At 40.4% G+C, this 71,772-nt stretch overlaps 2 protein-coding genes across 3 annotated transcripts; one reads left to right on the forward strand and one right to left on the reverse strand.

The window, feature by feature from the left end:
• Positions 1-15,237: 15,237 nt before the first annotated feature.
• On the reverse strand, positions 15,238-31,620 carry LOC118833616 (zinc finger protein 501-like). Its single transcript, XM_036740995.1, has 8 exons — positions 31,400-31,620; positions 31,202-31,304; positions 31,010-31,103; positions 17,287-17,302; positions 16,569-16,801; positions 16,216-16,466; positions 15,537-15,843; positions 15,238-15,425 (listed from the first exon to the last, which is right to left on the reverse strand). Exons 1-8 carry the CDS (start codon positions 31,618-31,620, stop codon positions 15,238-15,240), a joined length of 1,413 nt encoding a protein of 470 aa, XP_036596890.1.
• On the forward strand, positions 31,390-48,181 carry LOC118852772 (myelin-oligodendrocyte glycoprotein-like). 2 transcript variants are annotated; one of them, XM_036762475.1, is made up of 9 exons: positions 31,452-31,665; positions 32,387-32,452; positions 39,949-40,035; positions 40,396-40,737; positions 43,048-43,161; positions 43,952-44,065; positions 44,416-44,541; positions 44,991-45,026; positions 47,753-48,181. In XM_036762475.1, the coding sequence occupies exons 3-9, from the start codon at positions 39,954-39,956 to the stop codon at positions 47,779-47,781; spliced, it is 843 nt and encodes a 280-aa protein (XP_036618370.1). In that variant the 5' UTR covers positions 31,452-31,665; positions 32,387-32,452; positions 39,949-39,953; the 3' UTR covers positions 47,782-48,181. The 2 variants fall into 2 exon arrangements, with proteins under 2 accessions (XP_036618362.1, XP_036618370.1); XM_036762467.1 differs by lacking the exon at positions 32,387-32,452 and having other exon boundaries at positions 31,390-31,665.
• Positions 48,182-71,772: the final 23,591 nt, after the last annotated feature.

The raw sequence follows: 71,772 nt of genomic DNA on the forward strand, positions 1-71,772 counted from the left end.
AGTGTGGCCCTTTGACTAAATCCAAACATCACAGAACAAATCCCCTTAATAAAAGGATCTGTTCTATAAAACTTGGACTCAATCAAAAGGCCACACCCAAGGTCCTAGAAGGCCCCATGTGGCTTCAAGGCCGCAGGTTCCCCAACCCTGGAGGAGTCACCCAGGTGGATATGCCCAATAGGCTGTTGGAAATGTGAAACTGGAGGTCAGAAGAGAGGTTAGAGCACCCCCTGGTGGGACCCTCAGATACTGCACTCTCTTGCTAGAGAACAAATGCAATGACACGGTATCTTTCTGTAGGCTTAAGAAAGGCAGCACTTGAGGTACACAAAGAGAAGGCATCATCTGGATTACAGGTGTCACAGACACATAAAAGTGGAATGTCTTTGCCTCCTGGCTTAACAAAGGAGGAGCCTGTGTTTCCTGAGGATTCTAGGCCAGAGATACTTAATGAAACCTGGTGAAAAAAACAAACCAAAAATGTATATGTGTGTATGTATGTATGCATGTATGTATAGGTGTTATATGTGTATACATATATATATATAGTGTATATAAACATATATGCATATGTTTGTGGAATAGCAATAAATGGAAGAGCTGCCTTGGTGTAGCCACAAGAATGAAAGGCAAAGGCTGCCAGCTGTGTCTCACCCACTCCAGTATTCCTAAATACCTCTTTGAGGCTTCTCAAAACACCAAGTCAAATTGTATGTCTCTGTAGCTAGCTTACAGAGACGGGATTGGAGCTGAAATGAATTCCTTGATCCAAATCTAAATATCGAGAGCCTGGTAGAACTCTAGATGAGGGAACGAAGTAATTGGGGAAAAAAGAGACTTTTAGGGAGAGGCAAGAGGTTTTTTTCTGTGCCGATTTTGTTGGCTATAAACCAACTGAATGAACTTAAAAGTGTGTACATTAGCTCTAGGCAAGAGGCAATCTCACAAGAGAGCAAAAAGGCTAAAAAAAGCCGCAGTAACTGAGGACAACTCCAGCAACTCATTGGAGAAGTGCTCAACAGCAACTTAGTGGGAAAACCCAGGAGCAAATGAGAGCAGTGGCTCTTTAGAAATGTAGCAAGTAAAAATTTCAGAGGCAGAAAGGAAGGCGGTGTTAAAGGTGTGGTGTTAAAGCAGAGCAGCAGGAAAAAGGGTGTGCATGGTTTTATAGCACTTTGGGCGTAGTTCCAAATTGCTCTCCAAGATGATAGAATCAGTATACAAGTTCACCAATAGTACAGTCCAGTTTTAATTTTCTTATATCCCCTGCAACATTTATCATTTTCTTTTTTCTGTCATATTAGCCAAAATGACAGGTGTGAGGTAGAAGCTCAGCATTATTTTAATTTGCATCTTTCTCATCAATAGAGATTTAGAGCATTTTTTTCATATAGATAGTAGACGTTACTCATAGATTTGATTACTTTATCTGAAAACTTCCTGTTTATATCCTTTTACCATTTATCAATTGAGAAATGGCTCTTATTTCTATAAATTTGACTCAGTTTTCTATGTTTTAGAAATGAAGTCTTTATCAGAGAAACTCACTGTAAAATTTTTCTTCACAATAATGATTACCAACCATGTGTTTCCCTTCATCGTATTTTCCCTGTTTATCCTACTCTCTCTCCTTTTACCCTGTCCATTCTCAAAAGTGTTTTGCTTCTGACTTTCACTTCCCCCAAACTGCCCTCCCTTCTGTCAGTTCCCCATCTCCTTCTTTTATCACCTTCTCTTCCTACTTTCCTGTATGGTAAAATAGATTTCTACACCCAACTAAATGTGTACATTATTCTCTCTTTGAGCCAATTCCAATGGGAGTAAGGTTCATTCATGTGCTCCCCTTCCCACTCTTCCCATTTCCTTCCCCATTGTAAAATATCTTTCAGGCCTCTTTTATGTCAGATAATTTATTCCATCCTACCTCTCCTTTTCCCTTTCTCTCAGTGCATTCTTCTTTCTTATCCATTAATTTTATCTTTTTTATTATTCATTCATTCACTTATCTATTTATTTTTTCCTCTGAACAATTATTTTATTATTTAATATTTTAGTTTTCAACATTGATTTCCACAAGATTTTGAGTTACAAATTTTCTCCCCATTTCTACCCTCCCCGCACTCCAAGATGGCATATTTTCTGATTGCCTCATTCCCCAGTCAGCCCTCCCTTCTGTCACCTCACTTCCCCCCCCCAGCCCCTTTCCCCTCACTTTCTTGTAGGACAGGATAGATTTCTATGCCCCATTCCCTATATATCTTATTTCCCAGTTGCATGCAAAAATAACTTTTTTCTTTTGAGCAACTGCTTTTAAAACTTTGAGTTCCAAATTCTCTCCCCTCTTCCCTTCCCACCCACCCTCCCTAAGAAGGCAAGCAATTCAACGTAGGCCACACATGTATCATTATGTAAAATACTTCCACAATACTCTTGTTGTGAAAGACTAACTGTATTTTCATCCATCCTGTCCTGTCCCCCTTTACTCAGTTTTCTCCCTTGACCCTGACCCTTTTCAAAAGTGTTTGCTTTTGATTACCTCCTCCCCCATCTGCCCTCCCTTCTATCATCCCCCCTTTTTATCCCCTTCCCCCTACTTTCCTGTAGGGTAAGATACCCAACTGAGTGTGTATGTTATTCCCTCCTCAAGTCAAATCCAATGACAGCAAGATTCACTCATTCCCCCTCACCTGCCCCACTTCCCTTCCAACAGAACTGCTTTTCCTTGCCACTTTTATGTGAGATAATTTACCCCATTCTATCTCTCCCTTTCTCCCTCTCTCAACATATTCCACTCTCATCCTTCAATTTAATTTTATATTTTTAGATATCATCCTTTCATATTCAACTCACCCTGTGCCCTCTGTCTATATATATATATATATATATATATATATATATATATATATATATATATATATATATCTTCTCTTCAACTACCCTAATACTGAGAAAGGTCTCATGAATTACACACATCATCTTTCCATGGAGGAATGTAAACAAAACAGTTCAACTTTAGTAAGTCCCTTATGATTTCTCTTTCTTGTTTACCTTTTCATGCTTCTCTTGATTCTTGTGTTTGAAAGTCAAATTTTCTATTCAGCTCTGGTCTTTTCACTGAGAAAGCTTGAAAGTCCTCTATTTTATTGTAAATCCATATTTTTCCTTGGAGCATGTATTAGGAGGGCAGAGTTTATAATCTCAAAGAGGATCATAAACATGTCTGAAACGTTCGGAACCGCCGGATATAAGAAACTCTCAAAGTAGAAGGCAGAAGAATCAAAACATTTATTTAGGCTCCACAGTAACCAACCCATGAACCAGCAACCCCATTTTGATATATTGATCAAAAGCTTCCAGGCCCAATAAGTACGCCTTGAAAGAGTAACCAGGAGGCTACAGAGAAGCATGATTGCGTAAAGCAAAATCATGTTTCCCCCTCTATGGTAATAAGATTATCCACTGGCCTGAAGTCTTTGTTCAGCTTTCTCCCGTAGGTCAGCTCTGCTACTGGCAGCTCCTGCTTCAGCTGTGTCTGTGGCTGTGGCTGTAACTGACGTAACTGCCGTAACTGTCGCTGTAACTGTCGCTGTAACTGCCTCTGGTTCCAACGGAAGCTGCTTTTAACCATCCAGCTTCTGCGGGGGTGTAAGGTACGCCGGGGAAAACACAGGCTCCCCCAATCCACTGGCCTGAAGTCTTTGTTCAGCTTCCTCCCGTAGGTCAGCTCTGCTACTGGCAGCTCCTGTTTCAGCTGTGTCTGTGGCTGTGGCTGTAACTGACGTAACTGCCGTAACTGTCGTTGTAACTGTCTCTGGCTCCAACCGGAAAAGGAAAAGAGGATCTTCAAGCTGTCCTCTCCCCTCTTATAGAGTTATTGACATCATCAAGCACCGCCTGAACGACCAGGGCCGATTGGTTCTTGACTTGGCCCCTCCCCCTAGCATAGCCGTTAACACCTCCCCTCAGCCAGCCCCATGACTCATCACACAGGAAGTTGTCTGCTTCCTGGAATGCTCTTTGGGCCTCCTGCCCCGGAAGAGCAAGCCACAGTGTCCAGAGGCTCAATGAGGTAAGCTGAGTCATTCAAAGAAAACAAAGGCCATTCTGGCTACAGAGCATTACACTCAGTTTTGCTGGGTAGGTGGTTCTTGGTTTCAATCCTAGCTCCTTTGACCTCCAGAATATCATATTCCAATCCCTTAAATCCCTTAATGTGGAAGCTGCTAGATCTTGTGCTATCCTGATTGCATTTCCACAATACTCAAATTGTTTCTTTCTGGCTGCTTGCAGTATTTTCTCCTTGACCTTAGAACTCTGGAATTTTGTGACAATATTCCTGGGAGTTTTGGGGGGGATCTTTTTCAAGAGGGTATTTTACTCTCTGGCTCTAGAATATCAGGGCAGTTTTCCTTGATAATTTCTTGAAAGATGATGTGTAGGCTCTTTTTTTTGGATCATGGCTTTCAGGTAGTCGAATAATTTTTAAATTATCTCTCCTGGATCTATTCTCCAGGTCAGTGGTTTTTCCAATGAGACATTGCACATTGTCTTCCATTTTTTTTCACTCCTTTGGTTCTGTTTTATAATATCTTGATTTCTCATAAAGTCACTAGCTTCCACTTGCTCTAATCTAATTTTTAATGTGGTATTTTCTTCAGTAGTCTTTTGGACCTCCTTTTCCATTTGGCTAATTCTGTCTTTTAAGGCATTCTTCTCCTCATTGGCTTTTTGGAGCTCTTTTGCCATTTGAGTTAGTCTATTTTTTAAGGTGTTATTTTCTTCAGTATTTTTTGGGGTCTCCTTTAGCAAGTCATTGACTCATTTTTCATTATTTTCTTCCATCACTCTCATTTCTTGTCCCAATTTTTCCTCTACTTCTCTTACTTGCTTCTCCAAATCCTTTTTGAGCTCTTCCATGGCCTGAGACCAATTCATATTTTTCTTGGAGGCTTTTGATGTAGGCTCTTTGACTTTGTTGACTTCTTCTGCCTATATGTTTTGATCTTCTTTGCCACCAAAAAAAGATTTTAGGGTCTGAGTCTGAGTTTGAGTCTGAGTCTGCATCCTATTTTGCTGCCTGGCCATGTTCCCAGGCAACTATTTGACCTTTGAGCTTTTTGTCAGGGTATGACTGCTTGTAGAGTAGAGGGTGCTTTGTCCCAAGCTTTAGGAGCTGTGCCACTGTTTTCAGAGCTACTTCTACTCCACTGTCACCACAAGATCTGCCACAGCAATGCTCCTCCTCCCACAAGAACTGCCAAACAGTATTGTGACTCAGATCCAAGTAGGGCAAAGTGCTCCCTCCACTCCTGCTCTGGTCTGCCACTTGATTCTTCCCACTGTATGAGACAGGGACTCCAGAAGCAGCTGATGCTGGAGCTCTACCACTGCACCGCCTCTGTCAGGCCCAGGGCTGGTGGCTGGACAGCTCTCTAACCTGATCTAGCAGTTTACCCACTAACTTGCTCCATGGTCTTTGCTGTTTGTGGGTTGAGAAGTCTGGTAACTGCCACAACTCAATGATTCATGGCCTGAAGGCCTGCTCTGGCCTGCTCCTGGTCTGGTCTGTCCTGGTGCGGCCCACGCTGGGCTGTGCTTCACTCCCAGCACCATGTGATAGATCCTTCACAGTGACCATCCAGGCTGTCCTGGGCTGGAGACCTGCTTCCCTCTGCTATTTTGTGGGTTCTACATCTCTAGAATTTGTTCAGAGCCATTTTTTCCAGGTAAGGGATTTGGGGGATAGCTTAAGCAAGTCCCTGTTTTCTAGCTGCCATCTTGGCTCTGCCCCCAATTTTTTTTTTACATAAACATACCATTACATTCAACTCACACCTCTGTTTTCTGTTTTTGTATACTCCTTCTAACTGCCCTAATAATGAGAAAGTTTTTTAAGAGTTATAAGTAATATTTTCCCATGTAGGAATATAAACAATTTAACCCTATCAAATCCCTCATAATTTCTCTTTCCTATTTACCTTTTTATGCTTCTTTTGCATCTTATATTTGAAAGTCAAGTTTTCTGTTCAGCTCTGATCTTTTCATTGGGAATGTTTGAAAGTCCTCTATTTCCTTGAATGTCTATTCCTCCCCCCGCCCCCGAAGGATTATACCCCATTTTGCTGGGCAGGTGATTCTTGGTTGTGATGCTGCTCTTTTGCCCTCTGGAATATCACATTTCAAGCCCTCTGATCCTTTAATGTAGAAGATGCTAAATCTTGTATTATTCTGACTCTGGCTCCACAATATTTAAATTGTTTCTTTCTGGCTGCTTGTAGTATTTTCTCCTTGATCTGGGAGGTCTAGAATTTGGCTATAATATTCCTGGCAGTTTTCATTTTGGGATCTCTTTCAGAAAGTGACCAGTGGATTCTTTCCATTTCTATTTTGCTCTCAGGTTCTAGAATATCAGGGCAGTTTTCCTTGAGAATTTCTTGAAAGATGATGTCTAGGCTCCTTGTTTGGCCATAACTTTCAGGTAGTCCAATAATTCTTAAATTATTTCTCCTGCATCTATTTTCCAGGTTAGTTGTTTTTCCAATGAGATATTTCACATTTTCTTCTATTTTTTCATTATTTTTATTTTGTTCGATTGTTTCATATGTCTCATAAAGTCATTAGCTTCCACTTGTCCAATTCTAACTTTTAAAGAATTATTTTCTTCAGTGAGCTTTTGTACCTCCTTTTCCATTTGGCCAATTTTACTTTTTAAGGAGTTCTTCTTTACAGTTAATTTTTTGTATATCTTTTTCTATTTGGCCAATTCTGCTTTTCAAGGCATTCTTTTCTTCCTTGGATTTTTGTACTTCTTTTACCATTTGGCCCTATTCTATTTTTTTTAGTTTATTTTTATTTTTAGTTTACAACAGACGGTTCTACATAATTTTGAGTTCCAGATTTTCTCCCCTCCCTTCCCCCTCCCTCCCCAAGACGGCATGGAATCTCATATAACTACCACGAATGACTTCGCATTGAATTAATTTATACACTAGTCAAGTTGCGGAGAAGAATTACAACCAATGGATGAATAATGAGAAAGAAACAGAACCAAAAAAAAAAACCCAAAAACAAAAACAAAAGAGAAGAGAAAAAGGCGAGCATGAAGTGTGCCTCAATCTGCATTCAAACTTCATAGTTCTTTCTCTGGATGTAGATAGCATTCTCCATCGTGAGTCCTTTGGAGCTGTGCCTGCACTTTGTGTTACTGAGAGGAGCGAAGTCTGTCAGGGTTGGTCCTCATGGAATCCATATATCCGTGGTTGTGAACAGTGTTCTCCTGGCTCTGCTCTGCTCACTCAGCATTATGTCATGTATGTTTTTCCAGGTTGTTATGAAGTCCGTATCATCCCTATTTCTTATGGCACAATAGTATTCCATTACCTTCATATACCACAGCTTATTCAGCCATTCCCCAATTGATGGGCATCCCTTTGATTTCCAATTCTTGGCTACCACAAAAACATCCGCTATAAATATCCTTGTACATATGGGTCCTTTTCCCGCTTGTGTGATTTCTTTGGGATACAACCCTAGAAGTGGTATTGCTGGGTCAAAGAGTATGAACATTTTTATAGCCCTTTGGGCATAGTTCCAAATTGCTCTCCAAAATGGCTGGATCAGCTCACAACTCCACCAGCAATGTAACAATGTTCCAATTTTCCCACATCCTTTCCAGCATTTATATTTTCCTGTTTTGTTATTTTAGCCAATCTGACAGGAGAGATGTGGTATCTAAGAGTTGTTTTGATTTGCATTTCTCTAATCAGTAGTGATCCAGAGCATTTTTTCATATGCCTATAGATATCTTTAATTTCTTCCTCTGAAAACTGCCTGTTCATATCCTTTGACCATTTCTCAATTGGGGAATGGCTTGTATTCCTATATATTTGGCTCAGTTCCCTGTATATTTTAGAAATGAGGCCTTTATCAGACATACTAGTTGTAAAGATTTTCTCCCAATTTTCTGCTTCCCTCCTAATTTTTGTTGCATTGGCTTTTTTTGTACAAAAACATTTAAATTTAACATAATCAAAATTATCCATTTTGCATTTTGTAATGCTCTCTATCTCTTGTTGGGTCATGAATTCTTTTCTTTTCCATAAATCTGATAAGTAAACTATTCCTTGCTCTCCCAAATTACTTATAGTATCAGCCTTTACTCCTAAATCATGAACCCATTTTGACTTTATTTTGGTATATGTTGTAAGATATTGGTCTATGCCCAGTTTCTGTCCTACCATTTTCCAATTTTCCCAGCAGTTTTTGTGAAATAGTGAATTATTAGCCCAGAAGCTGGCCTCTTTGGGTTTATCAAAGAGGAGATTACTATAGTTGTTGACTTCTCCATCTTTTATTCCTATCCTATTCCACTGATCCACACCTCTGTTTCTTAGCCAGTACCAGGTAGTTTTGATGACTGCTGCTCTGTAGTACAGTTTAATATCTGGTATGGCTAGGCCACCTTCTCTAGCATGTCTTTTCATTAATACCCTAGATATTCTAGATCTCTTGTTTTTCCAGATGAATTTTGTTATAATTTTATCCAGCTCAGTAAAATAATTTTTGGTAGTTTGATTGGTATGGCATTGAATAGATAGATTAATTTAGGTAAAATTGACATTTTTATTATATTAGCTCAGCCTAACCATGAGCAACTGATATTTTTCCATTTATTCAGATCTGACTTTATTCGCGTGAAAAGTGTTTCATAGTTATGTTCATATAGGCCCTGAGTTTGTCTTGGCAAATAGACTCCCAAATATTTTATAGTGTCTACAGTAACTTTGAATGGACCTATTCTATTTTTTAAGGCATTATTTTTTTGGGGTACTTTTTGTGTCTCCTTTACCAAGCTGTTCACACTTTTTTCATGATTTTCTTGCATTACTCTCATTTCTTTTCCCACTTTGCCCCCTACCTCTTTTACTTCATTTTAAAAATCCCCTGTGAGCTCTTCCATGGCCTGAGACCAATTCATAATTTTCTTTGAAGCTTTGGATGCAGGAAGTTTGACTTTGTTGTCTTCTTCTTCTCAGTATGTGTTTTGTTCTTCATTGTCACCACAGTAACTTTCTATGGTCAGATTTTTTTCTGTTGTTTGTTCATTTTCCAACCTATTTCTTGACTTTTAACTCTATCTTAAAGTGGTGCTCAGCTTCCCAAGTGGAGGGAGCACTGTCCCAAATTTCAGGGTTTTTGTGCAGATATTTTCAGAGGTAATTCTGAGTACCTACAAGTTTTAAGCTCTTCCATGGTGGTATGATCTAAGGAGAAGTGTGTTTACTACTCTCCTGTACTATGCACTGTTTTGTGAGTAATCACAAGCAGTCTTTTCAACCCTGGAACTGGGACCAGGGTCCCTGTTCCCCTGCAGCCACAAGCTCTGCTATTCTAGTGCTCCTCCTCACACTGAGACTAAGACCCAGGACTGTGACCCAGATCCAAGTAGGCAATGCAACAGAGTCCTGCTCCTGGTACCAGCAAACAGACCCCTGCAAATCTCCATCTGATCCATTGTCCAATCCCCTTACTGTCTGTGGGCTGAAAGGTCTGGAAACAGCCACTGCTGCCAATGATTCAGTTGCCTTAAGGCCTCCTTCTGGTGTGCTGGGGCCTGTTCTGCACTGGCATGTCCTGTGCTGGACACTGCTCCTTTCTCATCCTAGTGCAGCAGACTGCTGTTGACCTTCCTGCTGACCTTCTCAGCTGTCTTGGGCTGGAAAATTGTTTCCTTTCATCTTTTTGTTATTGCTGACACTCTAAAATTTGCTTAGAGTCATTACTTAAAACTATTTGGAGGAGTTTGGAGGAGAGCTCAGGTGAGTCCTTGCCTTCACTCAGCCATCTTGGCTCTGACTCCAATATCTTCTCTTTTAACCTGGTTCCTGTTAGATTATAATTGGAGCAGGTAAGAATGTGGTCACAATGTTTACAACTATTAACTATGTAGTTGAGTATATTTTGCTTTAAAATGGAGATTAATAATAACATTGTTTGAGGGTGGGGGGAGAAGTACCACAGACCTCTTAAGTTGTCCTTATCTGTGAGGTTCCTTGGGACTTTTTGTTTGTGCAGGGTCATAAGATCTTATCAATGCTGGGAGAAGCTGCTGCCAGGAACTGCTCGAAAGTTTGCTTATGGTAGAGAGTCAGTTTTATCTGATAGATTGTTTTGACATAGCTTGTGGATATTACGAAATTGAACCTGTTACATCTTTGAGCCAATTTAGTGACAAGAGACCTTAGATTTAAAGTTTTATTTTGCCTCGGGGGTTAATAAGTCTTGAGGCTTACAGCAGTCAGCATTTTTCTGGGGTTTTTAAATAAACTATCATGTATTCACTGTATGTGTGAAACTCTAGAATGTGTTTACTCTTAATCTCTAAATGACTGATTTCTGTTCCAGGATGGATTTAAACTAGAAAGGATAACTAAGATAAGGCCTTGTAAATACCTATATGTGCTTGTTGTTAGTGGTTATTAAAACAGGAGAAAAGCAATAATAACCAACCCTAAGATGTGATTAGTAAAATTTTACTATTAGTGAAATTTTGTTATTTGAGGTAAAATCTCTTGGGACTGTAACTTCATATTATTCTGAGTTTTTGTTTCAGGTATGATTGTTTGAATTGTCATTACATCAAAAGTCTATCATTTATAGGAAATTCCATGTGCTGTCCAAAGGGAGTGTGCTCTAAGATCTGGTACAGGTTAATATCTGTGCCAAGGAAAGTTGAGATGACCCTATGTAGGTAAAAGTAAGATCCTCTTGACTCAATTTCCTTATTCTGCTCTTTCCATTCTAAACAGGGAAATTTCCTGCCTGGTTAATTTTGAGCTTGGTTATGACTTCCTATGAATAATGTGAATCTTTCCTGAATGATTGGTTGTTAACTATCATTTTTACCTGGAATCAAACAAAGTTATAGAAGTTTGTTTTTCTCCCCTGTTGAGCTTATGTTGGTCAGTTGGTGCCCTTGATGGGACTGTCTTGACATTGTTACAACTGTGTCCCTCCTTTTTTTTTCATAGAGAATGTCTATAATCAGGATAGGTCACCAGGAGAAATTTTTGTCATTGTAGTACTAAATCTATTAATTAATAAATACTGAAACATCTCTGAGTTGCTAAAATAGGATGCAAGTATGAAAGATTTTTACTGCTTTTCATTTGAATTTGTGGTCCATTCCATATCATAAATGACTAAGTGAATGAGTTCTTAGGCTTACCACCCCTTTGCTAATAGTTATATATTCATGTGTAAGATTAGATCTTTAAAGCATCTAATTCTTTCAGGATGATTTGATGATAATATATACCCTCAAAAGAGGGGGAAATGATAAAGATGTAAAAGTAAAAGTTTAAAATTTTAATGAAGTAGTAAACTTAGAGAAAGCAACAAAATTAGTCTTTTTCTAAGAACTATGATATATATGTGATTGGCTTCCAATTGTTTCTAATGTGATGTACAGACTTTGAGTATGTTTTAGTACTAAATTCTCAAAATGAGATTGAGGATTTTACATGTAAAATTGCATTAAGTGTGAAGAAAACTCAACATCATGTTCTTTTCCTGCTTTGAAGTCTCTCTCTGATAATATTAAAAGACAGAAGGGATCACTTTTCCATTTTTCCTTACAGATCCTTTTAAAAACTCTACTTTCAGCCCATTGATGGCATTGTCCATAATAAGTGTAGGGTTCAAGTAAAGATAGCAAGATTTGAACTAGTTTTCACCACATGAACTAGTTACTGAAAAACCAAATTTAGGCTTTTGTACTAAATTGAGCCTTGTTATTGGTAGATTTTAGTAGTATTAAATAGGGAATCTCTACAAGTGATCTGGAACCAAGAAAGTGGATCTATTAGGAAGAGCCTCTTCCAAAGCTGCCCTAAGAATGAAGCCTATTCCAGAATTTCCAAGGGAAGATGTTTTCAGGGACCAGAAGACTACACAGGACAGCTAGACTAAAAATGTAGTTTCTTATTACATGGACATTGGGAGTGAGTTACCAGGAACAAGAAGTTTTGATGTTATTTAATATTGATAATTATTATTATATTACTTTGCTTTAATATTTCATTGTGTTTTTGTTTGGACATGTATGTCCAAATTCCTTTTATCAGGGTCATTCCTCCTGCAATTTTTGGTCAACTAAAAGCCTGTCTTCTGTTTATATTAACTTCACCTGGCCAAAACTTTACTTATGAAAATAATAATGTTAACTTTTACATTCTTCAAGTAGAAGCTAGAGGGAAGTTTGAGTTTCTTAAAATGGTTTAGTTATTTGTCAACTATCTTAGCTAACTGTTGTTATATAAATCTTTCCTCTCAATCCATTGTGAACCTTCTAAATTAGCAGTTTAATTTGTAATCTGACTTAGTTTACCTATAGAATCTGTTTAATGAGCTTTGTCTGCTTAAGAAATGCATGAAATTATACTGCTTAACTAAGTTTGTTCAACTTTTATGGCATTGAAGGAGCATGGGATTATGATTTGTCTCTTTTTATGATACTCTTGGCCACAGTGTACTTGTTTCCTAGTATAAGTTTAAGTCTTTGACTTACAGCCCCCGACACTAAAAAGGCTCTGTGCTTTCCTCAGGATGGCTTGCTATTGTCATCTTTGGATCCCTGACTACTCTGTGATTGTCATACCTTGGAAATTCTTACCTACAAGGGCACTCCTAAGCATTCCTCACACCTCTTCAAACCAGTCCCTTGTCCCTTACTTCTATGAAGCCTATTCTTCTTTTTACCCTAACCATCCAGCTCATTTATAAGACTTTGATCCATGAGTTGTGAACTGCTCCAATCATTCTGGAGATCAATCTGGAACTATTCCCAAAGGGCAATCAAACTGTGATCCAGCAATACCACTACTAGGTCTGTATCCCAAAGAGATAATAAAAAAGGGAAAGGAACTACATGTACAAAAATATTTGTAGCAGCTCTTTTTGTGGTGGCAAAGAACTGGAAATTGAGGGAATTCCCATCAATTGGGAAATGGCTGAACAAGTTGTGTTATATTAATGTAATGGAATACTATTGTTCTATAGGAAATTATGAACAGGTGGTTTTCAGAAAAACCTGGAAAGATTTACATGAACAGATGATGAGGGAAGTGAGTAGAACCAGGAGAACATTGTACACAGTAATAGTAACACTGTGTGATGATCTACTATGATTGCCTTAGACCTTCTAAGCAATGCAATAATCTAAGACAATTCCAAAAGACTCATGGCAGAAAATGCTATCCATATCCCGAGAAAGAACTATGGAGTTTGAATGCAGTTCAAAGCATATTATTTGCACTTTTTTTTGCTTTTTGTGGCTTTTTCCTTTTGTTCTGTTTCTCCTTTCACAACTTGACTGTTGTGGAAATATGTTTCCATGATTGCATATGTATTACCTATATCAAATTGCCTGCCATCTTAAGGAGCGGGGAGGGAAGGGAAGGGAGGAAGAGAGAAAAATTTGGAACTCAAAATCTAACAAAAATGAATATTGAAAACTATCTTTATATATAACTGGAAAAATAAAATACTATTTTAAAAATTCCTCAGATAGAATGCATGAGTCTAATATGATATTTATGATTCAACAAGGAATCAGGTGTCACACTGAAGGATGTTCTAATAATTGTAATCTGTTTATTGGGCAATGTGAAAGACTCAAATATAACATTAAATATGAAAAAAAGATTTTGATCCATGGCCTTTAGTTTAGTCAGGATGCTGTACTTATGTAGCCTAAAAGGGGAGAATTGTGAATCCAGAGCTACTCCATTTTGATAATCATTCCATTTTATTCACACATATGTCTGTAGCTTCTAGCTTGGAATACAAGTAACCCAAAACAGGACATGCTGTGGTATGCTATGTGACCTGTTTTGAGAGAGAGCCTAACTCTACCCCACCCCACATCATATTATGCTCCATTTTGGCAAAAACCCCTACCCCGGAAACTGGGTAAAACCTTTTTTGCACCAGATCAGCCTTGAGCCTCAGTGACAGATACCTTGAAAAATCATCTTTGCCCCATTCCCTTACCCTGAAATCGATATAAATCTAGTATACCATTCATTCAGGGAGTCTTTGCATCTTTGGGTTGAGACTGCCCTGCTGACAAATTCAACAAATTCTTTGGTCTAAATTCTTTTTCTTGGCCACTCTTGTTCCAGGCATCAACATTAACTCAAAGATTTTGTGATTCTGGAAAGTCTAGCTAGCCCTTAGGCTAGAGAACATAATTTATCTATATGAGTAATGGAATGGGATGAATTTAATAACATTTCTGTTTCTATAATTCCTTAATTCATAAGTGGTATTAAATTGTCATGACCTCCTACCTGTGTTACTTTCTCTGGAATTGTTGTGGTGAAGAATTATTATGCATAGGGACAGAAAAGATTGGAGGAGGACACTTTCCTATGACCACAGCCACAAACACCAGCTCTAATTCATTGGATAGCAGTGGGGAGCAAGCATTATGCTTCCTTTGCCACCAAGACAGAACTCAGGCTCCTTTGTGACATTCATATCCTTCTTCTATATCAAATAAGTTGATTGTGGCCTATCTTTTAAGTTCCTAAGGTTTAGCTATTCTGGAGTTTGGCAGACTGGGTGTGTGGTAGGAACTACAACTACTCCACATAGGCTAGGCTAGCTTTCCCCTAAAAGGCAGTAAAACCATGCTCAAGTTTTCATTGGTTCAGGGGACTAAGAATTGACATATCTTCTTGGTTGTCAAAGTATGAAAAAGACCAGCTAAAAGGTGTTTGGAGAGTTCTTTGAGTTTGACACATACTGCTAATTGGGGCAACTGACATGGCAAATATATAGTCAGGGGAGATGCATGCAATTGATTCAATATTGTATCCTTCCTAAATATCTTTTCCATGAAATTATTAAGTAAGATGTATTTTGTTAAATGTTAGATGACCTAAAAGTGTTTCATTTTGTTTTAATGCTGGGCCTGAACCACCAGACCACCTTGAGTCAGGCCTATCCCAGAACAGTAAGAAAAGGTGAGTTTAAAACAGAAAATTTGCTCATTTCTACCCTTTTTCATCAGTCTAAAGAAATATTCACATTTACTAATAGTTAATCTCTACAAGGCATTGGCCTATTAACAAAATAAATTAGATTTGGACTTGACCGAGAAGGAACTTCCTATCATGTGAGTCTCAGGTATTTAAATGAATAGCAAGCTTCATTCTGGGTTTCTCACATTGTCTAAATTAACAGATCCCTTTTGTTGTGAATTCTCTGATGTTTAATGAGTTTTTCTCTCTGACTGAAGGCTTTTCCACATTCATTACATTTGTAGGGTTTCACTCCAGTGTGAATTCTATCATGTTGAATAAGAACTGAGCACTTAGTGAAGGCTTTTCCACATTCATTACACTTATAGGGTTTCTCCCCTGTGTGAATAAGATGTGAATTCTGGCTAAAGGCTTTTCCACATTCACTGCATTTATATGGTTTTTCTCCAGTATGGATTCTCTGATGATGATTAAGATTTGATTTGCTACTGAAGGCTTTCCCACATTCCTTATATTCATAGGACTTATCTCCAGTATGAATACCCTGATGTTGAATAAGAGCTGAGCTCTCACTAAAAGTTTTCCCACATTCACCACATGCATAGGGTTTCTCCTTAGTGTGAACTCTCTGATGAACAATAAGGGATGAGGTTTCCTTGAAAGCCTTCCCACATTCAATGCATTCATAAGGAGTTTCTCCAGTATGAATCTTCCGATGTTCAACAAATTTTGAGTTCTGGCTAAAAGTTTTTCTGCATTCATTACATTCATGAGGTACCAGTCCAATGTGAATTCTCTGATGTTGAATAAGGATTGATATCTGAATGAATGACTTCCCACATTCACTGCATCTGTAAGGTTTCTCTCCATTGTGAATTCTCTGGTGTTGAATAAGATTTGACCTTCAACTGAAAGTTTTTCCACATTCATTACATTTATAGGGTTGATCTCCAGTATGGATGACCTGATGCTGAAGAAGAGCTGCACTCTGGTTAAAGGCTTTCCCACATTCATTACATTCGTAGGGTTTCTCTCCAGTATGAATGCTCTGATATCTAATGAGAGCTGAGCTATAACTGAAAGTTTTCCCACATTCATTACATTTAAAGGGTTTCCCTCTAGTATGAATTTTCTGATGTTTACTAAGATTTGAACTTCTCCTGATTGCTATTCCACATTCTTTACATTCATATGGTTTCCCTCCAGTATGGATTTGCTGATGTTTGACAAGATTGGAGATTCCCCTGAAAGTTTTTCCACATTTATTACTTTCATAAGGCTTTTCTCCACTGTGGATTCTTTGATGTTTAACAAGACTTGAACTTTGGCTGAAAGTTTTCTCACATTCATTGCATTCATAGGGTCTCTCTCCAGAATAAATTCTCTGATGTTGAATGAGGTGTGAATTGCCTCTGAAGGCTTTCCCACACTCATTACATTCATATGGCTTCCCTCCAGTATGAATTCTCTGGTGTTGAATGAGGGTTAAATTTTGATTGAAAGCTTTATCACATTGCTTACATTCATAAGGGTTTTCTCCAGTGTGAATTCTCTGGTGTTCAACAAGGATTGAGTTCTTACCGAAGGTTTTGCCACATTCACCACATTCAAAGGGTTTCTCTCCAAAATGAATTCCCTGATATTCAATAAGGTGTGATCTTCGACCAAAGACTTTTCCACATTCATTACATTTATTGGGTTTCTCATTAATATGAATTTTCTCATGCTCAATCAGGTTTAAGCTGTCTTTGAAGCTTTAGTCACAGGTATCACATTGATCCACTCTCTTCCCTATAGGAACTTTCAAGTGTCTAACAGTGCTTGGACTAAGATTAAATTTCCCAAATTCATTATATTCCTGGACTTGTTCCTTTGCGTGATTTTTCTGGTAAATTGTTGTAACTGGTCTGAAACTTCTTTTTAGGGAAAGGGGTTTGTTCAATTTTTCCACCTTGAGTTTTATCTTCAAACACAGGTCCCTGGGGAATATCCACTATAAGACTTTTCACTAGCTTTCCCTGGGATTCCATTTCTTCAGAAATTCCCTGCTTTAGAGTCACCTCTTTGTTCTCGGTGGTGATTTCACATAATCTGAAATGATGAATAAAAATGTTGTTTCATATGAAAGAAATCACTGGGGTAAGAATAGGACAAACCAAAATAAACTATATTCTACTACTTCTGAATATTAGGCAAATTCTCCCTCTCTCTCGAGAAAAGGCTACCTTCCCTCACTTACCCTTTCCAAGCCTCTTCTAAGGGTTGGGAGAATATGAAAGATTAAAAGGAATAAAGAAGTATATTTTCAGGGAAAGGGGGAGTGGCTATAAATTTGTCCTTATGTTCCATAGCCCTCAATATCTTAGCAGTTAACAAGGTCATAAAAAGATTCTATTGTGTGTCTAGCACATGCTAAGAAGAGGATGCTCAGGTCTTACTTCCACTTTCAAATCTTTAGAAGCAACAGCCCCCATCCATCAGGGTCAGAGGACTTTAATCTCTTCACAGGAAGAGTGAGTAAGGTTTGGGGGGGACCTTAAGATGAGATGAACAAAGAGAAATAACTGCAGGAGGGAGTGGGGTATAATGAAAAGAACACTGGATTTGGAGTCAGAAAACCAGGTTTCTAATCCCTACTCCAATATTTCCTAATTGAGTGACTATGAACAAGTAATTTAACCTTTCTGAGCCTCACTTCCCTCATTTGTGAGAAGGAAGATAATATATGCCACCTAAGAGTTCTGTGAAAAAAATATTTTATAAACTTTGAAGTGCTGCATGTGTATGATTTATTACTAAGTGTAAAAAATTGATTATTTTCCTTTTCTTCCTTAGGATTATTAAAACTGGAGTGAGGGGTGAGGAGGCCTTGAAGGCAGTGAGAGGGGAGGGGGAGGAGGCCTTGAGGGTGCTGAGATGAAAATGCCGTTGAAGGGTGAGAAGAGACATCCTAAAGGTAGCTAGATGGAGAAGCCCTGTTGCCTCACTCCTCACTCTTAGTCCTATAGGCACACACATAGGTGTAGCTATTTTTCTACAGCATGCAGGTACCTGGTTATACAACCAAAGTATCACTCAATCTAACAAATATTTTTTGAGACCTGTATGCCCAAACTGTCCATAGGCCCCATAGGGAATTAAAGAAAAGGAGACAGACAGGAACCCTGCCTACAGTTGGAGGGAGAGATGAGACAAAATTCAACTGATGAGACAATTAAATGCTATGCTCTGAGGTTCTGACTGATTGTAGGCTATAGACATTCAGAGAAGGGAGAGATTTCTCTATATGCTTTCTGCCTTAGTGATCATATCTACTTTTAAAGTTTCAAATAATCTCTGTGTGATGACTCAGAAATCTATACCTCCAGCTTTGACTTTTATCCCAAGCTTCAGATCCATTTCTCCAACTGCTTGTAGAACATGTTCTGATGTACACCTCAAATTTAACATGTCTACAATGTAATTAATTTCCACCAAAATCTGCTGCCCCCCTAATAACTTTTTTATTTCTCTTGATGGAACCACAATTCTCCAAGTCACCCAAACTTAAATCCTTAGTCACTTCTGATTATCTCCCTATCTCACAAATATCTCTTAAATCTATGCCTTCCACACTGTGTGCTTCCACTTCCTCTCCTCACTCTCTTCTAAACGTGCTGCATTCCTTCTGATCTTGGCTACATTTGTTTTATTTCTGCAAAATCTTTTTAATTTAATGTAATCAAAACTATCCATTTTACACCTTAAACTGCTCTCTATCTCTTTCTTATTCACAAATTGTTCACCTGTCCATAAGTCTGATAGGTAATACATTCCATATTCTTCAGATTTTCTTGTGATATCTCTCTATACCTAGGTTACATATTTATTTTGATCTTATCTTAGTAAATGGTGTGAGATATTGGTCTGATCAGGCTTCCCATCGTTCAGCTGAAACTGCTCACTGCAGAGTTATCAATAACCTCTTAGTTGCCAAATCAAGTGGCCTTTTCTCAACCTTTATCTGTCCTAACCTCTCTGCAGCATTTGGAACTATTGATCACTTTTTCCTGGATATTCTATCTTCTATAGATTTTCTTGACATTGCTTTCTGCTGGTTCTCCTCTTATCTGTCTGATCACTCCTCAGTTCTACTTTGTTAGATCTTCATCCATGTCAAGCCCACTCGCCATGAGCATTCCTTATGATTATATTGCAGACTATCTTCTCTTCCCTTTAAGGTTTGATTTCTTGCTCCTCTACTCAAAACTTTTAAGTAGCTTCCCATGGCTTACTGAATAAAATCTAATTTTCTTAGCTTAATATTCAAAGCCCTCTACAATCTGGCTCTAACCTACCTATTCAAACCTATTTCATAGTTCTTTCTTTCACATACCCTAGACTCTAGTTGTAACTCCCCAGACATTGCCTTTGCTAATACCATTCATAATGCCTTCTTCCCATCTAAATATACTGAAATCTACCTTTCAACATTTAGTTCAAATGTCACCTCTTCCATGAAGTCTTTACAAGAACCAAATGTGTCAGCTAAAAAGACACTAAAAAGACAGCTCTCTCTCTCTCTCATTCTTTCTCTCTCTCTCTATCTCATGTGTGTGCGTGTGTGCATTTCTTCATGTCTCTGTCTCTGTCTGTATCTCTCCTCATAGAAGTTTTTATTAACCTCCTTTATGTCATTCATCACATCTTACTCTGTATTGTTTATAACTTATAAAATGTCTCACAAAAAGAAGCTTAAACAAAGGTTGGCACAGTGTCTTCTACATTTTTGTATTTCCCTTCCCTCAGACTAGAATAGTCCATAAATACAGCAGGTTCTTACCAAATCTGAAGTATTGTCTTCAGTTCTGGGTGACATATTTTAGGAATGACAATGATAAAGTGGAGAGTATTCAGGGGAGAGCAAATAAGTTGGTGAAAGGCCTTACAATCATTCTATATGAAGGAGCTGATGATATTTAGCCTAGAGAATTCAGGGTTTGGTGAAGTGGTGAATATGATATGTCTTTAAGTATCTGAAAGGTTATCACATAGAATGATTGTATTTGTTTTGCTTGTTTCCAAAATTTAAAACTAAGGTCAATGGATAGAAGTTAAAGAGTATTAGACAGGCTGACTGTAAGGAAAAACTTGCCAATGTGGAGTTGGGGATGGGGAGTTGGTTCTTACCCAATTGACTTCCCCCATGCCAGGATATAATCAGATATTGAGATGCTAATCTAACTGTAAAGATGGATATATTTACAAGGGTAAGTGACAATGTATTAATGTGTCAGCAAGGTATGAATGCTTTATGAAGTATAAAGTTCTCCTTGATGGAATTGGAGGACTATCTATCTATCTATCTACCTATCTATCTTAGAGGCTGCCAAAAGGCTGGCAACATGCCTGGTGGCCATTAAAACACTAGCTTACTAAGCTTTATAGTCATTAGAAGTCAGGAGCACCTTTGTGGTTTGTGACCTCTATGCCCATGCTAAGAAGGCATGGGAAGAAGGAATTTTCTCATTTATTCACATGGCACCTTTCAGCAGATCTACTTGACCCATAAGAGACACTGTATACAAAAGGGAGCAGACACACACACTCTCCAGACAAGGATTGAGAGGAAGTCAAGCCAGATAGCTTAAGAAGCATGATCCTTGGTGGTAGAGAAGAGAAGAGAGTATGGATTCAAGAGAGAATTCACCCTGCCAATCAAGTTGTAGAGAGGAGGAGGCCCAGGGAGGTCCCCTGAGGGACCTAAGTGGAGAGTGGTATAAAGACACTTTGAGGAAGAGAAAAGACAAGAGACAGTACAATAGCAGGGGCATGAGTTGGTTTGGCTACTTGGTTCCCTTTGCATATGCATCTATACCATCATACTACAAAGTTGTGTCTACTCCCTCAACTGATACCAGGTGTATTTGTGAGAGTGTGTCCCAGGTTTATGGAGGAATGTTCTATAGCTACTCTTCTTATCATGTGAGCAAATTGTATATATTGGCTAATTATTGAAGGGAAGCTGACCAGTGGGGATTTCTTAGTTGTAATGTTAGAAGCCTGGACCCACAGGATGCTCCTTTGAATCCAAGATCTCAGGTATGCCTTTCAGGGCCTAACCTGTGGGTGCAACTTGGGAACCAGCTGCCCAGAGCATGTGCTACCCTGACAATTGGAGCTATATCAAAGTAAAACAGACTGCCTAGGGAGGCTGCCCTTGTGAGTTCTTCAAGTGAAGATTCAAGGAAAAAGCAGTATGAGGGTGTAGTAATGACACAGGTAGTATGGTGCTTAAGATCATGGAGAGACCGAATACATTACTGAGGATCATTGAAATTAAAATACCTGATTGAGTATTTTCAAGAGGGAGCAGGGACTCATGTTGAAGATATCCAGTACATGACCCAAGGGAAGAGTCACTGACACAGAGCAGAACAGGAGATGAATTCACAGGGGCTCCTGGGGCTCCCATCTCTGCCTCCAAAGTACCTCCTTTTGTTCCAAAGTGCCTCTGACCTGGGGACCATAAGGGACATGATAGATGAGGATGAGGTGCTGAGAAAATGAAGACCCCAATCCTAGAAGAGAAACCATGGGAACCGTAATAACATGAAATACTGGACAGCATTTCATAGCATTTTAGTATTAGAAGGGACATCTGGCATCATTTATTCTAATCTATACCTGAAAAAGAATCTATAAATCTGAGAAACTGGATTGTTCAGTATCTTCTTCATGCCCTCCAGTGATGGTGGACCCTTGCCATTTCCAGAATGCCACAAAGATCCAGGAGGTAGGACTGGGCTTAGAGATTTTGTCTTTGACCCCATTGCCATGCCATGCCATCCAGAACCAGGTTCCTGTTTTTGTTCCTCTGAGAAGAAGAAATGTGGTCTTGCCACTGGTCAGGTCAGCAAACATTTGAGAAGTTTCAGCATATCCTGGGGAGGTGCCATGACTAAAAATGCATGTGGAAAAGATCTGGGAGCTTTAAAGAGCTAAAAGCATAACATGAAAAAAAATGGCAGGTAACACAGTATCCAAGAAGAGGAAATAGTTTTAACTGTACTCTGTTCTGAAACACTATATTCAGTTATGGTTAACAGATTTTAGTAATGATGGTAACAGACAAGATGGCTTCTACAGGACAACAAAGACCATGAGAAAAAATACACCAGGCAATATGAGGAATAGTTAAAGAAACTGAAGATATTTAGTCTGGAGAAAAAAGCTGGATTGGAGGAAAATGATCATGAAGAATTGAAAGACTCTCACGCAAACAAGTTGGAAGACTTGCCTTGCTGGTCACTGAAGAAATTACTACAAGCAATGTGTTGTCGTGCAAAGGCCTGCATATCTTATTTACATTTCTTTTATTTATTTCTATTTTAATATGTTATTATCTGTAAATGATATTTACAGTTTCTCTTTTTGTATTTATTCATGAGTTCTTTATGGCCTAGAGGATGATTTTTTAAAAAAAATGTATCAAGTATCCCTTTATTTTCTCTAAGATTTCCATTCAGCTTTCTCCACAAACTTATCAAAATAAGGATTTCAAATATTCTGTTCAATTCTGGTTTCTGTTTTTCTTTATCCATTATATTTGTCATATGCCAAAATATTGTCAATGAACACCATATACATGTGTTTGTATATAGGCATTTCAATTGCCCTTTCCTTTAAGTGATTAGCTGCTATGCAATTTGGTGAATGTACATTTAATATTGATAGTATTCCATTGTTTAAGGTACTCTTGGGTGCAACACAGCTTCCTATTTGTCTGTCTCAAAGCTATTTTTTTGCCTTGTCTGAAGTCATGATTGATGACAACATCAATACCGTGAACACAGTGGTACAATGGATTTGGAATCAGTAGAATTGTTTCTTCCTACCTGCATGATCTTGGGGGAAATCACTTAGCCTGTTTGGGCCCCAGTTTACTCAATTGTAAAATGGGGAGGTTGGACTTGACAACCTCTGAGTTCTTTTCTAGCTTTAAGTCTATAATTTTATGAACTGGATATTTTGGCTTCAATTGAAATAGAATAAATTTTAGTCTAGACTCTCACTTTAAATATTTATTAAATATTTAATAATTAAATGTATAACAAAATTATTTTTTAAAATAAATTTATAATACAAATTTAAATAACTTAATATTAAATAAATAAATCCCTATGTTTTAGTTATGTTTCCTCCAGGCAATTTATTAGGCTGTTTTCTAACCCAATCTGCAAGACTTAACACATTTCTCAAACTTACTGTGGAACCCAGAGCAATCTGGCTTTTGACCCTGTATTGGCCATTAAGGTGGGACTTTTTTACTGTTTTAGAATGCTAAATTAATTAAATGTCTTTGATTGAGCCTTACTAGGTGCAGAGCCCCAGGCCCAAACCCCTAATTACTAGGTGCTAAGCCCAAGTGGGTGTGAAGCCCTCAGGGTCCTAAGGGGAGTTGCTAAGACCAGAGCCAATAGTAGGAACCTAAGTTCTGGTCACTCAGATGATGTTTGATGATGTCTGAAGACACTATAAAAGAGAGAACAGAGCTGTTTGCTTGAGGCTCTCACTGCTGGAGGAGTGTTGGTGTGGGACTCTGGGCAGCCACTCTAAGAGCCTCCTGGCTCATCAATCCAGATGTTGATGCTTTCCTGGTAACTATGAATTGTGACTTGGTCTGTTTATATTGTATATGTTTGTACTTGCTCTGAAGTTCAGGTTGCTGGTTTTTCCTCCTGAACTAAGTGAGTTTATATGTATATGTTGGATTAAAGTAAGATTGTTAACCCCTTAATGTTGCTTTCCTTAGTAAAGCAGATCAAAAGAACCTGTGCTGACAGCGTTCCTGTTGTTGGGCTTGTGTTGGTCTTTCACCCCCACAGCAGCTGCTAGCCGAATTATTGCTACAGACCCCACCACTCAACCAACTGCTTTCTCCAGGGTTGCCAATGAGCTTTTAACTACTAAATCCGATGGCTGTTTCTCAGTTATCATTCTTTTTGGCATCTTACCAACACCTGACACAATTGACCACCCTCTTCTCCTGGATATTCTCTCCACTACTGGCTTCATGAAAATTCTTTCTCTTGTTCTCCCCCTACCTGTCTGTACCCTTTCAGTCCCTTTTGCTGGATTATCATCCATGTCTAATTCTCTGAGCATTGGCCTCCTTCAAGGCTCTGTCTTGGGATATTATCTCTTCTTCTTATATACTCTCTTTTTGAACTTATCAGTTCCCAAGGATTCTGTTGTTATTTCTATGCAGATGACTCCCAAACCTACATGTTCAGCCCTAATTCTTTTCCTGAGTTCCAGTCCTCTTTCAGTATATGCCCAATGGACTTTTCCACCTGGATGTCTTCTAGGCATCTTAAGTTCAAACTCATTATATCCCTCCCTTAACTTCCTACTATCCTTCTAGTTACCCAGGTTCACAACCTTAGTGTCATACTTGACACTTGTTAATTCTACCTCTACAATCTCTCTCCTGTCTCTCCAGTTACATGGTTATCACCCTAGTTCTGGTGTTCTTCAGACTCCAACCAACCTTTTCAAGCATATTTCACTTTATTCCCCTTCTCTATGTTCCATGCCCACTAGCCTTCTTGCTGTTCCCCAAACACAACAGTCTATCTCCCGCCCAGCTGTCTTTATATTCCTTTCTTTACTTAGACTTTTTAATCTTCTTTCAAGGACTTATCCAAGAGCCACTTTCTTTATCCTCCTCATTGTTATTGCTTGCTTCCTCTTCAGATTATATTAATTTTTAGTTTTCTGTGACAATATACACAGAATTTAAGAGTTGGAAAGTAACCTTAGCAACCACCTATATGTAGCCTAACCCATGCTCCCCAAAAGAATGCCCACTACAATATGCTTGAGAAGTGGTTATCCAGGTTTTCTTAGAGAACTCCAGAGCAGGGCACCCTGTCACCTATCAAAGCAGCTCATTTCATAAACAAACACACACTCACACACACATTTGTTGTTCAGTTGTTTCAGTCATGTTTGACTCTTTGTGACCCCATTTGGGGTTTTCTTGGCAGAGATATTGGAGTGATTTGCCATTTTCTTCTACAGTTCATTTTACAATTAGGAAACTGAGGCCAAAAGTGTTAAATGCCTTGGTTAGGGTCACACATCTATTAAGTGTCTGAGACTGGATTTGAACTCAAGAAGATGAGTCTTCCTGACTCTAAGCCTAGCACTCTATTTACCATACCATCTAGTTGTATGTATGTGTGTGTATAACATTATAATTATAAATACTATACATATATACAATGCACATATATGTATGTATGTATGTATGTATGGAATTACTAGGAAGTTTTGCAGATAGCAAGCCCAAATTTACCTTTTTGAAACTTCCCTCTCTTGATCCTGGTTCTACCTTTTGGGGCCCAAGAGAATAAATTTAATCCTTCTTCCACATGACAGCCCTTCAAATGCTTGAAAATAATGATTATTTCTTCCCTAAGTCTTCTCTTCTCTAGGCTAAACATCCCCAAATCCTTTAACTGATCTCCATGTCACATGAAGTCAAGGCCCTTCACTATCCTGGTAACTCTCCTATGGATACTTTCTAGTTTGTCAATGTCATACAGGGTGTCCCTAAAGTCTGTACACATAGGAAAATTGATGGCAATGTGGAGTTATTGCATTGAGTTCACCTGAATTTTGCAAAGCACATCAACCTTTGCATCACAAATGATGGAAACCGTATTGAAGATGTTATCTGTTAATATTCCAAGTAAATAAAATATGGTTGAAAATTTAATTCATTTCATTTCTTGAAAATATGCATTTTTGCTTATGTGTCCAGACTTTAGGAACACACTATATTCTCCCAGCAAAATGTAAGGTCCTTGGGACTGGAACTTTTTTTGTTCTGTCATTATATCTTCAGCATTTACTCTCAGTGAACACCTAATAAACACTAATTGAATTAAAGCCATGAGGTCATGAACCTGGGGATGTTAGGAAGAGAAGTGGGTCTGGGGTAGAAGAATCACAATTTATTTTGGACATGTTGAATCTGATATGCTTATAGGACATCCATTTGGAGGTGAAATTCAGAAGAGAGACCAGAGTAGAAATATAAATTTCAGTCATTTACTTAAAGATGTTAAGGGGCAGCTAAGTGGCACAGTGGATAGAATGCTGGGCCTGGAGTCAGGAACACTCATCTTCCTGAGTTCAAATCTGGCCTCAGACACTTGTCAGCTGTCTGACCCTGGGTAAATCATTTAACTCTGCCTCAGTTTCCTCATCTGTAAAATGAGCTGGAGAAAGAAATGGCAAACCACTTCAGTATCTTTGTCAAGAAAATCTCAAATGGGGTCATGAAGAATTGGACATGACTAAAAAATGACTGAACCAACTTAAAGATGATAGCTAAACCCATAGGAGCTGAGAGAGAGAGAGTGAGAGAGAGAGAGAGAGAGAGAGAGAGAGAGAGAGAGAGAGAGCGCACACCCAGAGAGATCTTTTGGGTGTCCACTCATGTAAAACTGGGATATGAATGATGATCCATCAAAGGAGATAGGGAAGGAATACTCAAACTAGTCTGAGTGGTGTCATGAAAACCCAGGGAAGAGAGAGCATCTAGAAGGCTATCACATGTTCACTTTAAAAAACTGGTTTGTTTGTGCCTTCAAACGAGGTCATTATATTATTAGTTTTACTTAATTACTTTACGTTGTTCCAAGACCCCTCTCATGGAATAAAAAGAAGACATGAATAAAACCTTTTTTTAAAAAAAATTGGTTTACTACTAATTGATTCTGCCACCTCCACATTTTTTGGTCTTAGGTCTGGGCTGTTCTGTTCTTCCAAGAATCAACCATTTAAAAAAAGATTTTTCCACCAATTGTTCCAAGCTGTCAAATCTTATGCTTGTCTTTTTTTCCATGGTTGATTTTATATCCAATTTTATAGATACCACATCTCCTTTCATCACTTTTACTGAGTTTATTAATCACTTTGAAGATTCTTCAGGTGATTCATTTTTGCTTCTGGGCATCTATTTTTCTTTCTGGAAATTTCTTTTTTTAACCCCCAAATGTTCATTGTATTGGGACATTTTTTCTTTCTTTTTTTTTTTACACTTTTTGGGGTTATTTTTAAAATTTATCTATTTTTAGTTTATGACATTCAATTCCACAAGCTTTTGAGTTTAAAATTTTCTCCCCCTCCCCAAGACAGCATGCAATCTCATATAGGCTCTACATATACATTCATATTAAGAATATTTCACATTAGTCATGTTGTAAAGAAGAATTATAACCAATGGAATGAACCACGAGAAAGAAGAAACAAAACAAAACAAAACACAAAAGAGACAGAACAAATAGTACGCTTTGATCTGCATGAGGAGGGACATTTTTTTCTTAGTTATTTTTTGGTTACTTTTCATTTTCCTGTTAGGTTATCTTCCGAGGAATGATTTTCTTCTACCTTTTTTACTTGTTTTCTTTATTAAATGTGGCATAGTTTTTGGTATTTTGAGGTGAAGTTGGGGAGATGAGCTCAACCATAATCTCATTTAGCCATTTTGGGATCCTCATCTGAACACCTCTATGACAGCCTATTTTCATCAATGATGTCATCAGAGGCATCACATTTGGAACTCAATTCTTCAGTCTATAAAGTGCTACATCAGGAAGTAGAAATAACACAAGAGAAAGAAGGAAAGAATGGCTAGTCCAGATGGCAACATAATCTTGAAAGCACTAGATTATCATTTTTACAAGATCTCAAGAGGAAGAAACCCAAAGAATAGGGGAAAATAACCATCAATGGTGATAATAATACCCCCAAAGGGGTAATTTAGAGGACATCAGTAAGTATTGACCCATATGCTTCTATTTGAAATCTTTATGAGAATGATCTTCATCTATTCACTGGGTATGTAATGAACAGATAACCTTTTGTAAATGATTTTTTATAGAAGACTTTAGAGTTACACAGCTGGTGGTCAAGTACAGAGTTTATATAAGATGTCATTGTATTTGAGTACAAAAGCTTTTGAGTCAGTTGAGCAAATTGCAGTTTTAAAGGCCTTCTCTTTCACAGGGAATCTCTTGTGTATGTTGAGATCAGACAGGATTCCTTGATAAATGCAACAAAGATAACTATTCTGTTATTAAACATTCCTCATATTTATTCACATGAGGAATAAAACAGGAAGATATATGCACAAGGAGGAGTATCACTATCATGGTGGATGTCCTATGAAGATATCAAACTGAAGAAGGATTCTCTACCAATGATGCCTTCCAGATGTTCCTGTTTGTGGGTAATCTTGTGTTTATTGCATCATTCCCCAGAATAATAAGGGCCTGCCTCCTAAGGAGGTCCATGGCTACCAGAAGGAGTTAGCCTAACTGTCCACACAAGAATAAGCAAATAAATGAAAAAAAATCCATACTATTCTGAAAATGACATGCACCTGGAAGGCCAGTCTACTGGGTCCCGAACAGTTACTGCTGATGGAGAATGAGTTGAGTCCAGAATTACCCTGCATTTCAGAAATTCAACAATACTTTTAACTAGTCCAAGGTGAATCTGACATGAAAGCCTGTCTTTGAAGTAAGTTCTGATGATGCTATGTGGTTTTGAGTTTTGAACTCCACAAATATCAAAGAATCAAAGTTGCTGGTTTATACCAGCAAAAATACTAGTACATTGGCCTATCAGTAAGGTGCATGATGGGAATAAATTGGAGCATATTTGCAATGAGAATTTATATAGAAGTAAAATGAAACATATTGTTCAATATGTAAATGAACAGAAAAGAAGTGGGTAGTCATGTGGCAAAAGAGAGAACAGTCAGATTGCTATATCAGTACTCACAAAATGTAAAAAAGTACTGGAGAAAGGCCCAAAGTACATTGGGTAGATTCCATGTGGAGGCCCTATAGGAAAACACAAACATCAATTGCATAAAATCAAAAGGTATAGAGGGGTTGCAATCTACAGTAAATGGGAGGAATCCATCGATGAGATCATAGATCCACTGAAGTATTAGAGGGCCAGGGTTCAGGATATAGGCTGAAGGTCTCCCTTCTGTTCTCCTTCCATGGGCCAAAAACACTGACATTTAGGACGTGGGGGCAGTATCATAAGAAATTTACAGGGGCAATAAAGACCCTTCCTCCTATATTGCAATTCCCAGAAATCTTGAACATGACCACCCTTCATTTCTGTGGCAGCTAGGTGGCATTGAAGTTAGAGTGCCAAACTTGGAGTCAGGAAGACCTTGGGTTTGTATTCTGGTTTAGACACTTACTGTAGTTGTACAACCCTAGGCAAGTCACTTAACTTAGTCTGTTTCTTCATCTGCAAAATTAGGATAATAATAGCATCTATCTCACAGAGTTGTTGGGAGGATCAGGTGAGCTAATATAAAGTGCTTTACAAACCATAAAAAACTATATAAGTGCTACCTAGATCTTATTCTGCCCCTAAGTTTAAATAAGTCCCAGAATCACATAAAAGACCCATGATGACTTCTAGAAGTGCCCTCAGGCCTGGGTGGCAAATCCTACAAAAGCATATGTTGGGTGGGTAGAGATGAGAGTGATGCTACATGGAACCCAAGACAGGCAATCAATCAACAAGCATTTATTAAATACCTACTATGGGCAAGGCACTGTACTAGTAGGCTGTGGGGACATGAAGATAAGTTCCCCATCAATGGATACCAAAGAACTTCTTAGAGAAGACCTTGAAGGGAAGACTGAGAGAAGCAAGTCTAAGGAGAAGAGAGAGTAAGGACCAGAGGGAGAGGAGAGGTCTCAAGAGAGGGAGGAAAGAGGTAAGGGAAAGGGCAGGTTTCAGGTGAGGCAGAAGAGGGCAACAGAGAAAGAAGATGGCCCTGGTAAAGGAAAGGAAAAGGAAGAAGGGCAACAGAGGTCTTGGGATGAGGAAAAAAAGAATTGGTAAGAACATGCTGAGGTCCAGGAAGAAAAGAACATAGGTATAGAAATAGGAAGGGAGGATGAAGGAACAGGGATGGAATCAGAGCAGCAAGGAGGAGGGGACGGAGGATGGGAAGAAAATGGAGAGGGAAGAGACAAGTATAGAAGGGTCTGAAAAGGTAGGAGTAGGAATGTTGAAGCAGAAAGTAGAGCAGGGAAGGGATGGATTGGAAATGGAGGAACAGAGAGGGGAGAGGATGAAGAGAATGATGGATGGGTAGAGAACTGAGGAGAATGAATGAAGATGGGATGGATCTGGAAGGGAGGGGGGAGGGAATGAGATGGAGGGAAAGAAGGTATAGAGCCTATGGTGCATAAAGGGGAAGGGACTGAGAGGGTTGGAGATGAAGCAACAGAGGAGAAAAGAGGAAGGAAAGAGTGGAAGGCAGGGAACTGAGGGACATGTAAGGGGGAGGGAATGTAGGAATGGAAAAGAGGGTGGGGAGATGGAGGGACAGAAGGTGTGGGGATAGGGAGGTAGAAGGGGCAGGGATAGAGTAGCAGAATGGGGAAAGGATAAAGGGCCGAAATCCTAAGGAGAATGAAAGGGGAGAAATGGAAAGAGGAGGTAAAGAGGTAGAGGGGGTGAAGGGGAGAGGATTGAGTGGGTAGAAAAGGCTGAGATGGATGGATAGAGGGGGAGAGGATGAAAGGCGGAAGGATAGGTATGGGACTAAGGAGGATGAAGGAGAAGGAGAGAAGAGGAGAGGAGATGGTGGGGTAGAAGGGGCAGGGATGGAGGGGCCGAGGGGTGGAGGATGAAGGGTCAAGGGCCTGATAAGGTGTGGAAGTGGATGTTGAGGGGGATGGGATTGAAGTAGAAGGGATGGAGGGACAGATCCAGGAAAGGAAGAAGGGGAGGACGGATGGGGGTTGAGGAGGAGGAAGAAGGGAAGAATGGAAGATGGAGGGGAGAGGGAGGGGCTGAACTAGGGGCCAGAGGAAGAGTCCCTCGTTTGGAGGGTCTGGGCAAGCTCGGAGGCGGAGGCTCACCTGGGGCGGGCACCGGGATAGGCTTCAACTCGAGGCCCCGGAGGCATCGAGCCACCTCCACAGCAGGAGTCAGACCAGAAGGGCGCCGGAGACCCTATCCCGAAGTCCACTCAATCCGCTGGCACTCTGCGAAAGCCTCGTTGTTGTCTCAGTGGTCCTACTACTGTAGGCTCTGTCTACTGCAGCACCTACCTTGTCCGGGCGGATGCGGAGGGCAGCCTCACCTGGAGAAGGGGGCCGAGGGGCTGCGCTGGATTCCAGGCGCAGTGGTCCTAGAGGACTGGAAGGGGCGGGGCTAAGAGGATAAGGAGATAGAAGAGTCCATGGGGGCGGGGCTACAGCGCGGGAGAGAAGATGGGCGTGGTTAATTGGAGGGGCGGGGCCAGGGACCTGCCCTGAGGTCTGGGAGGGTTCTGCAATTTCCCTTGCCCCTCGTCCCCACTGTCACTTTCGGTTTCTGAGTTACTGCAGCTAGCTAGTCCGCGCTGGCAGCAGAGCCCCTTCCTCATAGAGACCGATCCCCAAGCAGGAGTCCCCAGGCCTGGATACGACCGTCTTTCACTGATAGTGAGAGTGCAGCTTCGACCCGTCTGTCCCTTCTGTAGACTCATCCGCTCCAGAGACCCAGAGGCGCGCCCCCTGAAATCAACCCGAGGGTGAGTGGTAAATCCTATTTCTTGCCTCACCTCTCCAGCACATACCCTCTCGCACCTTAGAGCTCATACTGGTTTGTACCCCCGGCTCCCCACCTCATACTGCTTCCCCAGAACTCAAATATTTCCCGCCTCTCAGAGATTACTTGGGTGTGTTTCTCCCCGCAGAGGGCATATGGGTCAGTTTTGCCCTGCCCTACCCTTCTTTATCTCTCTTGGGCACATGTAGCAGCCTGCCACTACCTAGCTCACATGAATGGCTCTTCAGGGTCCCGTGGATCAGCTCAACAGCTGCAGTAGTTCTTGTGGGTATACTGTTGACAGGTAGGCAATCAGGGATGTAAAAAAGTCTTCTCTATTTGGAGGCTCAGGGGTCTCTTGCCAGAATAAAGACAAGCAGTACTTCTTCCCCTTTCTTCACTCCTTTGAGTTCCAGGGACTGCTGTGTACTTGGTTGTCACCACCCATTCTCCCTATATGGTTTAATTCCTCCTAGGCCACCCAGCTGGAAGGAAAGCAAGCTATTAGCTATTATTATTCAATTCACCCCTAAGTCATTCTAGTGAAAGCCATCTACACCTATTGCTTCCACTTCCACCAGTCTCCCTCTCAAATGCTCTGCAACCTGGTTTCCAGTATCATTCAACCAAAACTTCATGCAGGAGGCAGAATTTCTATATAATTCAACAAAAACATATTTAGCATTAAAATTTTTGTGTTCCAGACACTTCACTAACTGCTGGACATATCATCATTTTATCCTTACAGTCACTCTGGTGGGTAGGAGCAGGTACGTAATAAATATTTATTGACTTATTAACTGAAGTGCCAACTTTTTTTTGTAAGATAGATTTGGGAGGAAAAAAAAATGAAAAATAGCCCAGGCTTTGCCTTTGAGAAGCCTCCAGTCAACCAGAAGGATACATAGATCACGTATTTAAGTTTATTTAAAGCTTAAATGTACACTAAAACTTTTGGGACACAATGCACATAGTTGTATTTGTCCTTCGTTTTCGAAGAAGACCATGGCATCAGAGAAATGATGACGTGACTTGCAGTTGACTTTGATTTGAATGAGGGAAGGCTGTATTCTCCAAGACTGAGTATGACAGGGAAAAGGGAGAGAGCTGGGCAAAGTATTCTAGGAAAATTTGAGGAGGGACAGAATATTTTCAGTGGAGACTTAAGGAGATGTCACCTGAAATGGTACTTGTAGGAAGAGAAGGGTACAGCAGATGATGGGAGAATATTCTAGGTGTAGGAGGACTAATGCACAGAGATGAGAGATGCTATGAAGATTGGGGAATAACTAACAGCACAGTTGGGCTGCAAGAGCACGTAGAGGAGTATCATGTGAAATAAGACTGGAATGAAAGAGTGGAGGACCTTGAATGCCAAGCAAAGAAATTTATATTCTAGATAGCAGGTAACTTGAAAAGTTTTTGAACAGAAACATGATCTTGTCAGATCTGCATCATTAGTCAGTCAACAAGCATTAATTTAGTGCTTGTTATCTGCCTGTGCTAAGCACCAGGGAGAAAAAGAAAGGCAAAAACAATCCCTAGCCTCAAAGAGTTCACTTGCTAATGGGGGAGAAAGCATGTAAATAACTAGGGACATACAAAATGTATAGAGAGAGTGGATGGAGTGCATTCTTAGAGAGGGGTAGTGCTCCAGCAGAAGGTGAGGTTTGAGCTGTTTCTGGAAGGAAGCTGAGGAAACTAAGAGGCAGAAATGAGGAAGGAGAGCCTTCCAGGTGAAGGGAACAACCAGCACAAAGGCAGAGAGATGAGAGGTAGAGTGTGCTGTTCAAAGTACAGCAAGTAGGCTGGTAGAGTTTGTGGGGGTGGGAGTAGGGAGTAAAGTGTAAGAAAGCTGGGAGGGCAGGAAAGGGTTAAGTTATGAAGACCTTTAAATGCCCGGGGAATTTATGTCATGGCAGCTGGGTGAAGGATGAGCTAATTGAGAGATTAGACGTAGGGATACAACTTCAGAAGTTGTTATAGTAGTTCAGGTTAGAAGTGATAAGGATTTGAAGCAAGGGTGGGTGCTGGGAGAATAGAGAAAAGAAAATGGATTCTAAAGATGATGCAGAAGTAGAACAACAGGACTTGATAGTTGTTTAGATTTAGAGATGATGGAAAGGAAAGAGGACTCTAAGGTTTCAAACCTGCATGATTCAGACAGGGGTGGGTGATGGTGTTATCAAAAGAAATAGGTTATTTACTGGGAGAAGGAGGAAATTTCAGCCTGGGTTATGTTGAGTTTTAGTTTCTGACAGCATCTGAAAGGGCACTTGAAGGAAGAGAAAGATGTTATCTGTCAGAGATGATAAAGGGAAGGTATCTTCCACCTGGGATACTTCCTGGACAAAGGTACAAAGATGTTCAGTGGCAATTGGAGAGTGTGTTAGGGAGAGACTTGGGCAGAGATGTAAGTTTGGGAGTTTTGTGCATAGGTGATAAGCCCTGCCTGGGAGTGGCAGAGATCATCAATGGAGAAAACAGAGAAGTAAGAAACTGAGAACAGAACCTTGTTGGACCTAGAGACTTGGGCAGAGATGTAAGTTTGGGAGTTATGTGCATAGGTGATAAGCGCTGCCTGGGAGTGGCAGAGATCATCAATGGAGAAAACAGAGAAGTAAGAAGCTGAGAACAGAACCTTGTTGGACCTCCACACTTCAGGTGCCAGGAGGAGGACATAGCAGGAGGATCTCACTGGCAGAGAACCCAGAGAAAATAATGCCATGGGAAGCAAAAAAAGGACAGAATGTCAAGGAGGAGGTTGTTAATGATGTCAAATGTTTTAGAGAAATCAAGGAAGATAATGGTAGAAAAAAAAAAAGTCACTAGATTTAGCAGCAAGGATATCATTAGTGACAAAGAAGATAGATGTTCCAGCAGGAGTCGTGGGGATAGAATCTAGATTCTAAAGAGGCAGTGGGTGGTGAGGAAGTAGAGACAGCAAGTATGGGCTGCTCTTTCCAGCAGTGTAAAAATGAAAGAGGATGATCACTTTGGGTAATGACATGGTCAAGGGAAGGTTTTGTTATTTTTTTTAATTAATTGGTTTTCAATTATGAAGCATTTATTTTCTTTTTCTCCCACCCACCTTCACTCCCCACTGGGGCATGTGGGAATGGGGAATAAGAAAAGCCCTTTGATCAAACGCAGAATGAAGCAGAACAAATTCCCAATTGACAAAGTCTAAAAATGTGTCTTAGCCTTCGTATTAGTCCATCACCTCTCTGTCTGGAGGTGGGTAACATTCTTTATCATCAGTCCTCTGGAATCATGATTGATCAAAGCTCTTAAGTCTTTCAAGATTCTTCATCTCTACAATATTGGCGTTATAGTACAAATTGTTTTCTTTGTTCTCATCAGTTCATACAAACCTTCCTAGGTTTCTCTAAAAAAAATCACTTTATTTTTTACAGTACAATAGTATTCTATTACATTCATATTCCATAATTTGTTCAGCAATTTCCCCAATTGATGGGTATCCCCTTAGTTTCCAGTTTGGGGCTACAACGAAAACCGCTATACAAATTTTTGTACACATAGGACCTTTCCTCTTTCTTTGATTTCTTTGGGACATAGGCCCAGTAGTGGCATTACTTTTTCAAAGGATGTGCACAATCTAGTAACTCTTTGGACATATTTCCAAATTGTTCTCTAGAATGATTTGACCAATTCAAGGCACCACTGAAAGTGCATTGTATTTGTTTTTCTGCAGCCTTTCCAGTATTTGAATTTTCCTTTTTTGTCAACTTTGACAATCTGATGAGTGTGAGGTAGGATCTAAGAATTGCTTTAATTTGCATTTCTCTATTATTAATGATTTAGAGAATTTTTTTCATATGGCTTTAGAGAGCTTGGATGTCTTTCCTTGACAGCTGTCTGTTCATAGCCTTTGACCAGTTATCAATTGATGAATGGCCACAAAAATTCAAGAGAACTAATAATGAAACATGCTACCTACATGATAGTGAGGTAAAGAATTCAGAATACAAACACACACACACACACACACACACACACACCTTTTGGACATGACCAATGGAGAAATTTGTTTTCCTTTACATACATGTTATGAGGGCTTTTGTTTTTCTTTCATTCTCAACTAGGGGAGGGAAAAGGGTAGATGAGGGACTTTGTTGATTGAAAATACATTTTTTAAAAGAGAAGAAAAGCTTTGGAATAACCACTATAGTAATTGTAATAAGAAATCACAATTTTAAAAAGTGTTGCTGTACAGCAGTGAGTATCTAGTTGAGGTTAAGGAGCACAATTGTTTACTGAGGCCACTTAGCATTATTGTGTGACTTTCACAAGCAGTGTTTGTTGTTCTTGTTCAGTCATATCCAACTCCTCATGACCTTGCGGACATTGTTCACTGAGTTTTCTTGGCAAAGATACCAGAGTAGTTTGCCGTTTCCTTCTCTAGTGGATCCAGTGGGTCCTATTCTTAGGTGGAGGGTAAGTGACTTTCCCAGAGTCACATAGCTAGGAAATGTTTGAGGCTGTATTTCAACTCAGGTCTTCCTGACTTTGAACCCAGTGCTTTATCCACTGGGCCACCAGCTCCCCGAGCAGTGTTCAGCAGCTCATGAATAGGAATGAAAAAGGCAGGTGTTAGTTGTGAAGATTAGAAATTGATGATTAGAAGAATGAATATTAGAACGACAAGGATGTGTATGTTTGGGGAGAACTCAGGGGTAGGGATGATTCCAAATGATTTCGAGCTGATTAACCTTAGAGTTAAGAGTGTGAATGAAGGGAAGTAAGATCAAAACAAGGGTCACAGACTAGGAGAATATGGAAGCATTGATGTATCATAGGGCATGTTGAGGATGAATACTAAGTCCATGAGGAAGCAAGGAAAGTAAGAGGACAGGGTATTACAATCAGATGGGAGAATTTCAGAGTTCATGGAGTTGGAGGTAGAGTAATTTCAGGTAATGCTGAGACCATGACCACCCCTGTGGATAAATGGGGTAGAGAGGAGACAAATTCTGTGCATGTTGAGTTGATGAACTGAGAACCAAGGGGTTGTCAACTTAAACATCAAAGTCACCAAGGAGGGGTGTGGTAGAGGAGAAGATGGCAAGTCAGGTGGTGAAATAATTAGGGCAGAGACCTTTAAGAAATTTATATATGTTGCTCATCAGCATTGTATGTTCAGGGAAATGGGCAAAAATACCCCTATATCAAAGGTAAACTTGCATTTACAAGACATCTCAAAAGGTCTTTCAGTTGAAGTCTCCTTGTGCTCAGAGAACTGTGAAGGAAGTCCCATTTGGTCTCCCAGGGAGTCTTGGCTCTGTCCCTGACTCATTTCTTTCTTCTTATCTTCAGAAACAGTCCTGTCCAACCCCTTTCTTTTTCCCCTAATCATTGGCCTCCTGATCATGCCCATCCCTTGGCACAGCGCCTTAGTAAATGCTTGATAAGTAAGTGTTAACAAGTGCCTTCCTTCCTTCCTTCCTTCTTTCCTTCCTTCTTTACCTCCTTCCTTCTTTCTTTCCTTTCCTTTTTCCTTCCTTACTTCTTGCCTTTCCTTTTCCTTTTTTCCTTCCTTCTTTCCCTATTCCTTTCTTCCCTTCCTTTCATTCTTCTCTAACTTTTCCTTAACCGTTTCTTTTGTTGTACCTAGCCATTCAGTAGATTTAAATGAATTCTATGAGATCAGAGAACATTAGAAATTTTCCCATGTGTTCTATCATAGTTGTGGAACAGTGGAACCTTTTTGGTTGTATAACAAATAAAATAACCGTAGGGGAAAAAGTAGATTAATTTGATTATATAAAAGCAAAGGATGTTTGTGTAAATAAGGAAATGCTTCCAGAATAAAAAGGAGAGAAACAGATTAAGAACAAAATCTTGGTGATAAGCACTTTTGACAAAAGTTTGATAATAAAATCAATGAGGAATTGATACCAGTTTGTAAGAGTAAGAACTATTTCCCTCACCGGATTAATGGTCAAAGGAATAGTCAGGAATAGTCAGTTTTCGAAGAAGAAACATAATTATGGAGAAATTATAGAGGGACATATTTAGGTTCCATGTGTGGAAGGAAGAAACTTCCTAACAGTCATAGCTCTTCAAAAATGTTGTGAGCTGCCTTGGGAAACACTGGGTTCATTGTCCCTGGAGATATCTAAGTGAAAGCTGACCCATTTGTTAGGTAAGTTTGCAGAGGGAATTCTTGTCCAGAGATTCTGTGATTCTGAGAGAGAATGGTAGTTGGCAGAAGACAACAATATGGTTCTGGACAGGATGACATAATCAGGTGCTATGGTCCTCAGTAAAGGAGAAGGTTGTTGCTAAGTGATTGTATTCCAAGGCTGGGTCCAGTGTGTGAGGTTGGGAAGAGAAGGAGGAGGAGGAGGTGTTTTTTCCATTTTATGCTCCAGTTGGGTGTAGCTTCTACTTATAGATTCCAGATCAATTCATTTACATTTCAAGAGGAACAAAAGGTTAGTTGTCCCACTTGAAGTCCTTTCTGTTTTATCCCAGAAGCAGAAGTCATTTCCTGACATCACTTTCTTCACCTTCCCAGGAATCACACCAGATCAGTGCTCTTACCGAAATCCTGACACCAGACTCAAAACTAGCAAATTCATTTGGGGAGGGCAGGTGGTTACAGAGAACAGTCTACCTCCGATTGTTGTTTTTATTGTTGTTGTTGTTTGTTCTTGAAGAGGACCAATGGCATCAGGAAGGTGGTGTCTTGATTTACAAGTGAGGCAGGGCTGTGCAGTCACCAGCCTCACTCTCTTTTCTGGAGCCATCTGGGTCCAGTGGCAAGATATAGATCCAGAATGAAGGACAAACAATAATCTATGAGTAGTAGTAGCTGCTCCGCTGGGGACTCAACTGGCCAATTCCAGTTGGGAAATGCTTCTCCTTCCTTCCTCCCTACCTCAGATATAGTCCTAGTAGAAGAGGGAGCAACCCATCCATAGAACAAGGGCTCTTAACATTTTTTTTAGGTCCTGGACCTCTTTGACAGCTTGGTGATACGAATGGACCCCTTTACAGAACAGTATCCTTAAATTCATAAAATAAAATGCGTAGGATTATGAAAAAAACCAATTATATTGACATAAAGGTGTAATTTTTCCCTTCCAAGTTCATGAACCTCCTAAAATATATTCCGGGCTCCCCTTAAGGGATCCATGAACCCCAGGTTAAGTAATTTAGTAAGTCCTAGAGAATCCTAACTGCTGCTAGTCCTTAATTTTTCCCCTCATTCCCAATCCACATGAGTTAAATATAAGGGCAGCCCTTCTGATTACTAACCTTCTTAGACATCCAAATGCCATGCAGCTGGGTTAAGTGGAAGGCAGTGGAGGGGGCGAGTAAGTGACAGGGCTTAGGAGAACCTACCCTGGCAGAATGCTGCAGGTGTTAAGCCTGAGGGGAAAAAAAGTCTGTTCCCACCCCAATTCTCCACCACATTGACAACCTGATGAAAATCTCTGGTCACTTTGCCTTAGTTCTTACTCTGCATGACATTTGAAGCCCCGCCCCCATTACCATTCAACTGACTCCCCCTTTCAATCATTCAACGAGCATTTATTAAGCACCTACCTGGTGCCAGTCACTGCTAGACCTGGGGGATAGAAAGACAAATGGAAATGTTGCTGCCTTCAAGAATCCTATAGTCTATTAGGAGGAGACGGATAAATAAGTACAAAATATTGTATAAATAAAATAATCGTGGTGCAGTGGTAGTGTGGGGAGGAAATTAGGATACACAGGGATAAGGGTATGCCTCATGTGTGAGGAGGCATCAGCTGATGCAAGCCTTCAAGGAATTCTAAGAGGTGGGAGGCAGAACGGAGTATATTCCAGACACAAGCAAGAGCTTGCACAAAGGCATGAGGTTAGAAGAAAGAATGTTGTCTAGGAGAAACAGCCTGTTTGGCTGAGACACAGAGCATATGAAGAGAGTAATGTGTAATTAATCTGAAAACTTGGTTGGGAGCCAAACCATGAAGGAGCTTGTATTTTATCCCAGAGGCAGTAGGGAGCTTCTAGAATCTATTGATCAGGGAAGTGATGTGATCGGACTTGTGCTTTTAGGATAACAAACCTCCCAGCTGTCTGGAGGATGCATTGGAGAGGTGGGAGACTTAAGGCCAGGAGACCAACTAGGAGGCTATTGCAATAGTCCAGATGACAGGTGATGAGGACTTGGTCTAGAGGGTTGCCATGTGGATAGAAAAAAGGGGAAGATTGGGAGAGATATTACTGACTCTCTTGTGTCCTTTTCTCTCAGGTGTGATGGAGACCATCAATCACTCAGGGACTCTCTTCAAATTCCTTGTCTCCTTCCTCCTCCTCGACATACCCACTCAGGCCTCAGGTATGACTTTTTGCTTTCTTCTGTCTCCCAGGGCCTTGCATAAGATCCTAAGCTAAGCCTGGGGAGAATCTGGTCTCTTCTCTCTTTACAAACCAAGCCATCCCTCCCTTATTGGAGGAACTTATCTCCGTCTCCACAGCCAGTCCCTTCTCTCCTACCCAATACTTTCTCAGTGTCCTCATCATCCTGTCCCTGTCATTCCCTGAGCTCTCTCCTTCTTTCCCTCTGGCTCCACCCAGGGGTTTTGGACTCTGTTCTCTTGCTCCATCTGTGTCCTGGAGTCCAACTCTTTTCTGTGCTCGTACCCCTTTCGGTGCTCCTCTCTGACTCCATGTCTCTTCTTTATGGCTTGCTGAACAGATGACTTCTTAGTGTTTGGACCTACAGCACCTGTCCAGACTTCAGTGGGAGGAGAAGCAGCATTATCATGTCACCTGTCACCTCCTCAGAATGCCCAGAATATGCTAGTGCTCTGGTCCAAATCCCAGGATACAGTATATCGCTATGAAAAGGGAGAGGAACCTTCGGACGAGCAGTCGCCTAATTACCAAGGGAGGACAGAGCTGGTGAAAGATGCCATCACTGTGGGGAATGTCACACTGAAGATATGGAATGTGAAACCTTCAGATGCAGGAGAGTATATATGTTCTTTTTCTGATATGTCACAATCAGCAAAAGCATCAGTGGAGCTGAAGGTCATAGGTAAGGCCCCGAACTGAGGTTTGTTTTCCTGAGATTTGTTTCAATGCATCTGGAAAAAGCATGGCATGCCTACTCATTCTATTCAAGAACAAATGGTTACAAGGGACCTCCTTCCTGCACAAAAATACTTTTGAAGGAGTGATCAATTTCATCTGGGCAGATCACAAAAGGCTTCAAGGAAGGGAAGCATTTCATGGAGGATGTGATATGTCTATACCTTAGCAGGACTGGCTGACTGGTCCAGTTCAGTGATTCTTACTTTTGACAGCAAGTTCTTCCCTTCCTCCAAGCTTCTCTTACAAAAATATCATATCTCCTTCCCCCATAAAGAGCCTTTGCTCATTCGCTGTTCCATGTTCTATTCCCATCCCAATCTGGTGTCCATACTTTTTCCCTTTACAAGTAGGGTCCCGTCTGTTATTAGCTCCTCCAATTAAAGGACCTATTTGAGGGCATTTGGGTGGTGATGGTGTATTTTCCTTTTGAGCTGTTGGGGGTGTGCAGCATCGAGCCCTGGGCCCTAGACCTCAATGAATTCCATCTGCTTCCTAGGGTATGAGTTCCTTGGGATTGATCCAGATGGCCCTCAGCTTGCCTTTGGCCTCTGGGCTCTTGCCTTTCACTCCTTTTCCACTGTGGCTCTAGCATGGAAAAGTTCCTTTTTCTATAAGTCTAGCTGACACAATGTTGGGGAGTTTTCCAGAGGAAATTTAACTCAAATATACATTGATTGCCTGTCCTGTGACAACTAATGTCTGGTCACAGGTGAGCATGACTGACTCATCTCATGGCATTCCCTACCCTCGGGCCTATCTATGGCAAATCCTGGAAGCTCTCTGGCTTCTAGACTTGAGAGGTGACTTGAGAGAGCCCTACCTCTGGGTCAAGTGGATTCTGAGTCCTTCCCATAATCTGCCTACCAAGCAGGTCAGCAATTCTGGATCCTCACTGCCCTATCCTCCCTTACCCTTCTAATTGATATCTGGGCAACATCAGCCCTCCTGGATCCTGTGTGTTCCCCAAATTCCCCAACTTGTGATACATAGGTGATTAAATAAATGCTTATTGAATTGGATAAATCTTCAACTTGGACTAAGTCCAACTCTTTGAAAGGCAGTTAAATGGTGTTGTGACTAGAGTACTGGACTTGGTATCAGGAAGGCCCCAGCTCAAATCCTGGCTTAGACACTTGCTTTCAGGGTGGCCCTGGGCAAGTCACTTAACCTTTTGTAGCCCACGTTTCCTCCTCTGCAAGATGGGGATGATAACAACGCCTAACCCCCAGGGTTGTTATGAAGATCAAAGGAGATAACCCATGAAAAGTACTTTACAAATAGAAATGCTAGCTAGTATTATCATCTGCTAGTGCCTTCTCCTCGAAGATTATCCTCAATCTATTTTGTACAGATCTCATGTAAACCTTGTTATATTCATATTTTCAGACCTATTAGAATGTAAGCCTCTTGAAGACAGGAATTGATCTTTGCTTTTTCTGTGTCTCTATGGTACATTGTTGTTCAGTCTTTTTTCAGTCATGTCTGACTTTGTTACTCCATTGTTTTTTGTTTGTTTAATTTTGGCAAAGATACTGGAGTCGTTTGCCATTTTCTGCTCCAGCTCGTTTGACAGATGAGAAAGCTGAGACAAACAGGGTCAAGTGACTTGCCCAGAGTTACATAGCTAATAAGTGCCTGAGGCCAGATTCGAGCTCAGGAAGAGCAGTCTGCCTGAATCCAGGTTCAGAACTCTATCTATTGTGCCACCTAGCTGACCCCTATGGCATATAGTAAGCATTTAATAAATGCATGTTGGTTAGTTGATAAGACCTATTCACCAATTACCAGAATGAGGAGGCTGCCTTTGAAACTTGAACTGGGTAAGTTTAGGACAAGAAAAGGAAGGCCCACTTTATAAATGGTGTTGTCAGGAAAGAGAGAATCAATAAATCCATTATAAAGGTGAATTTTCACTTTTTATAGACATTATTCACCCATTAAAGACATTCTGGACTTAACCTTTCAATTCACACATGCACCAAAGCTCCATTGACTGCATCTCTCACTATGAGGACAGAGCACACTACCAGACCCCTAGGACTGGGTTCTAATTGGCTGGCCCCCTGTTGTACCTGCAGCCCATGCATTACCTACTGATCTCATTCTGCTATCATTGATACTCGTGATTGTTGCAATAGAAAGGAGACTGTTCTCTTTGATAAAGAGAAGAGGAAAAAAAAAAGATGAATTCCGGGAAAGCCTGCTTGAGGGAGGTCCCAACTCCACAAAGCCTAAGGTTGAGTTTGTATTCCAGAACCACCAACCCTATTTGAGTCCTATCCTGTCTGGTGGAGTGTGATTGGCATCCTGGCATTGGGGCAGCTCAGCATCCTCTTTTACTACAGCTGGAAAACCTACCAGTTCAGAGGTAAGTCCCTATTGGGAAGGAAGGGGGCAGGGCAGTTAGCCAGTCAAGTAGCATTTAAGTGCTTACTGTATGCTACGTGAGTAGCATTTATTAAGTGCTTACTATAGGTATGGTACTAAGCCCTGGGGATACAACTATAAGTAGAAAGAAAGGCAGTCCCTGCCCTCTAGGAGCTTATAGTCTAATCAGGGAAGACAGCTCATAAAAGAAAGATGAAAAGGGGGCTGGGACAGAGGCACCTTGTGCAGGGGCATGACCAGAGAAAATCCAGAAAACAGCCTGGAGAAGAATGAGACTCTTCTGGACTCTGGGCACCCTCCTTAAATGGAGGGCCTGGGAAGAACAATCCAAGCAGAAGGAGAGGCTACAAAGGGGGAAAGCTACTTTCAATGTATGAATTCCAGAATTGGAATGAGGCTTCAAAATGAAGATCTGGGGTAAGACGAAGGAAGCCCAGAGTTCAGCTTGGAGAAAAATGAGAAGAGACTAGGAAGAGATATGAACCCTCATGTTCTTTACCTCAAACATTCTGAAGTTTTGCTTCCAGGCAATAGAGACTGTGGCCTTCAGACTTGTTCAGAGACTCCAGGAGGAAATCTCTGAAGAGGAGGCAATCAATTAGCTCTGTAAGCTGACTCAATGAGTCAGTGAGTGTCCCAGGCCTAGGGAAGGGGACATCCAGGACATGCTGAATTTAATGGTCCCCCCTCCTGGAGTAAGGCAGTGGGATGGGATGGTTAGGAGCTCTGGCAAGGAGTCCACTGAGGGGTTCTGGGCCAATGTGTTTCAGAGAATTTCCTAGTCAGTTGGACTCATAAGGCGGGAGTGGTGATCCTGGCAGTTTTTTGGTGTTTGCTGATGAGTTTCCTTATTTACTACATCGTGGATATGTCTGGCTGTAGAGGTAAGACCCTACTGGATGCTCATTGGACGTTGGAGGATGTCTGTCCCTCTGTGGCTCACCAGACCTGGGTCAGGCAGAAGGGGCAAGGGCAGAGCTCGGACTCCTCACCCTAAATATCCTGGGAAGAAGAGGGAGTGCTTATGCCCCTGAATGCTATTGCTAGGTCTGTGTATATGTTGAGAAGGACATTGGAATGGTGACATTGGTGTGAGGCTCTGGGGTGGGGCTTTGCTCTAATTGGGGAGGAGGGGAAGAGGAACCTTTGTCATGATTGGCACTATGGGTGGATGAGGGAGGTGAATGCTCTCATAGGGGATGTAGGAGGCCTGAGTGCTTGGTATGATTTTCAGGCATGGAAGACCTGGATGAGTGGGTTCAGAAGGACCAGGTATATTTGGCACTGTTGACATTCCTTCCTCTACTGCCAACACTCCTATTTGTGGCTGTTGATTTCCATGGCAAGCGCAGGGCAAGAGGTAACTAGCATCAACCTGGGGATGGCTTGGGGTTCAGACTCCCTGAGGAAAGGCCACACAGAAATCTGGCCAAGCCTCCTTCCCTCCAACTGGCCCTTAGACGTAGTACCAAAGACCCAATTGGCCTCAGAGTTCAGGTCCTGGCGAGACTGGACCTCTTCAGCTTCCCTCATTCTTCAGCAGATTCAAGAATCTAAGAATTCAATATGGTCTCTTTTCTATCTCCTCCCTTGCCCCACCCACCAAGCACAGCCATATTTTAGACTTTACAGTACAGACATCTGGGATTTAATGCGATATTACCTGACCCCATACCAAAACTCTCCCATTGCCTTGGGCAGGTAGACCTAAGATGATCCCTAGCCTGAGGTCTCCCCATAGCTCTCCACTTTGACATCTTTTTCTCATCCATTTTCACTGCTATCTTCTCATGCTTTGGCCCCTTCTAGCGAACTCTGCTCGAAATCGATCTGGACAACATACAGGTAAGTAATTCTGAGCCCCTGTCTCCACCTCAGTCTTACTCCTTGGCCCTAGAAAGTCAGGGACATTTTTAAACAGTCAAATTTTCAGAAAAAGGAAGTAGTCAAGGAGATTTCCAATACCCCAAGAGCCCTAGTCCTTCCACCTATGCTCCTTCTACTTTGTACCACTTAAGGGGATTTCCCAAAGCCAGAGGTCTGCTAAGGATGTCAGCCCACTTCTAGAAGTACCTCAAAGGGAACTCTGCCCTTGGAATTCTCTGCCCTTGGCCTGGGAATTCCTTTACCTATTGTCAACACCGTGATGATCTCTGTTCCTAATTCAAGCTCAAGCTTCATACTGAGCTCCCGACCTTCTGGTTCTCCAAACTGGTCCTTGAGCTTTTTGATCTCCCTGAGTTGCTATACCTAATCCCTGAGAGGATACATGAATTGATGGACAGAGTGCTAGACTTCAAGTCTGGAAGACCTGGGTTCAGATTTTGTCTCTGACATTTGTTGTCTGAACCTCAATTTCTTCATCCCTAAAATGACCATGGTAATGCCTTCAGTATTATCATTCCATTATAGGAATGTTATATGACATGAATGAAATGACATTTTTGTAGTACTTTGCACATCTTTAAATGTTATCTTTAATATCTTACCCACCTGCAATACTTATTTTTTCTTCTTCTCCCCCTCTACCAAAATACCAGAGAGGTCATAGGATCACAGCATAATAGATTTAGAGCCAGAAGGGACTCAGAGACCATCTAGTCTGACCCCCCCCCTCCATTTTATAGCTGAGGAAACTGAAACCTAGGGATGTTAAGTGACTTACCCAAGGTCACAAGGTGGTAAATATGAAAAGCAGGATTCAAATTCAGACCTAATGTCTTCAGAGGCAAAATGTTCTCTACCACCCCCAGGCCACTATAGAAGACTGCTCATTGGGATGCTCTCCATCACAGATTAATTAATGATAAAGTCCCTCACAATTTTACCATGCCCCAAAAACACAATACAACAGCCTTAGCCATGTATAATAATAGATGTCAAGAAGAAGGAACAAGGCTATGGCTTCATGTGACCCTAGTGACCCACTATGGATTTGCATTCCTGTACTTTCTCTAAATGATTTTTGAATCTCTTTCTATTCCCAATTAGGGCTACATTTGAGGTAGTGAGCTCTATGTGTTCACTGCTGCTGTGACATGGGATTTCTGCTTATCAGTCCTTTACCTCTTCCTTACTGCCCAGCTTAACATGTTCATGTTCCCCCTTTCACTTTCCTCATTTAAGTCTAAGGCTGTGGCTTCCCAGATTGACTGAAGGAGCCTGATTCTTTTAGTCTCCTCATTTGATGTTCACTATCTCCTGGCTCACATTACCTTCGTTTTCTGGCTATATCCTCTTATGAATGGCCAGGGCTGACAACCAGACCAGGAGGGTCAGGGGTTATCTCTGAGTCTGTCCCAAACCCTATTTTTATAGAGCCCAGTGTAATATGAGGGCAGAGTTTATAATTTCAAAGAGAATCATAAATATGTCTGAAAGGTTTGGAACCACAGGATATAAGAAATTCTTAAAGTAGGAGGCAGAAGAATCAAAGCATATATTTAGGCTCCACAGTAACCAACCCACAAACCAGCATCCCCATTTTGATATTTTGATCAAAAGCTTCCAGGCCCAATAAATCCGCCTCACAAGAGTAACCAGGAGGCCACAGAGAAGCATGATAGTATAAAGCAAAATCATACACATGCTTCCCCTCTGTGGTAAAAAGATTACCCACTGGCCTCAAGTCCTTGTTCAGCACTCCTCAATCTTCACATGGGTCAGCTCTGCTACCGGCAGCTCCTGCTTCAGCTTCGGCTGTAGCTGTAGCAGCCTCTGGCTCCAACGGAAGCTGCTTTTAACCATCCAGCTAGCAGCTTCTGTGGAGGTGTAAGGTACACCGGGGGAAAGCACAGGTTCTTTCAATCTGCTTAAGCAAGGTGAAGGGGTTGACCAGGAAAGCACAGGTTCTTTCATTCTGCTTAAGCAAGGGAAGCAAGGTGAAGGGGCCAACAAGCTTACTCCAATCCAACATGCAAACAGCATTCAGTTAGTTCAGGGGAAAAAGCCAAACTATTCAAGGGCACTTGTTGACTAAGTGTTAAGGAGCCCATTTTTGGTTACCAACACACCCAGCACCTAGCAGCATGCAGGCAGGAACAAGCATTTATTAAATTCTCATTGTACTGAGTGATGGGGATACAAATTCAAACAAAAAGAAAGATGCTTCGACAACACACAAAAGGGAGCTGAAAAGTAGGGCAAGGGGGAAGAGGGAAGGTACATCTGTGGGAGTATTGTATCAAAATCCAGAAAGTCAGAAACAAAAACAGGAGGTGAATGGCCACTGGGTTAATTTGTCTAGTGATTGCCAGTTCCCTGTCTTCACCACACTGACTGCTCAGAGCCGAGCACTCTTCTCCAAACATATTACTTTGTTCTTGGCCCACTGAGCCTCACCTGCCCTGTCCTATATTTCTATCTAGCTAGTATATTTTTGGCTTTCTTCTCCGCTCCAGGCATGTTATTCATGTGACAAAAGAATTCTTTGGAGAGGAAGTTTGCATTGTGGTTAGGATTGAACTTGTATAGAGGTTTAGTTTGTATAAAGCTTACAGGTACGATCAAGACTTGACCCATGACCTTACTGAAACCAACTGAACTTTTTTTGTTTTCTTGTTTTTATACAGAAAGTATGAGCCTGAATGCATCAAGTTGACATGTATAAGAAGCAGCAACAGCAACAGATTTTGTGACTCTGCCTTTCCATTATCCTAATGAAGAGGATTTAGTTCCCTTCCCTGAGTCTCCATCATCCTATCCTAGACTTTCTTTACTCCCATCCTTCTCTCACATCCACATGCCTTATTTTTTAAATTTTTTATTTAGTATTTTATTTTTCCCCAGTTACATGTAAAAACAATTTTAATATTTGTTTTTAAAACTTTGAGTTCCAAATTCTCTCCCTCCCCATCCCCCTGCATTGAGATCGTAAGCAATTTGATATAGATTATACATGCGTGGTCATGCAAAACATATTCGTAATAGTCATGTTGTAAAAGAAAACATAGACAAAAAACAACTCAAGAAAAATAAAGAAAAAGCGTGCTTCAATCTGTATTCAGACACCATCAGTTCTTTCTCTGGAGATGGATAGCATTTTTCATCATGAGTCCTTCAGAGCTGTCTTAGATTATTATATTGCTGAGAATAGCTAAGTCATTTATAGCTGATCACCTTACAATATTGTTGTTACTTTATACATAGTACATACTTTGCATCAGTCAATGCAAATCTTTCCAGGTTTTTTTTTCTGAGAGCATCCTGATGATCATTTCTTATAGCACAATAGTATTCCATCATAATCACATACCACAACTTGTTCAATCATTCCCCAATTGAAGGGTATCCCCCTCAATTTCTAATTCTTTGCCCCTAGAAAAGAGCAGCTATAAATATTTTTTGTACATTTAGGTCCTTTTCCTTTTTGTTTTTTATCTCCTTCAGGATACAGACCTAGTAGTGGTATTCCTAGGTCAAAGGGTATGAATGGTTTTATAGATCTTTGTGTGCAGTTCTAAAATATTCTAGAGAATCATTGAATCAGTTTACAATTCCACCAATAATGCATTAATGTCTCATTTTCCCCATGTTCCCTCTGACAGTTGTCATTTACCTTTTCTGTCATATTAGCCAATCTAGTAGGTATGAGGTAGTAGCTCAGAATTGTTTTAGTTTGCTTAAAAGTCCTCTATTTCATTGAATTTCCAATTTTTTCCCCCAAAGGATTATACTCAGTTTTGCTGGGTAGGTGATTCTTGTAATTTTAGCTCCTTTGCCCTCCACAATATCATATTCCAAGACCTCCAGTCCTTTAATGTAGAAGCTGCCAAATCTTGTGTTATGCTGACTGTAGCTCTACAATACTTGAATTATTTCTTTCTGGCTGCTTGCAATATTTTCTCCTTGACCTGTGAACTCTGGAATTTGGCTATGATATTCCTGGAAGTTTTCATTTTGGGATCTCTTTCAGGAAGTGACCAGTGGATTCTTTCCATTTTTATTTTGCTCTCTGGTTCTAGAATATCAGGCCAGTTTTCCTTGATAATTTCTTGAAAGATCATGTCTAGGCTCTTTTTTTTTAATCATAGGTTTCAGGTAGACCAATACTTTTTAAATTATCTCTCCTGGATCTATTTTCCAGATCAGTTGTTTTTCCAATGAGACATTTCACATTGTCTTCTATTTTTTCATTCTTTTGGTTTTGTTTTATTGTTTCCAATAAAACTCAGATCCAATAAAACTGAGCTTCCATTTGTTCCATTCTAATTTTAAAGAATTATTTTCTTCAGTGAGCTTTTGGACCGCCTTTGCCATTTGGCCAATTCTACTTTTCAAGACATTCTTCTCCTCATTGGCTTTTTGAACCTCTTTTGCCATTTAGCCTAGTCTGCTTTTTAAGGTGTTATTTTCCTCAGTATTTTTTGTGTCTCCTTTACAAGCTGTTGACTCATTTTTCATGATTTCCTTGTCTCACTTTCATTTCTCTTCCCAATTTTTCCTCTACCTCTCTTGCTTGATTTTCAAAATCCTTTTTGAGCTCTTCCATGGCCTGAGATCAATTCACATTTTTCTTGGAGGCTTTGGATGTAGGAGTTTTGACTTTGTTGTCTTCTTCTGAGTGTGCATTTTGATCTTCCTTGTCACCATAGTAACTTTCTATAGTCAGAATTTGTTCCCGTTGTTTGCTCATTTTCCCAGCCTATTAGCTGACTTTTAACTCTTTGTTAAAGTAGGTCTCTGCTTGGTAGAGGGCACACTATCCCAAGCTTTAGGAGTTTTGTGCACTGTTTTCAGAGGTACTTCTAAGGACTTGTAAGTTTTCAGTTCTTCCAAGGTGGTATGATCTAAGGAAAGGTGCATTACTACTTCCCTGACCTATGCTCTGGTCTGTGAGTGACCACAAGCACTCTTTTCTGTTCTGGAACTGTGAGGAGGGTTCCTCCTCCACTGCTGCTGCAAGCTCTGCTATGCTAGTGCTCCTCCTGGCCCTGGGACTGCCACCCAGGACTGGGACCTGGATCTGAATAAGGACAAAGCAACAGAGTCCTGACTCAGTGCTAGCAAAAAAAAACCCCAACCCTGTAATCTCCTTCTGACCAGTTGTTTGAACCCCTTACTGTCTGTGGGCCGAGAACTCTCGAAGCAGCTACTGCTGCTACTGATTCAGTCACTCCCAAGGCCTACTCCTGGTTTGCTGTGACTGGGGCTGTGCTAGAGGCCTGCACTGGACTGTACTCCACTCTCACCCAGGTGTGAGAGGCCTTTCCTGCTGACCTTCTAAGTTGTTTTTGTCATCTGTGGGCTGAGAGGTCTGGAAATGGCCACTGCTGCCAGTGATTCATTCTCCCCGAGGCCTGTTCTGGGTTTGCTGGGGCCCAGTCTGTGCTGGTGCAGCCTGCCCTGCACTAGATTGTGCTTCTCTCTCACTCTGGTGCAATAGACCTTTACTGCTGACCTTCAATGTTTCTTGGGCTAGAAATTTGCTTCACTCTGTTGTTTTGTGCGCACGTGCTCACATGCGTGTGCATGTGTGTGTGTGTGCATTCTGCTACTCTAGAATTTGTTTAGAGTCATTTTAAATGGAGAAGAGTGCAGGGGAGTCCCTGCCTTTACTCTGCTATCTTGGCTCTGCCTCACCCACATGCTTTATTAAATAAAGGCTGGATGTTGGGGATATCGCAGCCAGGCTTCATGTAATAGGACCTGTTTCTGTTATTATCTCTCTCTTGAAATGTGTGTGTGTGTGTGTGTGTATTTTCGTCTGTAGAACTTCTCTCATATGTGAGGCCACCAGAAATGTTCCCACAGATTTAAGGTACTTGTGAATCTGCATAAATGCAAAATCATAGGCTATAAGTACCTACACATCTGTTTACTTTTATTAATCAGCCAGAATACATAATTCAAAGCAAAGGCATTTGGTAAAAGAGTATATAGTCTATGCCCAATTTCTGCCAGACTGTTTTCCAGCTTTCCCAACAATTTTTACCAAATAATGAATTCTTTTTCCCCAAAACTTAAGTCTTTACACTTGTCAGAAACAGTTTTACTATAGTCATTTGCTGTTGAAAACTGTGTGCCTACTCTGTTCTACTGATCTACCTTTCTAATTCTTAGCCAATACCAGATAGTTTGATAATTACTGTTTAATAATATAGTTGGGGCAGCTAGGTGGCGCAGTGAGTAGAGCACTGGCCCTGGAGTTGGGAGGACCTGAGTTCAAATCTGGCCTCAGACACTTGACACTTGTACTAGCTGTGTGACCTTGGGCAAGTCACTTAACCCCAATCGCCCTGCCAAAAAGCAAAAAAAAAAAATATAATATAGTTTAAGATCTGGTACTGCTAAATTTCCTTTCCTTAATCTTTTTATTAGTTCTTTTTATATTTTTGACCTTTTGTTCTTTCAGATGAATTTTGTTATTTTTTTCTAGCTCATTAAAATAGTTTTTGGTAATTCAGTTAGGAAGGCATTGAATATATAAATCAGTTTAGGTAAAAGAGTCATTTTTATTGTATTGGCCCTGCCTATCCATGGACAATTAATATTTCTCCAATTATTTAAATCTGATTTTATTTGTATAAAGAGCTTTTTCGAAAATAATTTTGTTCACATAGTTCCCAGATTTGTCTTGGCAGGTGTACTCTTAGATATTTTATACTCCCTAGAATTATTTCAAATGGGGTATCTCTTACTGTCTCTTTTTGAAGGTTTTTGTCTCATATAGGAATATATATGATTTATGTTAATTTACCTTATATTCTGCTACTTTGCTAAAGTTATCAATTGTTTCAACTAACTTTTTAGTTGAGTCTTTGAGATTTTCAAGGTATATCATGTAAACCAGCTTGCCCCACCCCCAACTAGCTTGTGCCTCACCCCCCTCACCTGAGAAAGGTCTAAAACCTGGATTGGCCATTCAGGAGAAAGACATTTTTTCCCCCACTCTGAGCTTAACCTACCATAATATTTTGCATGTTCTGGCATAACAGACATGCTTTGTTTTGCTCTCTGACTGAACCCAAGCTCTCTGGCTGGATTTTGCTGATTGGGAACATTCTTCTGCCAAGGGCCTGGCCCACCAGACATCTCCCTTATCCTATTGTTTATGACTCTCCCTTATTATCTTGAGTAATGGCATCCCTCCTTTCTGTGTTTATGAGCACTGTTATGTTACTACATTATGTCATGTTATGTTATGTCACATTACATTACATTATGATAGAAGAAACACATATCCTGGAACTATAATTTCAATTGGCACTTGGGCACATCTCTTATCTTATTATTTTATGAATCTGTTCTACTGAGGAATTCCTTTCTCAAATTATGGTTAACACATATGGAGACTATAATTTTAGCTGACACAGGCATCCTGAATTAGAAAGGGAGGGAGAATTGCTCTGATATAAAGTCCTCTTCAACTGTCCTTTCCTTGAATTCATTTTCTAATGGCTCCCATGTATGAACACATACATGTTGCCCAATTTTAGAGTAATATAAATGTGCGTGCAACCTAATTCTGCCTGTTCTTTGACCAAACCTCTGGTAAAGGCAGGAACCCGATTCTTTTTGCTTCTTAGACCAAACCTCTGATATAGGTTGACAGTTGACAATCATAATATTGTCTGCAAAACAGACAGTTTTATTGTATTTCCTATTCTGATTCTTTCTATTTCTTTTTCACCTCTTATTACTATTGGTAGGATTTCCAATGCAATATTGAATAATATTGATAACAGTGGGCATCCTTGTTTCACACTTGATTTTACTGGGAAGGCTTTTAGCTTATCCCCATTACAAATAAGACTTGCTGATAGTTTTAGGTAAATGTCTTTCATCAATTTAAATAAAAATCAACTCATACCAATATTTTCAAGTGTTTTTAATAGAAATGAGTGTTGTACTTTATCAAAAGTTTTTCTGCATTTATTGATAAAATCATATAATTTTCATTACTTTTATTACTGGTGTGATCAATTATGTTAATAGTTTTCCTTATGTTAAACCATCTTGGCATTCCTGGTATAAGTTCCACTTGATCATAATTAATAATTTTTGTAATATATTATTGTAATCTTTTATCTAGTATTTTATTTAAGATTTTTGTATCTCTATTCATTAAAGAAATTGGGTCTGTAATTTTCTTTCTCTATTTTTACTCTTCCTGGTTGAGGTAACACTATCATATTTGTTTCATGAAAGGATTTTGGTAGGACCCCTTCTGTGCCTATTTTTCCAAATAATCTATTTAATATTGGAATTAGTTGGTTCTTAAATGTTTGATAGAATTCACTTGTAAATCCATCTAGTCCTGGTGCTTTTTTTTCTTAGGAAGCTCATTTATGGCCTCTTAAACTTCTTTCTCTAAAATAGGTCTATTTAGATATTCAATTTCCTCTGCTGCTATTCTTAGCAGTTTGTATTTTTGTAACTATTCTTCCATTTCACTTAAATTGTTAAGTTCATTGACTTATAATCGGGCAAAATAATTCTTTATAAGGGCTTTGATTTTATCTTATTTAGTGGTATATTGTCTTCATTTTAATTCTAGTGATTTGGTTTTCTTCTCTCTTTTTAAAAATCATATTAACCAGAGCCCATGAGGGACTGAGGTCAGTGCTGGGGAAGAAACCAGACAGGGCCAGGGGCAGGGTGCTCTGGGTCATGACTCAACCCCAGGGGCACTGGGGCACTTCCTACCATGGAGTACCTGAAGGGCCTGGTGATGTAGCAGTGCTGGCTGTGTCTTGTGCTGCAAGTGTGGTGTCCCCATCCTCCCTAATCTGGCTGGCATGTGCGTGGCCTGTTTGCAGACACAAGTGGACATTAATGAAGGAATACCCAAACAAGTCTCGGTTAACTTCTGCAAACAGTGTGAAAGGTTATCTTCAGGCACCAGGAATGTGGACACAGGGTGCCTTAGAGTTGAGGGAACTCTTACTTAGTGTTTGAAAAAAAATCAAGGCCTCTTTATTATTTTTAATAGATTTTCTTTTTTAGCAATTATTTTATTATTTAATATTTTAGTTTTCAACATTGATTTCCACAAGATTTTGAGTTACAAATTTTCTCCCCATTTCTACCTCCCCTCCAATCCAAGATGGCATATATTCTGATTGCCCTATTCCCCAGTCAGCCCTCCCTTCTGTCATCCCACTTCCCCCCATCCCCTTTCCCCTTACTTTCTTGTAGAGCAGGATAGATTTCTATGCCCCATTCCCTATATACCTTATTTTTCAGTTGCATTCAAAAACAACTTTGTTTTGGCATCTGCTTTTAAAACTTTGAGTTCCAAATTCTCTTCCCTCTTCCCTTCCCACCCACTCTCCCTAAGAAGGCAAGCAATTCAACATAGGCAACATGTATCATTATGTAAAACACTTCCACAATACTCATGTTGTAAAAGATTAACTATATTTCCCTTCATCCTATTTTGTCCCCCTTTATGCAGTTTTCTCCCTTGACCCTGTCCCTTTTCAAAAGTGCTTTTAATTACCTCCTCCCCCTATCTGCCCTCCCTTCTATCATTCCCCCTTTTTATCCTCTTCCCCCTACTTTCCTGGGAGGTAAGGTACCCAATTGAGTGTGTATGTTATTCCCTCCTCGAGTCAAATCCAATGACAGCAAGATTCACTCATTCCTCCTCTTCCTTTCACCTGCCCCCTCTTCCTTTCCAACAGAACTGCTTTCTTGCCACTTTTATGTGATATAATTTTCCCCACTTTATCTCTCCTTTTCTCCTTCTCTCAATATATTCCTCTCTCACCCCTTATTTTTATTTTTTTTTTAGATATCATCCCTTCATATTCAACTCACCCTGTGCCCTCTGTCTATATATATGTATATTCCCTTCAACTACCCTAATACTGAGAAAGTTCTCATGAATTACACACATCATCTTTCCATGTAGGAATGTAAACAAAATAGTTCAACTTTAATAAGTCCTTTATGATTTTCTCTTTCTTGTTTACCTTTTCATGTTTCTCTTGATTCTTGTGTTTGAAAGTCAAATTTTCTATTCAGCTCTGGTCTTTTCATTGAGAAAGCTTGAAAGTCCTCTATTTTATTGAAAATCCATATTTTGCCTTGGAACATTATACTCAGTTTTGCTGGATAGGTGATTCTTGGTTTTAATCCTAGCTCCTTTGACCTCTGGAATATCATATTCTAAGCCCTTCCACCCTTTAATGCTAGATCTTGTGTTATCCTGATTGTTTCCACAAAACTCATATAGTTTCTTTCTGGCTGTTTGCAGTATTTTCTCCTTGACCTGGGAACTCCAGAATTTGGCTATAATATTCCTAGGAGTTTTCTTTTTGGGATCCTGTTCTAAAGGCGATCAGTGAATTCTTTCAATTTCTATTTTACCCTCAGGTTCTAGAATATCAGGGCAGTTTTCCTTGATAATTTCTTGAAAGATGATGTCTAGGGTCTTTTTTTGATCATGGCTTTCAGTTAACCCAGTGCTTTTTAAGTTATCTCTCCTGGATCTATTCTCCAGATCAGTTGTTTTTCCAATGAGATATTTCACATTATCTTCCATTTTTCATTCCTTTGGTTCTGTTTTATAATATCTTGATTTCTCATCAAGTCACTAGCTTCCACTTGCTCCAATCTAATTTTTAGGGCAGTATTTTCTTCAGTGGTCTTTTGGACCTCCTTTTCTATTTGGCTAATTCTGTCTTTCAAGGCATTCTTCTCCTCATTGGCTTTTTGGAGCTCTTTTGCCATTTGGATTAGTCTATTTTTAAAGTGTTATTTTCTTCAATATTTTTTTGGGTCTCCTTTAGCAAGTTGTTGACTCATTTTTCATGGTTTTCGTCCATCACTCTCATTTCTTATCCCAATTTTTCCTCTACTTCTCTTGCTTGCTTCTCCAAATCCTTTTTGAGCTCTTCCATGGCCTGAGACCAATTCATATTTTTCTTGGAGGCTTTTGATATAGGCTCTTTGACCTTGTTGATTTCTTCTGACTGTACGTTTTGATCTTCTTTGTCACCAAAAAAAGATTCTAAAGTCTGAGTCTGAGTCTCAGTGTGCATCCTTTTTTGCTGCCTGGCCATGTTCCCAGGCAACTATTTGACCTTTGAGCTTTTTGTCAAGGTATGACTGCTTGTAGAGTAGACAGCTTTAGGGGCTGTGCTGCTGTTTTCAGAGCTTCTTCTACACAGTGAGCTCTGCCACAGAAGTGCTCCTCCTCCCCCAGTAACCACCAACCAGGATTGTGACCCAGATCCAAGCAGGGCAAACCTGCCTCTGTGCCAGCAAAGTGCTCCTTGCATTTCTGCTCCAATCCACTGCTTGATTCCTCCCACTATATGAGCCAGGGACTCCAGATGCATCTGATTCTGGAGCTCTGGAAGCAGTCACAGGAGCTTCCTTCCACCTCTGCCACCCCCAGGGCTGGGGCCAGACCACCCTCTAACCTGATCTATCAGTTTTCCCACCAACCCGCTTCATGGTCTTTGACGTTTGTGGGTTGAGAAGTCTGGTAACTGCCACAGCTCAATGATTCATGGCCCTCAGGCCTGCTCTGGCCTACTCCTGGTCTGGTCTGTCCTGGTGCAGCCAATGCTGGGCTGTGCTTGGCTCCCAGCACTGTGCAATAGACCCTTTCCAGCAACCATTCAGGCTCTCCTGTGCTGGAGACCTGCTTCCCTCTGCTGTTTTGTGGGTTCTGCAGCTCTAGAATTTGTCCAGAGACATTTTTACAGGTGTTTGGAGGGATTTGGGGAAGAGCTTAAGCAAGTGTTTTAACAATCTGGCCAGCAGCTTCTGTGGGGGTGTAAGATCCACCCCCAGCCAGCACCCAGAAAGCTGCCAGCACGCTGGGAAAGCACAGGTTCTTTTGATCTGCTTAACCAAGGAAAGCAAGGTGAAGGGGTTGACAAGCTTACTTTAATCTAGCATACAGACAGCATTCAGTTAGTTCAAGGGAGCATACAGACAGCATTCAGTTAGTTCAGGGGAAAAAGCCAGCACCCTGAACTTCAGAACAAATACAAACAAATTACAAACATCAACAGACAGACCCAATACAATTCATAGTTACAAGCATCTAGGTTCAGCCCAGGAGCTCGGAACAAGGGCTGGCCCAGAGTCACGCTCGCCACCACTGTTGCTCCAATGGAAAAGGGATCTTCAAGCTGTCTTCTCTCCTCTTATAGAGCTTTTGACATCATCAAGCATCGTCTGAATGACCAGAGCCAAGGCTCTGGTTATTGGTTCTCGAGTTGGCCCCTCCCCCCAAGACCCTGGGAGGCTCACAGCCACATAGATTAGGTCAACACCCAATAGGGCATGGCTCTGGAGTCAACACCTCCCTCTAGCCAGCCCCATCCTGGGCCCACCCCAGTCACCAATCCGACCACCCACATAGGTTCCACACCTAATAGGGCTCTGGGCCTGGGGCCCAGCACCCAGCAAGGCTCAATGAAATACACCGAGTCACTCAAAGAAAACAAAGGCCATTTTGCTTGCCAACACAGCAAGTTCCTGCTTTCCAGCCACCATCTTGGCTCCACCCCTCAAGGCCACTTTAAATAAGGTACAGCTCATCAAGCTGACTTCATTTGGACTGAATCTCCTTCCGAGCAACTTAAAGTCAAGCTGACTATACAGAAAGAGGTGATGAATGGTGTCATCTTTCAGCAAGTGTTTGTGGTAGAATATGCAGTTCCTTCACAGATGTGTGGTGCTTATCATAGAATGGAAGCCAAAGATTTCTGGAAGGCTATAGTTCTAGTCAGGCAGAACACCTCAAGTAAAAAAAAAAAAACTTTCTACTACCTGGAGCAGCTGACCTTGAAACATAGAGCATATCAGAATCCCCTGTGGATCAAGGAGATTCATGATGGCTTGGATTTCTATTATGCTCAGAAACAGCACACCCAGAAGGTGGTAGACTTCCTCCAGTGTACAGTCCCTTTCAGATCCAAATCTTCACAGAGACTGATCTCTCATTTGGCTTAGATTATACCAAAGGATACACCAGTGAAATAAACTTTTTAGCTTTTTAGAGTCGATCTCAGCTCAAGCCTGAGGCCCACTCAAGGATAAGTTCTCTCTCCAGCATTTCTAGAGAAGCAAGGTAGACATCAGAAATATATTGAGGAGGTGGTTTCTCCTACATATCTGTGGCTTACAGAAAATTTCTCTCTTTCCTGAAGTGTCTTTGAGATTCTTCCCCCCAAAGCTCAGAAACCAACTCTTATGCAGTGTCTCTAAAGATCAGCTCCTAGTAATCAGTTATGAGTCACATCTTCTTCCGTAAACACTGCCTCATGCAAAACACACTAGGCTTAGTTGGGAGCTTAGTTATAAATGGATTTCATGTAAGTCGTTGTGCTCTACTCCTGCTAGAGCCATTGTTAAGAGGTAGGTAGGGAGGATGGGATCATTTTAGGAATGAGGGATATAAAAGAATGTTTGTAGAGGACCTCTCTGAGGATATAAAGAAGAGAATCAAAGGACCTTAGTTATAGTGGGAGCTGAGGGAGATCAGGTCAAGCACTATTGGGATCTCTAAGGACACCAGGGGGAACTCTGGGAGATGTTCAGAGACTATAACTTTCTTTTGTGAGGCATGTTGCCCCTTCTTTATCTTTCCATTTTGAGGAAGGAATACAACCCAATGAATGGCCATGAAGTGACTCAGGAATGAAGGCCAGGAGAGCAATGCTGGTAGCCTAGGCTCTATTCTTCATGGCTTTATAAGAAGAGGAATCCCAATGGTAGAAGAGAAGTAAGTAACCTGTCCTTGGGGCTGGGTGAGAGGTAAAGGGGAACATGGACCAAGGAAGGAAATTTTGGGTTTGGATCAGTTTTCAAAGGTTCATGGTCATGCATGTGTAGCATTTTGGCTGAATTAGCTTATAGGGATCATCTGAATAAATGTTTGGGGGGATAGGGGAGGGAATGGAGGGATAGGACTGCAGAGGACTCCAGGCATACTGTGATTAAGCATTTGGGCAAATCAGAGATGAAACTTTCTGACTCCTTCCAGCCATATGGAGGTTCAGTGCTGAACAGTGTGATGCTTTGAAATAACAAATCAGTATATTCATTAGCTACTGGGCCAGAGTTGCCAATGACTCAGTGGATCTTTTAAAAGGGGAAAACAGATTCCAGCTCAGTCTGTCTTCTTCCAGCCTACTGTGGTATCATGTAACTCCAAGATATCCAGAATGTGATGTGGAAGGGCCAACTCTTCTCCACCCCAGCTTCTTGGCAACCTCACTCACATGACAGCTAATGCAGGAGGATTCACCTAGCTGAGCTTCTGCCTGTGCCCTTGGCTCTATTTTCTGCTTTATGTCTGTTTTTTCCTGATCTTAAGTGAGCTATTTCCTATCTCTAGGCAGACAGATTCAGGCTCGGAGGCAATCTTGTGAATTCAAGAGGTCTTTAGGTGATACAGTGGATAGGCACTGGGTCTGAAGTTAAGAAGACCTGAATTGGGTTCTTACTCAGACACTAGCTGTATAACCCTGGCAACTCACTTAACATCTAACTGCCTCAATTGCTTTAACTGTAAAATGAGGATACTATAATACCTATATCACAGGGTTGTTTTGAGGATAAAATGAGGTATTATTTGTAAAGTGCTTAGCACAGTGCCTGGTACATATTAGGTACAAAGTCTTGTTAATTGGAAAATAAAATAAAATGAAAATATAAGCCTCATCAGAAAATAAAGCAGGTTTCAGGACTAGTAATGAGGCATTTTACACTTTACCTTGGCTCTACACTATCCAAACAACTTCTGGTACACATATCCTGGTAAAATGTCCAATCTTGGGCCAGTTTTCTTACCAGTGGGCTGGAGTAGTTTCCAAGGATGCCTTTCCTGACAATATTTAGTTCTGCCTCAGTGGAATCCAGGAAGGGAGGAAGGAAGGAAGGAAGGGAGGGAGGGAGGGAAGGAGGAAGAAAGGAAGAAAGGGAGGGAGGGAGGGAAGGAGGAAGGAAGGAAGGAAAGGAGGGAGGGAAAGAAAGAAAGAAAGAAGGGGAGGAAGGGAGGGAGGGAGGCAAGGAAGGGAAGAGGGAGGGAGGGAAGAAGAAGAGAAGGAGGAAGGAAGAAGGAAGGGAGGGAAGGAGAGAAGAAGAAGAGAAGGAAGAAGGAAGAACAGAAGGGAGGGATGGAGGCAGAGAGAGAAGAAATTAATATTTATTAAGTACTTATACTTTCATTTTATTTTATTTTTCAATTAACAAGAATTTGTTTTTTCTCCTTCTCACCCTTCCCAATATAAAAGGAAAAATAAAACAATTTTATAGCAAATATACATAGTCAAGCAAAAGAAGTTTCCACATTGTCCATGTCAAAAAACAGACTTTTTGTTCTGCACCTTGAAGCCATGTGACGAAGTTTAAGCATCAAATTCAAAGCAGATTGGAATATGGTATCATATCTCCCCAAATCATCTTCAGGCTAAATACTAGTAGTACCTTTAAGCAGTCATCACATGCCATAGATTCAAGGCTCTTCACTAACCTGGTTGCTTTTTTCTAGACACTCTCCAACTTTTCAATGTCCATCTTAACCCACATTGCCCAGAATTGAACATACAACATTCCAAATGAGATCTAACCAGGGCAGAGTAGGGAGAGGCCTCCCTATTCCTAGAAGCTATGCCTCTCTAAATTCAGCTCAAGATCACATTAGTTGCAACATTAATGACTTATATATAGCTTGCAATTCACTCAAATCCCTATGTCTTTTTTCAGTTAAACTTAATGACTCCTAGACCATCCTATGCTTGAGAAGTTCATTTTTTAAAAAACCAGACCAGGTTTATCTCCCTCTCTGGGGGAGCTTTGGCTCATGGTCTGTTCCTCCAAGGGTACTTCCAATGGTAGCTTTGGGGAGAGAGAAAGAGCATGGCTAGAATTAGGGGTTGAAGGAGGCCTTGTGTCAACAAGTAAGGCTTCCTCTCCGCTGTCAAACTGATTCAAGTTTGACTTGCTGCAGATTACAGCCTTCTGCTTGGCCCTTTCCTTAGCTATAAGAATGATTTTTTTTTTAGGAAGGAAGGCAGGGAAATTTGGGTTAAGTGACTTGCCCAAGGTCACACAGCTAGTAAGTGTGTCAAGTGTCTGAGGCTGGATTTGAACTCAGGTCCTCTTGACTCCAGGGCTGGCACTCTACTCATTGTGCCACCTAGCTGCCCTACAAGAATGAAATTCTTGTAGCAGAGGCTGCATGATGTCTCCAGGAATATAGGATTAGGGACAGTTACAGGAAATGGTGCAACCAATGCTCTCTGCAGCAGATTGCCACCTGCTTCTCTTAGTGTTCATAACCCTTCCTGGTTAACTCCCATCTGCACACATGACCATATGCCAAAATTAAAACTAAAGGGAGGGGGAGGGTGGAGGCTATTGCTTCAGCTGAGCTGTGGGAAGAGGGTGGGGTGCTGTGTCAGTGGGTAAGTTTCTGTGATGGTGATTTATTTAGCAGATAAGAATAAAATAGGATTCCCACACTTACACTGCAATTTCTGGGTAAGTGGAGGAGCTGGTGAATATATGGCATGGGAGGCATGGGACACTTATCTAAGATTCCATAGTTCTGTGGGGTAAAGTGAATGAAACTGAGGTCACCATGAATAATTGGCATTATTCTAGGACTGTCTCAGTCATCAAAGGCTCATGATGGGTTATTTCAAGGTCTAAGTTACAGTTCCTAGCCCTTTTTATTCAGGCTCAGGGGTTAGCACAAGTCAGGGGTTCAGAAACCCAAGTTATTCTCCTTCCTCCTCAACCTACATGATAGTATCTCCTCTAGAAACAGAGACTCTAGGGATGGAGAGAAGGCCAAAGAGACTAAGAGATAGCCAAGAGATTAGAAGAGAGAATTAGAGAGTCCATGGGGACAGAGAAAAGATTATGATGGAGGGGAAGCTGAGGAAAGGCTGGCCAGGAAGAAGGAAATCTGAAGGAACAGAGAAGAGACCAAAACAGAAGGAAGTCTGAGAGATATGATGTGAAGAGAGAGGCTTTGGAGATGAAGGGAAGGCTGACGGGGCAGATAAGACCAGGCTACTAGGAAGGTTGAGAGAAGTAGGGGGAAGCCAAGGAAATAAATGGATGTCTGGAAGATCAGAGAATAGACAGGAAAGTCTGGGCCAGCTCAGAGAAGGGCTACAGAATTCAAGGATGGCCTGAGGGAAGAGAGGAACCAAAGATGAAATGGAGGTCAAGAAAGTCACATGGTAAGAAATGATAAATATGAAAAATACAGAGATGTGTGGGAAGACCTGGTATCATATCTCCCCAAATCATCTCCAGGCTAAATAACGAATAAACCCTAGGGGATATTGGTAGGGACTGGGGTGGGGGGTGGAATGGAGAGTCCTTATCCTTATATTCTTATGCCCACTGGCGTGTCAAGTCCCCAGAGGGCGATTATCTACATCTCTTCTTTGGGGTTCTAGGGATACTTCTGAGAAGTTAGAGTATGTAATGCTATTGGCTCAAACCTTCATTTTTTTTAAACATGTGCCTTTTTACTTAACTTGTCTTAAGCCTGTGTATAGGTAAAGTGCCTCCTGTATGCCAAATACTGCTACCGATCTCATAGAACTACCAGGAGACTACAAAAAGCATTCATTCACATGTATATTTGGGGATAAGGGGAGAACTGTTGTTCAGTCATTTTCAGTTGTTTCCAACTCTCCATGAGCCCATTTGAGGTTTTCTTGGCAAAGATACTAGAGTGGTTTGCCATTTCCCACTCCAGCTCGTTTGTAGATGAGGAAACTGAAAGACATAAGGTTAAATGAATTGCTCAGGGTCACACAGCTATTAGTGCTCTATCCATTGTACCACCTAGCTGCTGGTAGAGGGGAGACAGAGAGAGAGAGAGAGAGAGAGAGAGAGAGAGAGCCAATATGGCTCTGAAAATTAAAAAAATATGTCTATCAATCTATCTACTCATTCCTTTTAAAAAAAATTGTCGTGAGGTGGGAGGAGAATTAGGCAGCCATTATGGCTCTGATAATTACAAAAAAGTAACGAGTATTAAGGTGGAAGATAGAAAAATTTTTTTATGGATTATTTAATTTACATGTAAGCAATCCCACTGCCTCCCCTTTCTCCCCCTCCCTTGTCTGGATTTATGTTAAATAGCTCCTTTGTATAGAGGCAATTAGCTTCCTGTAACAATGAATTAGCCAATACTCAGAATGACTTTTAAAAATGTACAAAATATATCACCAGAGTCCTGAAGACACACTGTAGAACTTTGGAGATGTTTGCCTCCAACATACTTAGACTGCTCATCACATTCACTGTTCCAGTTTTTAAGTCCTGAGTCAAGTGCCAAAAGAAATAAAGTCATGCCAGTCTCACCTCTCTTTTTTAAGGGCAATTATCATGTCACTCCCTTTGACAAAAAACCAACAACAACAAAAAATATAAACAGTTCATTTAAGAAGCATTCGTGGCAGACAATGGAGGGACCATATTTGTCATACTCCTGCTTGCTTATCCACATCTACTGGAAGGTGGAAAGAGAGGCCAGGAAGAAGCCTCCAGTCCAGACACTTAGGTGGGGCAATGATCTTGATTTTTATTGTACTGGGAGCTAAGCCTATAATTTCCTTCTGCAATGCCTGGATGGTAACTACATGATGTTACCTACAGACATCATTGAATTGGCCTATAAATCTTTATGGATGTCAACATCACAGTTCATGATTGAGTTGAAGGTAGTTTCCTGGCTTCCATAGGATTCCATTCCCAAGAAATTAGGTTGGAAGAGAACTTTTAGGTACCTGGATCTCTCATTGCCAATGGGGATAGCATGACTACCAGAGATATTATTGTTCTTTTCCAGAGAAGAACTAGATGCAGCAGTGGCCATTATCTGTTCAAACTCTAGGGATATGTAATACAGCTTCTCCTGGATGTCACACACAATTTCCCTCTCAGCTGTGGTAGTGAAACTACACCCTCCCTTTGTCAAGATCTTCATGAGGTAGTTTATCAGATCATGGCTAGCAAGATCCAGAAGGAGAATGACATGGGGAAGGGCATAACATTCATAGATGGGGACAGTGTGGGTCACACCATCACTAGAGTCCATCACAACACCAATGGCATGACCAGAGTCATATAGGGTCAACACATCCTAAATAACTTTATTTTGTTCCTTCCTATCCTTCCCCCTTTATTCAATTTTCTCCCTTGACCCTGTCCCTTTTCAAAAGTGTTTGCTTTTGATTACCTCCTCTCCCTATCTGCCCTCCCTTCTATTGTCCCCCCTTTTTTATCTCCTTCCTCCTTCTTTCCTGTGGGGTAAGATACCCAATTCAGTGTGTATGTTATTCCCTCAAGTCAAATCCAATGACAGCAAGATTCACTCATTCCCCCTCACCTGCCCCCTCTTCCCTCCCAACAGAAATGCTTTTTCTTGCCACTTTTATGTGACATAATTTACCCCATTCTCTCTCTCCCTTTCTCCCTCTCTCAATATACTCCTCTCTCATCCCTTAACTTGATTTCATTTTTTTAGATATCATCCCTTTATATTCAACTCACCCTGTAACCTCTCTCTCTCTCTCTCTCTCTCTCTCTCTCTATATATATATATATATATATATATATATATATATATATATATATATGTATGTATGTATGTATATATGTATATTCCCTGCAGCTACCCTAATACTGAGGTCTCATGAATTATACACATCATCTTTCCAAGTAGGAATGTAAACAAAACAGTTCAACTTTAGTAAGTCCCTTATGATTTCTCTTTCTTGATTACCTTTTCATGCTTCTCTTGATTCTTGTGTTTGAAAGTCAAATTTTCTATTCAACTCTGGTCTTTTCACTGAGAAAGCTTGAAAGTCCTCTACTTTATTGAAAGTCTATATTTTGCCTTGGATCATGATACTCAGCTTTGCTTGGTAGGTGATTCTTGGTTTTAATCCTAGCTCCATTGACCTCTACAATATCATATTCCAAGCCCTTTGATGCCTTAATGTAGAAGCTGCTAGATCTTGTATTATCCTGATTGCGCTTCCACAATACTCAAATTGTTTCTTTCTGGCTGCTTGTGATATTTTCTCCTTGACCTTGGAACTTTGGAATTTGGCTATAATGTTCCTAGGAGTTTTCTTTTTGGGAGGTGGATTCTTTCAATTTCTATTTTACCCTCTGGTTCTAGAATATCAGGGCAGTTCTCCTTGATAATTTCTTGAAAGATGATTTCTAAGCTCTTTTTTTGATCATGGCTTTCAGGTAGTCCAATAATTTTTAAATTCTCTCTCCTGGATCTATTTTCCAGGTCAGTGGTTTTTCCAATGAGATATTTCACATTGTCTTCCATTTTTTCATTCCTTTGGTTCTGTTTTATAATATCTTGATTTCTCATAAAGTCACTAGCTACCATTTACTCCAATCTAATTTTTAAGGTAGTATTTTCTTCAGTGGTCTTTTGGACCTTCTTTTCCATTTGGCTAATTCTGCCTTTCAAGACATTCTTCTTCTCATTGGCTTTTTGGAGCTCTTTTGCCATTTGAGTTAATCTATTTTTTAAGGTGTTATTTTCTTCAGTATTTTTTTGGGTCTTCTTTAGCAAGACATTGACTTGTTTTTCATGGTTGTCTTGCATCACTCTCATTTCTTTTCCCAATTTTTCCTCTACTTCTCTAACTTGCTGAAGGGGTAGGATTTAACCCCTCTTAGGTACATAAGATTATACAAACTGAGGCCTTGATTCAATTGCAAATTTGATCCCTCTTAACTTGACTCAATTGCAAATTTGGTGCAAGTCTAATCTCCTAAAGTAGAAAGCCCTGGGAACACAAAAACAAGGTTCATCCCTGGGTCCTGGCCAGGACCCTAAGACTAACCCACCAGTTTCTTGGAACTGGCCACTCCAAGGATGAGTTGAACTTAGAGACCTTGGAGGGATTGGCCTCCTTTCAGGGCCTTGCATAAGATGAAGCATTTGCCCAAAAGACCTGGCATGATGCCTTCTTTGTTCTCAGCATTACTTATATAGTAAAATTCGGACCCCAGATTGGAATCTCACCCATGGCAGAGACGTCTGGCCTGGGACTTCCATGAGCAGGACCCTGACAGCTGTATCTTTGACCCCCCGGGATTCCCCAGCTTGTGTGGTCAGGTGTTGGTGCTCCCCCGCATTGGTGATGACTGTAAATACACTGATTTTGGTAGTAATTGCCTTGCTATTATTATTCTTAAGCCTCCTTCTCTACTAATTTTGGTTTCCATCTTTCTTGCCTGTATTTTAATAAACAGGAAAAAAAAAAAACCTTTCGGGCTTCTTGGAGTGCAGAGTGTTTTGTCCATGTGAATCTGATCCTTTCCTGTACACTTGCTTTTCCAAATCCTTATTGAGGTCTAGCATGGCCTGAGACCAGTTCATGTTTTTCTTGGAGGCTTTTGATGTAGGCTCTTTGACTTTGTTGGCTTCTTCTGGCTGTATGTTTTGGTCTTCTTTGTCACCAAAAAAGATTCCAAAGTCTGAGTCTGAATCTGAGTCCTTTTTCACTGCCTGGCCATGTTGCCAGCCAACTATTTGACCCTTGAGTTTTTTGTCTGGGTATGACTGTAGAGTACAGAGTACTTTGTCGCAAGCTTGAGGGGCTATGCTGTTGTTTTCAGAGCTATTTCTACACAGCAAGCTCTGCCACACCAGTGCTACTCTTCCCCCAGGAACCGACAACCCTGACCTGACTCAGACCTAAGCAGGCTCTGCATGCCCACTCTGATCTGCCATTTAATTCCTCCCACCAGGTGGGCCTGGGGCTGGAAGCAACTGCAGCTGTAGTTCTGTAGCTGCACCACCTCCACTGCCCCCAGGGAAGTGGCCAAACCACGAACTCCTTTCACTCAGTTTTTTCCCACTAACCTTCTCTGTTGACTTTGGTGTTTGTGGGTTGAGAAGTCTGGCAATTGTCACAGCTCAATGATTCAGGGTGCTAGGGCCTGTTCCACCTGGCTCCTGGTCTGGTTGGTCTGGGCACGGCTCACACTGGGCTCTGCTCCCCTCTGCTCCACCAAATGCGCTCTGTGCAATAGACCTGACCCAGCGACCATCCAGGCTGTCCTGGGCTGGAGCCCTGCTTCCCTCTGCTATTTCGTGGGTTCTGCAGTTCTAGAATTTGTTCATAGCCATTTTTATAGGTGTTTGCAGGGTCCTGGGGAAAAGCTTTAGGCATGTCCTGGCTTTCCAGCCACCATCTTGCCTTCCTTTACATTTCAACCATAAGACAAGATAGCTCATAAGTTATTACCCTTTACTAACATAACTACTGTACTGGAATCCCATTCCAGCTCAAACAAAGCAAAGAGGTTAATGACTAACCCCACAGGTTGATGAATTTATGCCCTTGTTTCACAAGCTTGTTTATTTTTCTCTAATTATACTCGGTCTAGAAGAATGAGATACTTCAGGAAATAAATCTTTTACATATGATAAGTTCAAACACTAATTGTAACTCTTGCTTAGATTATGGAATGACTACAAATTCATAGCAGGCCTTCTAAAAACCACCTAAGACATTTTTCAAAACATTTCTAGAAATATTTCCTCTTCTTAAAAAAAATCAATTTAAAATTGTATCCTGATGTTAAGAGGAATAATCACTAAACTTTTATGAAGAAAATTAGTTGGAAAGTTTTAAAATGATGGAAATCTCTTTCTTCTTCCTTAAAGCAAAAATAAACCTTTAACATTGGAATTCATTAAAACCGAGTTGGTGCAAAAGTCTTTAAGTAACACAAATTCCAAAGTATTATCAAGAAACTAAATTCCTAGTTATTACAGAATCCCTAAATATCACAAAGTTCCTTAGTCAAGAAGGTGTTTGTAATGGAGAGGACACTTAGTTTCTACAAGTCAAGAAGAATAAACCCAACTAAATAACAATAAAAAAGTTTACCAAGCTTTTCCTTAGATGAAACAGGCTTGAAAATCACACCCCTATTTTTTTGATCAATTCCTCACAAGGGTCTCTCAAGTTTTATAGCCTAAGAGAACTCTAAAAATACAATTTAGAAATAAGATGACCTCAATTACATTTTCAGATTCCTGTTTCTTTTGGTATTTATGTATTAATACATATATAACATATATTAATACATTAACATAACATATATATTACTACATTAATACCTTAAATACATACACTGAATAGCTCTTCTTCTGGGCCAACTGTTGCCTCTGGCTTTGGTATTAGGAATATTTGCCTGGCAATGAGTGAACTTAGAAAAAAAAAGATTCTCATTTCCTATCATTACTTGCTTTTATAATTCATCCAGATTTGAATTTGGCACCCTGCTTTCTCCGAGTCTCATCTTAGGCATTCCAATTCCTTACTCCCAATTAACAAAACACCTAAGGAATTTTAAGAAGGTGTGGCCACTTCCCTTCCAAGCAAAAAGGATTGAGCTAAAGTATTTTAGTTTCCTTTCCATTTGTCTGCCTCAGACAGTTTTGAGAAAGTATTTTTCTCAATCGCTGATGAGTCTAAGAATTATACAAATCAATATCTTTACTATAGTCAATACCTAGATTCAGTAAGACCTTTCATTACTGACTAATCAGCCTTATTTTCCAATCAGTCTACAAGCTTCTTTCAGCCCCAGCTCGTGATTGACCCACCCAGTCTTTCAATGTGGAATGGAGGAGGGGTAGCTAATCGCAAATGGACTAAAGCCATGTGGACTTAGCTATAGTTACACCCCCCACTCAAATAATTTCAATCTCTCCCAATCTTTACTGAGACATTTTACTCTCTGTATTCTCACTCCAATTTCAATCTCTTTCCTAATCTTGACCTAAACTACCTCAAACATTTCAAATAAATGAAAAAAATATTATACTTACAAAACTTCTTTTCCAGCTCCTTTTTTACCTTAAAACAATTTAATCACATTCTAAAGAGACCACTGAATCTTTAAAATAATCATCCAATTATCATACAGAAGACCCCTTTACTTCTACAGTTTTAAAACACTTTGCTTGATGCTGGATACATTGAGTCAATGCAAACACAAAAAAAATTTTTTTAAACCTTTAGTACCTAATCAAACCTTAATTTAGAGTTCCCAGCTTTCTTCTCTTTATCATCCTCTCCTCCTATGGGGGGGGGATGCTTTGGCTCTGATTCCTTATCAGTTCTAAAACCTACTGGCTTTTCAGTTTAGCTTCTAGTCTGGTATTCCAACTTGGCCAGTGTTGGAACCAAAAAATCTTAATTTTCCAGTGAAAGCCTAAGACAAATGGGAATTCTTTCCCGATATTAAATCCTGAAGTTGAAAAAACTTTTCTTAAACACACAGACATTAGACAAGGCACTGCACACAAACAATTCAGAATTCGAATTCAATCCTAACTTCTGAGAGCTCTCTTCCTTTATATGTTACAGTGACTTACCCATATTGTTCTTGTCCTCCCTCAACCACACAAACTCAACCGGGCTAGTCTCAAGAGAGACTCCCTGTTTCTTGTTTGAGATTTCTTGGGTTCCCCCCTCAACCCCACAAACTCAACAGAACCAATTCTCACAAAGACTTCCTGTTTCTAGTTCGGGATTTCTTGAGGCCCTGCTTGAGGGTGTAGAGCAAAAATGCCCTTATCTCAGAGACTGGGAAGGAGGCTCCCCGTCAGGGTCCCCCCAAAACCCAAGCCTCCTGGTCTCCTCAATATCCAGCCAGACTCAACCGACTTCACCCTCACAATGTCACCCAAGCTTCCCTTACTTGGGTTAGTGCACGAGTTTATGTAACCACGATCACTCACAGAGAATGTTGGGCTGTCCACCATTAATTTCTGCCTTTCTGCACTGGATTGTGAGGTTTTTATGACTTAGTACACAGTCAGTTTTTGAGTATGTGCCATGTATTGCTGAAAAAAAGGTATATTCCTTTTTATCCCCATTCCGTTTTCTCCAGAGGTCTATCATATCTGCCTTTTCTAAAATTCTATTCACCTCCTTAACTTCTTTCTTGTTTATTTTGAGGTTAGATTTATCAAGTTCAGACAGGGGGAGACTGAGGTCCCCCACTAGTATAGTTTTGCTGTCTATTTCTTCTTGTAACTCCCTTAACTTCTCCTCTAAGAATTTGTATGCTATACCACTTGGTGCATATATGTTAAGTAATGATATTGCTTCATTGTCTATGGTGCCTTTTAGCAGGATATAGTTTTCTTACTTATCTGTTTTAATTACATTTATCTTTGCTTTTGCTTTGTCTGAGATTAGGATTGCTAACCCTGCTTTTTCTACTTGAGCTGAAGCATAATATATGCCACTCCAGCCTTTTACCTTTACCCTGTGGCTATGTTTCAAATGTGTTTCTTGTAAACAACATATTGTAGGATTGTGGTTTTTAATCCATTCTGCTCTCCACCTCTGTTTTATTGGAGAGTTCATCCCATTCACATTCACAGTTATGATTACTATCTGTGTCTTGTTCTTCATCCTATTTCCCCCCACCCCTGCCCCCATTTGTGCTTTTATTTCTCCCTTCCACTCTTTGAAAGAGTATTACTTTGGACCACTGCCTTCCTCAGTTTTCCCTCCCTATTGACTCCCCTCATTTATCTTACCCTTTTCCCCTTGCCACTTCTTCCCTCCCTTCTAACCACCCCCATGTTCTTTCCTTTTTCCCCTCCTACTGCCTGTAGGACAAGTCTGATTTCTATACTTTTCAGAGTATATTATTCTCCCCTTGAATTAAATCTCTCCTTCTTCTTTTTCTCTACTATAATATGTTTTGGTGCCTCTTCATGAGATGTAATTTACCCTTTTCTATTTCCTCCTTACCTCTTCTCCCAGAATAATCCCTTTAAACCCCTTAATTGTTTTTTATCATCATACCAGTTACTTTATACTGACACCTTCAGTCTATGTATATTCCTTTTAATTTTTGTAATAACTGTACCATTCTCAAGATTGACATATATCTATATCTATCTATATATATATATATATCATATATAAAACAATATAATCCTATATAAGAATGTAAGCAATTTGCCCTTATTGAATAACAAGGTTTTTTCACCCCTGTTTACCTTTTTATGTCTCGGGTTTTGTATTTGAAGATCAAATTTTCCTTTCAGCTCTGGCATTATCATCAGGAAGATTTGGAATTCTCTGATTTCATTGAATGTCCATCTCCTTGCCTGAAAAATTATGCTCAATTTTGTTGGGTAGTTGATCCTTGGCTGTAGTCCAAGCTCCTTTGCCTTTCAGAATATCATATTCCAATTCCTCCTGTCTTTTAATGTAGAAGCTGCAAGCTCTTGCATCATCCTGACTGTAGTTCTGTGCTATTTGAATTGTTTCTTTCTGGCTGCTTTTCTCCTGGACCTGATAATTCTGGAATTTGGCTACTATATTCCTAGGAGTTTTCTAATTGGGATCTCTTTCAGGGGGTGATCAGTGGATTCTTTTGATGACTATTTTACCCTCTGGTTCTAGGACCTCAGAGAAGTTATCCTTGATGATTTCTTGGAAGATACTGTCCATGCTCTTTTTTTTTTTCATCACGGCTTTCTCATAGACCAATAATTCTTATCTTTCTCTTTTTTTATTTTTTTGTACTTCTTTATTTATTTGTTTATTTATTCATTTAATATTTTTTAGTTTTC

The sequence above is a fragment of the Trichosurus vulpecula genome, chromosome 1 (genome assembly GCF_011100635.1).
Source record: "Trichosurus vulpecula isolate mTriVul1 chromosome 1, mTriVul1.pri, whole genome shotgun sequence".
Classification (NCBI taxonomy): Eukaryota; Metazoa; Chordata; class Mammalia; order Diprotodontia; family Phalangeridae; genus Trichosurus; species Trichosurus vulpecula.

Excerpts from the sequence above, each read along its gene's own strand:
- LOC118833616 (XM_036740995.1), bottom strand. The coding sequence starts at position 31,620 with ATGAGTCTACAGAAGGGACAGACGGGTCGAAGCTGCACTCTCACTATC. Across the intron at positions 16,467-16,568 it reads TGGAGAAAACCCTTATGAAT|CCTTCAGAGGCAATTCACAC; the intron begins GTAAGCAATGTG and ends AGTGTGGGAAAG. Across the intron at positions 15,844-16,215 it reads AATGTAAAGAATGTGGAATA|AGAATTCACATTGGACTGGT; the intron begins GCAATCAGGAGA and ends ATTCAACATCAG.
- LOC118852772 (XM_036762467.1), top strand. The coding sequence starts at position 39,954 with ATGGAGACCATCAATCACTCAGGGACTCTCTTCAAATTCCTTGTCTCC. Across the intron at positions 44,542-44,990 it reads TGGCAAGCGCAGGGCAAGAG|CGAACTCTGCTCGAAATCGA; the intron begins GTAACTAGCATC and ends GGCCCCTTCTAG. Across the intron at positions 45,027-47,752 it reads TCGATCTGGACAACATACAG|AAAGTATGAGCCTGAATGCA; the intron begins GTAAGTAATTCT and ends GTTTTTATACAG.